The following is a 72,089-nucleotide window of genomic DNA, read 5'->3' on the forward strand; positions in this document are numbered from 1 at the left end:
CATAGATGTTACTCATGCTCCTCAAGGATTTTACTATATACAAGGATATCATTAATGAAGGCAACTACATACGTGTCTAAAAGATCTTGAAACAATGTGTTCATATAACCTATAAAAGAGGCTAGAATATAAGCAAAGCTGAAAGACAAAATAAGCCATTTAAAATATCCATAGCATGTATCAAATGTCATCTTTTTAATATCTTTTCTTACAATAGGTATTTATAAATATCCACTTCAAAGATCTAATTTACTAAAGATGGTCATACTTGAAAATTGATGAAGAAGATCATCCATACATAGAAGTGGATATGCATTTTTAACAATTTGCTTATTGCAGCCTTGATAATCAATACAAAGCCAAAGTCCACCATCCTTCTTGGATGCACAGAGTATAGGTACTCTCTATGGCAATGTGCTTTTTTGAATGAAGCCCTTCTCCATGAGTTTTTCCAATATTTTTTGTAGCTCTTTAAATTCATTTAGTGTTAGGTAATAAATTAGTCGACTAATTGATTTGGCTTTAAATAATAGTTCTATTTGAAAGGAGGCACCTTGATCTAAAGGCACGCCATTAGGGAGCTTGGTTGAAAAGACATTCTAATATTCTTGTATAAGTTATTCTACTAATTTTATTCCTTCAATTGTTTTTCCTACCACTGATGCAAGATTTAGAACCACCATATATATTGATTGCTTATGTTATATTTGCTTCTTGATAAAGGTCATTCTTATGAGTAAGTCTTTAATTGCAAATTATTTTTTTCTTTACTTGATGTAAACGTATAAAGAGTCAGCTTACATCTACCATCTTTGAAAGAGATTCTTTTTGCCATCCAATCAACTTGTTTATTTTCCACGTCAAGCTATGGCATACCAAGGATAATATCATATCTTAGCTTTGTTATCTTAAATTTTTCTCTTAGGATGTATATATCAGTCAATCTTAATATTTTTTCTTTATAGATCCCAATTAATATGTTCACTCGATCATTTGCAAGGTATATACTTCATCTCTTGATTATCTTAGTTTTAATTCCAAGTTAATCAAAAATTTCAGTTGAAATGTGATTTTTTTTAGGGCCACAATCTACAAGTACTCGACATACTTATCTTCTTAGTATTCCCATTAGATACATCAGTTGATTCTTTTTATAGTTATCCGAGGCCATGCCATTTGTCTCTAATAGACAATAGCTATCTTCAATATTAGCCCTCAATGTTTTTACTTAAGAGCCTTGTTTCTCTCTTCTATCTTATTATCGACTCCGTGAATTTCAAGACTATAAATCTAAATAGACCTTCTCTACAATCCTAATTACATCTTCAAATGTTTGTGGATCCTTTTGTTCTACCTCTCACTAGATCCCCGGTTTCAAACCTTATAGAAATAAATCTATCATCTCTACCTCTGAAACATTATCAATTTAGAGACATTGGGACTTGAATCATGAGACATAATCTTGCATCAATTTAGATTGTATAAGGTTTGTCAATTCATTGTTTGTTATCTTCTCTACAGTGATGGATCAAAATTGATTCCTAAACTCAATCTCAAACTCCTCTCAATTACAAAATCCACCTTGAATTTCATAGCTTTGAATTCAATGTCACTACCAAATAGCTATTGCATCTTTCAAATACTTCGCTACATATATAATTCCTTTGGTGGTATTTATCTTAGATAATTGTAAGTATTGTTGCATGATGAAGAGTAATTGATATACATCTTCTTATTTTAAAGTTCTAAAGTATGTACTAGGCTTATTCAATTTTGGCCTAGTAAATGTTGACTTCCTTGTCCTAGAAGCTTTTATTTGTCCTTGTAAAATAGCTATCTAGCTTAAGAGGTGATGTATTTGAGCCTCCATCTAGGATTGCTCCACCATATCTACCATATTATAATTTCTTCATTGGACTCAACTATTATAATCCCTCCTCAACTTTTAGTTGAATTTTTAAGAATAATTCATCATAGCCTCAACTTAGTATCAAATATAACTATAACAATTGATCTTAAACTAGATGATGGCTATCAATATACTACCAAAGAATAGTCTAATACTTGCTCTCATACCAATAAAATAAGACCGGTCTATCTCAAGTATCTAAGACTCTTCTAATCCATAGCAATTTAAAACCTCATCACAAAATAGGACAAAATCGACCAAAAAAAATTAAACAAAATTAGATAGAATAAGACATAAAAGATAAAAATATATAAATAAAAATAGATCAAAACAAAACTGAACAAGAAGATACAAAACTAAACTTTACTAAAGACAAAGGTCCAAAGCCATACCTAATCAGATGCCTCAAAAGGTCCTAGCCATTCATATTTATATTTTATTCTATCACCTTAGATTTTCTAAAATGTTCGTAGATGATGGATCTTACTTAAATAATTATTCTAAATTATTTTTAGAACGTTCCATGATACATCATATCTAGATAATTATCTTAAGCTTTTTTTAGAAGGTTCTATAGTAGGCTCCATCTAGATAACTTCTTTAAGTTCTTTTTAGAATGTTTCACAATGGATCCTATATAGTACACTAAGTTAGCTTTAATTCTAAAAACTCCCATAATTTCTTAAATATACTTCCAACTATCTTTTCTTATATGTCAATAATATAAATATCTTATTTATAGCCTATTATAGTAATATTTAATATAATGAGATCTACATTCAATTTGATTATTTTAAGATTATCTTGGTTAAAAAAATATAATCCTCAAATAGATTAGATTTCTTGTAAGCTTATTTTTTTTATAGTTTAATCCAAAATTCCATTAGTCAAATAGAAATACATAAGTCTAGTACATCCCAACCTATATTGATATGTGCAAGAGCTTTTATGTATATTACAAAAGAAGGGTCATCTTTTGTTTTATATGTCATGCCTATTTTTGATGGTAAGAAGATGTCAAGTAATATACCTATCTAGTATTAAGATTTTTAGGACGTTTTTAAAAAGAAAAATGTAGATATTCTTCCAAAGCATCATCGTTATGATTATTCTATTGATCTTTATGAAAGAACTCAACTACCATTTCGACCAATCTCTAGTCTATCACAAGGAATGAATTGATAAGAACTTGACTAAAAATTTCATATATTATTCTAAATCTCCAACTGGATTTCTTATCTTATTTGTGAAGAAAAAAGGTAGATCTCTATGGATGTGTGTGGACTATCAAGGACTCAACAAAATCACCATCAAAAATAGGTATTCTCTATCTTTAAATTTAAGACTTCTTGATCAATTGAATCAAGCAAAGATCTATATAAAAATAGATCTACAAAGAGCATATAATTTAATATGTATTAAAAAAAGAGATGAATAGAAAATTATGTTTCAAACTAAATATGAATATTTTGAATATAGTATCATGCCTTTTGGACTTAAAAATGCACCAATTACTTTTTAATATTTAATAAATAATATTTTTTGTGAATTTTTTGATAATTTTATCATTTGTTATTTAGACAACATCTTAATCTACTCTAAGAATATAAAAGAGTATGAAGTTTGTATTTGTTATGTGTTACAAAAACTTAAAGATACAAGATTATATGCCAAGTTAAAAAAATATATATTCTACATTACTCAAGTTGACTTTCTAGGATATATTATTTCTAAAAAAAGGCTAATAATGGATCCAAAGAAGGTCCAAATTATCACAGATTAAAAGATTCTAAGAATAGTAAGAGATATGTAATATTTTTTAAACTTTGCCAATTACTATCAAATCTTCATTAAGAATTTTTTTCAAGTTATAATTCCACTTATATGTTTGACTTGTAAAGACAATCTTGAGTAGAGTAAAGAAATTGAAACATTTTTTGATGCTTTAAAAAAAGAGTTTACTTGTACACCAATCTTATATCGTGTTGACTTTTTTAAGACATTTTTTATGGAAACAAATGCATCAAAATTTGCCTTTCATGGAATATTATCACAAATGGAACGAAATAAAAAAACTCCATTTAGTAGCTTTTATTCCAGAAAATTTTTAGCACTTAAGAATAATTATGAAATCTATGACAAAGAATTCCTTGCAATCATGGATTCATTTCAAGAATGGCATCATTATTTAAAAGGTGCCTTCACTCTAGTCATAATATATATATAGATCACAAGAACCTTGGATATTCCATGTTGATATGTATTTTGAATCATTGTCAAGCTTATTAGAGTATGTCTTTATCAAGATTTGATTTCAAAATCACTTAACAACTCAGAAAACAACAAGGTTTGTTGAACGCCCTTTTTAGATGTTCTTATCTTGCACCTAAAAGAAAAAATGTATCTTTTGATCAACAAAAAAAAATTCTCTTGAAGTTCAAGCATTTTCATCTTTGAGCAATAAAATTAATATTGAGTATTGATTCAATTTTTGTTAAGTAAATTCAATCAAGTATATCTTCTAATTTTTTTGTCTATGATATCAAGAATAATTCTTTTAAGTCTCATGATACTTTCAAGTTTAAGTTTAAAAAAAAACCTATTTTATTTTGATAGATGATTATATATTCCAAAAATGGAACACAATTATATCTTCTTCAAATTTTTCATGACTTTTTAGCAACCGGACATTTTAGATACAATAAGACTTTGGAACTCATATCAAGAGATTTTTGGTGGCTTCAAATTTGAAAGGTAGTCAAAGACTTTGTACAATCATGTGATATTTGTTCAAAATCCAAAACTCCTCGCTATTAACCTTTTAAACTTTTTCAACCATTATCTATTTTTGAACAACCACAAGCTTCCATTTTTATGGATTTTATCATGAATCTTCCAGTCTTAGGTTTGTATGATTCTATATTCATAGTAGTAGATTATTTTATCAAGATAGCACATTTTGTACTATATATAAAATCTATTATAGGTAAGGAAATGACTAAGCTTTTTCGTAAAAACATCTATCACTATCATGAATTGCTTAAAGATATTATGTTGGATATGATGACTTAATTTATATCAAGATTTTAAAAAATATTTTTTAAGATTTTAAAGGTGAATATAAAGCTTTCTTTGGCTTTTCATCTTCAAATTGATGGATAAACAAAACGGGTGAATCAAGTTTTATAGCAGTACTTGAAGTGTAGTATCAACTATCATCAAGATGATTGGAAAATTTTTTTACCATTAGCAAAGTTTGCATATAATAATTTAGTACATTTTTCTATTCAACAAACATCTTTTTTGGCCAATTATAATTATTATCCATGACTTGATACTTTTGACTTTTTAAAAATTAATAATCTTGCGATAGAAGATTTGGCAAATTACTTGTGAAAACTACATGCAATAATAAAGGTACAATTAAAGAGAGCTGAAGAATAATAAAAGATTAATATAGATGCCTACTATAAGAAACAACAATAATTCAATATAGGTGACAAAGTATGATTACTTTGTCATAATATCAAGACTATCTATTCTTATAATAAGTTGAATTACTATAAGCTCAGACCTTTTCTTATTAGTAAACAAGTCAATCTTGTTGCTTATCAATTATATCTACTAGAGTCTATAAAGATCTACCTTGTATTTCAAGTATCTTTTCTTAAGCCATATAAGACATTGAATATCTTAGGAGAAGATAAATACCATCTCTGCCTATAGAAGTAGATAATAATCAAGAGCTCATGGTGAAAGAAGTCTTAGATTTAAAGGGCCCCAAAATAGGTTGAAATATCTTATTCATTGGCTTAGATATGATATTAATAAATGTACATAAAAGCTAACAAAAAATCTTGTAAATACAGCAAAGAAGATTGAAGCTTTTTATCAACAACATCCATCAAAACTAAGATGAAGAATAACAAATATTTGCTATAAAAGAAACAAGATCAAAGGAAGTTAAAAACCTATCTTCTATCCTTTTTTATAGATTTTATGAATTTTTGATACTAAAAAGATGGAGAATCAATAATCAGCAAATTTAACTTAAGAACTTTTATTTACTAACTTACCAGACAAAACATTGCAATTGTCACAACCTTTAAGATGATATAATCGATATGAAGTGTCATGGAAATACAACTAAAGAAAAGTCAAGAAGGTTCTAAAAAGATTCTTATAGATCCTAAAAGGTTCCAAAAGGTTCTAATAGGCTCTAAGAAGGTTCCAAAAGGTTCTAGTAGATTCTAAAAAAGTTCCAAAAGTTCGTAGAAGATCCTAGAAGGTTCTAAGAGGCTTTTGATGATTTAGGAAGTTTTCAAAGAAAGATCTTATGCTTGCTTTGTTTCCAAGCCTAATGAAAACTTCTTAAGAAGCTTCTTAGAATATAGTATATATAGGAGTCGAGGCTGAAGAGATCCTCACTCTTGACAAGTTAATTCTTGTGGTCTAGTCAAGACCTTCTTGCCTTTTATCCAATTATTATTCTAATCTTGAGCTAAGTCTATTTTTTAGTCTTAAATCCTTGTCTTGTATATGGTCTCTAACAATTTGTCGAGACTACCGTAAAATAATATTAGAAGTTTTATCTTTCTTGATAGAGAATAGATTACCCTTCTTTTTGGAAGTAATATAGCATATTAGAGGTTGCAGATTACTCTCTCTTAGACTAATATTATTCTTTTCTTAATATTTTTTTGGTTTTTTTTTTCTTTATACCATAGATTAAGTTTTTTTCCTTTTAGTGCATGAATTTTTCTAATTTTTTATAGCAGAAGGTAGAAAAATCAATATGACATACTCTAAAGAGATCAAATTAGATTCTATTATTAATATTCTTGAAGCATTGAGGATCAAGATAGAGACTTTGTCAAAGCAAAAAAAAGAACTATATGTGACCATACATAATGGTCAAGGAACCAAAGTGCCTCAACTATCACATCAAATAGCAATATAGGTTTCAAATTCTCAAATGATTATGCCTACTTTAACAAATATGGAAGATGCATCCACTCAAGGCAATGATTTGACAACAATAACATCAAAAGAACCAAGGATCAACCTTTCAAAAAAGATTGATGGCACCCACTCAAAATTTTGTAGCTTTGTAAATCAAGTATGACTAATCAACTTGCTTCAACCTCAATGATATTCCACTGAAGTATCTCATGTTGGTTTGTTGGAACCTTGCTCTCAAGTCAAGCTTTATCTTGGTTCATTCCATTATTTAAAAAGAATTCTCCTATATTGTATAATTTTGAAGGATTTTTGGCAACATGAACATATTGATGAACATGATCAGATTTGATGAACATGATAAGGTTTGGTGAACATGATAAGGTTTTTTTTTCAACAATTATAATTTGAAGCCTTCCTCAAAGAATGGATTTTGCATTAATATATGCCTCAGATTTTTGACAATTAGCATATGATATAAATTGGAGAGAAGATATGTTGATGAACCAATTTCATTGGGAATTAAGACAAAATGTCAAGGACTTATTGTTTTTTATATTAGTTCCTCAAACACTCAATGAAGCCATTAGTTAAGCTATGATGTGCAGTGACCATTTATTTCAACAACATTAAGATAAACGTTCTTCAATTTTGCCACATATATACATCAATTATTCTACAACTTCTTCATCGTCCAATTCTAATGAGCATTTGGAAGCAAAAGATATGCAGATTGATGTAATTTACTTCAAACCTCTTTCTGAGCAAGAAAAAAAAAAAAAAAAAAAAAAACATCAAAGGGAACTTGGCCTATATTTATATTGTGAAAAACTTGGCCACAAGATTAATAATTTTTTAGAGAAATGCTAGTGTACATATTGAATGAGGAGTGCAGCCACATCATTAAAATCTTTGTATGAAAATGAGGGCGTTGAGCCACAATAGGGATTGTATAGTTAAATTTTTTATTATCACAAATCAAAAAAGGTCTTATATTCTCTGCCAATCCTTTCTATTGTTTTACTATACCCCTACAAGTAGGAATCATAAAACTAGAGTATCATACATTATTTAACTAAGGAGCCTTTGTATGTTTTATTGACAAAGAATTTTCTAGGTCACACAAAATGTGTACAGTCAAAAAATCCAAAGTTGTCTATATAGAAATAATAGATGGTCGACCTTTATCCTCTAGAGACATCACTCTTGAAACAATTTCATTAGAAATAACCTTTGAAAACCATAGCAGCTAAGTAGTATTCAAAGTCATTAGATCACAATTAAATTTAATTATTTTAGGACTCTCATGGCTTGAAAAATATAATTCATGGATAGATTGGATATCCCAAAAGTTAGAATTTCCTGTAGTAGATTATAAAACATCCAAATCTATGAAAAAGCTTCTAACACTCGAGAAGCCAAAACTTAAATAATATTTATTTATTAGAGCTAGAGCATTTGTGAAGGCGACTAAATAAGGCATTATGTTTGCTGTCTACATAAATCCACGATCGAAACCTGTAGTTACTACAACAAAAAATTTAGAGGTGTATAAGGATTTTATAGATGTATTTGAAAAAAAAAATACAAACATCCTACCAAAGCATTGCCCTTTTGATTGTGTGATTGAGGTTTAAGAAGGTACTCAACTATTATTTGGACCAATCTATAATTTATCTCGAAATGAGCTTGCAACTTTAAAAGAGTATATTGAAGAAAATCTAACTAAAAATTTTATTTGACATTCCAAGTCGTCAATTGATGCTTTAATATTATTTGTGAAGAAAAAAGATAGAACTTTATGGATGTGTGTCAATTATCATAGTCTTAATAAAATCATGGTAAAGAATTGATATCCATTGCCTTTCATATTCAAACTTCTTGATCAACTTAGTTAAGCAAAGATCTTTACAAAGATTGATCTACAAGGCGCGTATAATTTGGTATGCATTAAAAAAGGAGATGAATACAAGACAACAATTTGTACCAATTATGGACATTTTGAATGCAATGTCATGCCTTTTGGACTTACTAATGCACAAGCCATATTCCAACATTTAATGAATGACATATTTTGTGAGCATCTTCAAGACTTTGTTATGATCTATTTGGATGATATTCTAATCTTTTCCAAGAATCAAAAAGACCACAAAAAACATATCTGCCTTATGTTGAAAAAGCTACGAAAAGCTAAGCTATATGTAAAACTAGAGAAGTGTATATTTCATGTATCTCAAGTCTAATTTGTTGGATATATTATTTCTAATAAAGGCCTTTTTATAGATCTAAAGAAAGTACAAGCAATCATCAATTAGGCAAAGCCAAAACCTGTACATGATGTCCAATGCTTTCTTAGATTTGCAAACTTCTACGGATTTTTTATTAAAAATTATTCTTAGATTTCTACTCTACTTATGCGGTTGATATGCAAGGATAAGTTAGACTTGGGTTCCGAAGTAAAAAAAGCTTTTCAAAGCTTAAAAGATGCTTTTGCAACAACTCCAATTTTGATACATCTAAATTTCAACAAGCTCTATTTTATGGAGATTGATGCTTCAAACTTTGCATTAGAAGCAATCTTACTGCAATATAGAGAAGATGGCAAATTTCATCTAATAGCATTCCATTCTAAAAAATTCTTAGCGGTGGAAATCAAGTACATAATCCACTATAAAGAATTGCTTGCCATCGTGGATTCTTTCCAAAAATGGCACCACTTTTTTGAAGGCACCTCTTATCAGGTGACTATATATACAAATCACAAGAATCTTGAAAACTTCATGTTGACTGGAGTCTTGAACTATTACCAAGTGCGTTGAAGTATAACTTTATTACGAATTAATTTTTGTATCATGTATTGATCCAGGAGCCAATAAGGGTTATTAAATGCATTATCAAGACATTCCTACTTTGAACCAAAAGTAGGCAAGGGAACATATGATCAACAATAGGTAATCTTGTTAAAGCCTAACGTATTATTATCTTTAAGCAACTAATGTATCAATGTATGTGGATTTATCATTTCTTAATCAGGTTTGTAAAGCCTCAAATATGGACTCTCTTGTTCTTAATATCAAGCGTTATGCCAACTAATTTTTTAAATAGTCTTCTAAATTCAAGTATGAAGCCAACCTCTTATTCTTTAAAGAATGTTTGTTCATTCCTGAGAGACCAATTTGCCTAGGCGTTCTTCAAACATGCCATGATTTTCCTACACCCAGACATTTCAGATTTGACAAGACCTTAGAACTTTTGTCTAAAGACTTTTGATGGCCTAAAATATGAAACGATATTAAAGAATTTGTACTATCATGTGATACTTGTTTAAGGTCAAAGAATCCTCAACATCGACCATATAGACTTCTTCAACCTCTTCCTATTCCAAGACAACCATGGTCATCTATTTCCATGGATTTCATTACAAATCTTCTACCGTCAAACTCATTTGATATTATCTTCATAGTTGTTGATTGATTGACCAAGATGGCATATTTTATACCTTGTAAGAAGTCAATTACTGGTGAAGAATCAGCAAGACTCTTTATTGATAATGTCTATCATTAACACAAATTTTCAGATGATATTAAGTCAGATCGTAGGCCACAATTTGTATCAAGGTTTTCGAAGGCACTCTTCAAGATTCTTAAGATTAACATCAACCTTTCTTCTGCCTTTCACCTTCAAACTGATGGTCAAATAGAGCGGAGCAACAAAATTCTTAAACAATATTTGAGATGCATCATCAACTATCAATAAGATGACTAGACTTCTTACTTATTTTTGGCAAAGTTTGCATATAACAATACAATCCATAAATCTATGCAACAAATGCCACTCTACTCAAACTATGGTCATCATCCAAAGTTGGATATGATAGAGCCTTCAAAGTCGATAAATCTAACAGCAGAGGAGTTTGGTACAAAGATTTTCGAACTTCAAGCAACCATGAAGACTCACCTAGAAAGGGCTCAACAACGTTGTAAACTACTAGTGGATGAATTGATGAAGGAACATCCTCCATTTTAAGTTGGTGACAAAGTGTGGCTTCTTTGGTATAATATAAAAACCAACATACCATATAATAAGTTAGACTACCAAAAGTTGGGACTATTTGTGATTCAAAAATAAATCAATAACGTAACTTATCGCTTAGAGTTACCTTCATTCATGAAAATTCATGCAATTTTTCATGTTTTACTTTTGGAAAGGTATAAAGAATCGAACATACCAAGTCAAAGACAACCACCACCTCCTATGGCATCATTTGGCATCTTTATTGTTGAAGTCAATGATCATGTTGAATTTTAGGTAGAAGAGGTATTAGATTCAAGAATAAGACCATTGGAATATATAACAGACACTATATGAGAGATCTTCAACTTCTTATGCATATATTGACTTGCAACAATATTACTTCTTAGAGACCTCGAAGCTAGATGAAGAGGTGATGTCACGAACATACAACTAAAGAAGAGTCGAGAAGGTTCTAAGAGATTCTAGAAGGTTTAAAGAAGGTGCTTGTAGATCCTTAAAAGGCTCCAATAGACTCTAAGAAGATTCCAAAAGGTTCCAATAGATTTTAATAAAGTTATAGATAGTCATAAGAGATCCTAAAAGGTTCTATAAGCCTTTAGATGATTCAAGAAGTTATCAAAGAAGGATCTTAGGCTTGCTTTATTTCCAAGCCTAATGGAAAATTTTTAAGAAGATTCTTAGAACCTAGTATATATAGGAATCAAGGCTGAGGAGATCCTCAGTCTTGACAAGTCACTTTTTATGGTCAAGCAAAGACCTTCTTGCCTTGTATCCAATTTTTGTTTTAATGTCAAGCTAATTCTATTTTTTGGTCTTGAATCCTTGTCTTGTATATGGTCCCTAAGATGAAGATCTTCAAGAATAATATGTCTTTTCTCAAATAGATGATAAGATACAACATATTTGGTATCATGACCTTGAAAGAGAATTTTGATGTTTGATAATTTTATTAGAGGTAGGAATAATACTTGAAGGTGTTCCAAATGTTTTATTTGAAAGAAGTTATGAAGGCCTCAACAACAATCAAATAATAAAGTAATCTTTTTGCCCTGATATGGAACACTATCAATGCCTAAGAGCCATCAACCATCTTCGATGAGAACAAAAATCAAAGTATGTGCCAAATACAATTTGTTGCATCTTAAATTTTATCAATACATGATGACTAATTCTTGTAGAACTCGTTCTTAGATGGGATGTAATGTCATAGATATACATGGATATTCTAATAAATACCTATATAATTAGATAGAAATAAATAAAAATAGATAAAAGTAAGTTAATTTCATAATACCTTATAGAAGAGCTTTCTAGAAGCTTTATAAATGCTGCTTTGACTTTTCATGTGTTTATAATTGATTTTTAGGTTAAAAACTTGGTCAAGAAGTTAACCACATGTTGGGAGCTTGCTACACAAACTACCTATGTGGCACACATATAAAAAAAAATTCTTGCAAGTTAAGATATGTATATTGCAAAGTCAATACATTTTAGAAGTTATATAGGATATTACTACGTAGTTCCTAGTTAAGAGTATATATGGAAGTAGGAGTGAAGCCTTCTTCACTATTATCAATGCCTTTCGAGTTCTTAATCTTGTTTTTAGACTTTTTAGTCTTCTTGTTTTTGCAAAAGCCATTCTAATTCAATAATATATCATCTTTGAATGACTTTCTAGTTCTTTTCATTGTCACAAGAGTGTATCGAGGATTTCTTTCTTCAAAATTCATGTCTTTGATACTGCAATCTATAAGCACACAACATTGATGTCCTCTTAGTTGTCTCATTAGATACATTAGTTGACCCTTTTTATAGTTTTCTGAGGCCATGCCATTTGTCTCTAAGAAGTAGCAGCTATCCCCAGTACTAGTCCTCGACACTTTTATTAAGGAGTTTTAGTTCCCTACTCCATCTCATTATCGACTTGGTGAGTCTTGAGAATATGAATCTTCCTTGATTTGTTGATGCTTAAATTTTGACATTTTGAACAACCTGTGATCTGATGACTTAGCTCTCGACAATAGAAACACAATCCCTTTTATTCTAATATTTGTCATCTTTGTAGTTTCAATGATCCTTGCAGGACATCAATCTCTATTACTATTGGTTGTTGTACCATAGTATTAAATAGTGACATAGAACTTCATACTATAGGTCGCACTCCACAACTTTTGAAATCTATTGCATCGACCTTTTTTACAATCCTAATTGTTTCTTCAAATATTTATAAATTTCTTAGTTCCACCTCTCATTGGATCCTACATTTCAATCCTTATAGAAATCAATCCATCATCTCTACCTCTCAAATATTATCAATTTAGAGACATAAGAACTTTAATTGGAAGACATAATCTTATATTGACCTAAATTGAGTAAGATTTGCCAATTAATTGTGTATTATCTTCTCTACATTGATGGACCAAAATTGATTCCTAAACTTGGTTGCAAACTCCTTCAAAACACCAAATCTACCTTAAGCTCCATAGCTTTGAACTCAATGTTGCCACCAAATGGCTATCACATCTTTCAAATAGTTGACTGTATACATAATTCGTTTGGTGGTATTTGCCTCAGATAATTAGAAGTATTGTCACATATTGAAGAACCATTGGTATACATATTCTTGCCTTGAAGTCTCAAAGTATATACTATGCTTACTCAATTTCAACCTAGCAGATGTCGACTCTCTTGTCTTAGAGGCTTCTATTTGCCGTTACAGAGTACCTATTTGGCCTAAGAAGTATTGTATATGAGCTTCCATCTAGGATTGCTCTGTCTTATCTTCCATGTTGCAATTTCCTTCTTTGACTCTACTATTGTAATGCCTTTTCTTTTTCTAGCTAACTTCTTAAGAGTAGTTCGTTAGAGCCAAATTTCTAACATATCAGTTACCTATAGATATGTATAAAGATAAAAATATATCAATAAAGCTCCTATAAAGCTTTTCTAAAATATATTATAAAATTAAACTATTTTTAGCTACTTCTATCTATTCATATTATCAAAGTAAGTATTAGAATAAATATGTATATTTGTGACATATAGCCAATTGCTAAGCAATATTGGTTTGTAGGCAATTGCTATTGTTTTTAAAAACCATGTAGTTTTTAATGGCTAAAAAAAAATCTAAATGTTGTCTCGCAATGTTCTTGCCATTTAGCAAAAATCAACATCATGCTCACTCATAAAATTGTTCAAAACATAATTGCGTAACTTTGATATAGACTTTTAAGAGAATATGAAGGAAGAGTTGGTAATTGTCAATACCTCCAAGTTTTTCTACATTAGCAATGTCAAAAAAGTTGTCTTAAAATATTTTGTCAATTTAGTGGCATTATTCTTTAAATATTTTATTAAAATCTTCATCAATTATTAAAGTGAAACAATTTAAGATCTTTGAGGATTTGTTATTTTTTTTAGCAATGAGACATGGTATTGGGTAGTGTAGTATGGAATTGAAGAGGGAAGTGATAAGTAATAAGATGTTTGATTTTTGAACTACCTCTCTTTTGATATTTTGATTTCGAAATCACCTTACTCATGAGGTAGGTGATTTGAAGAAGGATCAAGTGATATTTTGATATATCAAAGGATACTTCAAGAAAATATCATAGGTGAAATATCTATCAAAAAGTAGATGTTTGAAACCTCCCAATGATGAAACAAGGAACACATAAACATTTTAGTCCTTGTAAAAATTCTTTCAAATCAAACCAACAAGAACCAAGAAATAGAATGGAAGATGCTAACAGAATCACTATCTACACAAGTAAAAGAAATGAACAACTACCCCTTCCAACTTCTCTCGAAAGAAATTGTTCAACTTTCCAAAAGTTAATATCTCAACTATGGTAATCTTTGTGGACAACCCATCCACTGCACCTTCTTCTTCTGAGTTGGGGTTAGTAATATCTTCGAGTGAACAAATACCCAAAAGATTTGAGGAACCCTTACTCGAGGCACACTGGCGGGGTGGTGGTGGTTGTGAATCTGGAGAAGGTGGAAGAGCGCGTGTGATAGAATCCCCTCCTCCGCATCATCATCTCCTGTCGTGTTCTTGGATACCACGCTGTTGGGGATAGATATGCGCCCATCTTTTTGTCCCTTCCCCTCCCTTCCCTCCCTTTTCTGGATCCAGATCCATGTTGTTCATATCCACCGTGCGTGCTTTCCAGGTCCAGAGGGGGGTAGTAGTAGGATGGATGACGAGGACGAGGAGGAGATATTGGGAGTCAAGGGAGGTCGGTAGTCAAGACACAGAGCGGCATGCGGGGGCACGGCTAACAATCCACAGCAGCCACATCAGCAGCACCGGATGGATAGGGCTGGGGCGAGGGGCGGGGCAGGGTTGCTGTGCAAAGGGGGGCCGTGGAGACACGCCACTTGCACTGACTGCCTCTGGATGTCTCCTTCTTCTGCTGCTTTGTGATCCCATGTACTAATGTCGCAGCCTGCTTCCCTGGCTTCATGTTTCCGCGACACTGCTTCTCTTGAGACCTCTTTTAAACCTCACTGCACTCCTTTTTGCTGCGTACTCGAGGTGGGTTTCTGTGGTTTTTTGTGTGTTCGGTGATTTTGTTGTGGTTGTTGTCGTTGTCGTCTTCGTTCTGCTGCGGTCTGCAGGATTGTGGTTGGTGGATGTTCAGAGTGCGTGTTCGTATCGCAGGAGTGGTTCTCATGATTGATTTATTTCGCCGAGCCTGATAGTACTTTGTTATGCTGTAGAAAGGAAGATTTGTGTGATATTTAGATTCGAGGAAGCTGTGTTGAAAGCGTTCTGGGTTTTAGTGAGTTACTTGAATCCGAGAATCGAGCTGCCCTTCAGCAGGGAAGATAATTAAATAAGGCGGCTCTCGGCGGAGACGCATTCTGCTGAAGAATCGAAAACTGATCGACAGAGTTGGAGAGGAGTAGGACACAATGGCGGCGATTTTAGCGACGGGGCAGGCAGCGAGCGTGGCCTGCTGCAGCAGCGCTAGGTTACCGCAGAGCAACGCAGCTGGAAGGGCGGGTCTGAGCTCTTCATTCTTGAGGCTGGAATCCACTGTCGCTGTGTCCAGCCTCAATTCTTCTTTCCATGGCCATGCTTGCCTTGATGTATCGAATTTCGGGAAGAGCGGCGTGGAAATGCAAAAGGGGAGGGTCACCACGTGCATGGCCTGGGGCGGTACTCTTGCTGGCGTGAGGCTCGTCATCCAGGGCAAGCATTTGGAGGTACAGAATCCTAAAGCCTTCAGTACTATCGGTGTGGGTACCGCTGTTTTTCAGTTTTTTCAGTTAGTATTCAACATTGAATTTGATGTCGAGTCCTGTGGTTTTTTTTTTTTTTTTAATTTTTTCATATCTCGACATCGATTCTCCGCATTAGCTTTCGACTTCAGTGGATGGTTTGTGATGCTTAGAGAGGCTCTTCTGAGTTCTGACACTCGCGTTGTGGATGCCGTGACAACAGTTGACTGATGCCATCAAGCAGTACGTGGAAGAGAAAGTTGGCAATGCAGTCCACAATCAGAGTGCTCTTGTAAAGGAAGTTGATGTAAGAATGTCCGTCCGAGGCGGTGAAACAGGGCGCGGTGAAAGACTCCAAAGATGTGAGGTACGATGTTCCAAAAATCATGTCCGGAAGCATTTGAAGCATCACAATCTCTTTTATACCCTCCTTTATTTTCCATTACATCGGTCCCTTAGATACTCCGAGGTACTAGCCGCGAACGTCGATTTTTTTCATTTAATCATGGGAGGTTTTAGTTCGTCCTGGTTGGCATCAATGTTTTTGCTCTTCTAAGATAACTGGGCAATGTATCGTAGAATGCTTAAAGTATTATGTTGATACTCGTGAAGTGTTTACTGTGGTCGAACAACTACTTCATAATCCAACTATTCTTTCCTAATTATGAAGCGAAGTGCATTACTTCAATCGAGCGTCGAGGTTCTTGGTCGTCTGTGAAGTAGGATCACGTGTTGTCATCTTCAGATCTGATTCTAGCATTGTTTGCCTTCCACATTTCCTCACGATCTTAGGGGTTTTGTGATACGACTCCTTCGTTCTTCGTGTTTTTCGATTTCAGCCTATGGATGGCATCTATTCGATCGCCGCCACTACAACTACATAGTTGTAAAGGTGCACTATTGTCATGGAATGTTTTTTGAGCGATCAGCTGTCATTCTCGATTTCGGCAGATGTAATTAAAATTTGGTGTGACGCTTGTATGACAGGTTACGCTGTTTACCAAGAAGCACGGTGTTGTGAGAGCAGAGGAGGAGGCTGAAAGCATGTATGCGAGCATCGACAGGGTTTCAGACGTCATCTCAAGAAAGCTTCGGAAGATTAAGGAAAAGGATGGAGGCCACGGGCGCCCCGCCAAGTATTCACCTCGCATTGGGGAAGTCTTGTCTAACGAAGTTGTAGATCTGGATCCCATTCTCGAGCGGAAGCCTGATGATTTACCTGACGAGGTATGTTCTTACAAACTCAATATTTCTCCGTCCTTTTCTCAACGAGTGATATTTGTGTAGCGAATTCGGTAACAGCACAAACCAGCTTCAATGGTCCAGCTAAATTCATGCGGCGACTATAACCGCCAGCATGTAAGGCTTCTTGCATCTCCGGACAAATATGATCTTCACTAGGTAACTGGTCTATCATGTAAGTGCAGGTGGTTCGTACGAAATACTTTGAAATGCGCCCAATGAAGCCCCTCGAAGCTCTTGAACAACTGGTTAATGTTGGCCATGATTTTTACGCCTTCCGAAATGTTGAAAGCGGTGAGCACTTCTACGTTGTCTAAGTTATGACTAGTTATAGAATCGAGCTTATGTAATCTGCTGTAAATTGGGAACATTTTAAACGTAGCTCTTGCTTGGAATGTATTGCTATAACTTACCTATGAGTACAGCGTGCTTCCCCCGTAGGCATGGTTTTATTCATATTTGTTCATTGATGGGTTTGGATTGATCTGTGCAGGGGAGATTAACATCCTTTACAAGCGGACCCACGGGGGTTATGGAATAATTGTACCCCGAAATGATGAGTCCTGGGAGGCTGGCAATGGAGCATCAAAAATTAACTAGAAACGTCAGTGCCTAGAGTTCCACTGTAGAGTCATTTCTGTGAAGATCTAGTGTGGTCGATTGTAAGCTTTTGTCCAGGGGGTTAACTTGCTAAGACTAGAGACTTAGATCACATCGTCGGAACTCACCGTAGGAATTTTATTTCTCTTGGTTCCCAGATCTGCTTACATCACATTGCATCTTGTATCGTATTCCACGGACTTCAACTTATTCAGCCAACCTCAGAATGTGCAGTTCCTCCAAATAGAGAAAGCATCGGGCTTTTCCCACTTAAAACCTCGCCGAAATCTTGAAGATACTGGCAGGAAGCATTGTACACAAAGAAAAATGGGAAAAAAATGGAAAAAATGAAAGTATCACTTTTGGACAAAAACATTTGTAGGTGTGACATGTCATGGCTTTGTGAATGAACTTATTATTGCTCCAAAAGTGACTACCCAACCCAATTCAACTCAACTCAAGGCATGTGCACTTGTCCATGCTCCTATTTCTTCTCTCCCATGAACATGGGTAGACATCTAAACAGGGAATGACATGATCATCTTGTCATTGATTTTCAAGACAAGATTATGGGCTGCGTTGCAAGCATACCCAAAATATCCTACATGATGAATATTCCACTTGTTGCACATGCTGCTGGTTGTGAATGCACAGAATTGATCTCATTTGACCTTGTCACAGGCTGGGTCATTTCCTGCATCTCCCTCCAGTCTCAGTTTCAGAAACATCTACTTCCAAAATCATCAATCCTCCACATGAAGAAATCTTTGGTTTCTGAATGTTTTGATTCCTGTTTCTGTGGGTTAGAAAAGCAGATCAGCAATACTCTCAGTCTTCCTTATTAGGTGGAAAATCATGCTAATGAGGAGTTTAGTTTTTCTTTCTTCACTTATGGTATATCCCTTTAATTTATACCATGTCTTTGCAATGAAATGTGAGTTGTTTTGAGTGGGGTTGCCACATCATCTCCAGTTGTCAAAATCATTGTATATTGTATTTTATTTCATATGTCTACCACTTGAGTATAGTATTGCAAAAATAAAATATGAAAGAATATGATTTCACCTTGCGAAGATAATAACTTTGATAGTTTTACCATTAACATCATTAGCAATATTTCAATAATAAAATCTAAATATTTATTTTGTTTTCACAGAAAGAGTTTTTACCTTCTGAAAACACAACATTCTTGTGCTGCAGAATTTGAATTTGTACAACTTGTAGTGTTGCTTTCATTGATTAAAATAAATCACAGTGCAAAATAAGCTAACCAGATCAAAGCCAAGTTCTGAGCAATCAAGGTTGTGTTAAGGCCACAGTGATCTGAATTATCTTATAATGAATGTCAGGGAGCTGACAAACCAGATGCTTCAGCACAAATTTGCATGTGATCATGGCTCAACCAAGACATCAATCCAGCATTAATGGTTCTGAATTGCATCCCTAAACCTAATTTTTCCTATAACTATTTTAAGCACTGCATCTAATGCAATGTACAAATGATTGAACTTGACAAGCAGACCTCACATCCAAGTTCAGTGTATCTCTTAATCAAAATTTAGGAAATCAGTATATGCACATATTGTAGCTTTGTACATGCTCACTGTGTTTGTCACAACCCATGTCAGCAAATGCTGGTGGTTCTGACAGTTGATTGTTTTGTATTAAACTTTGATAGTCATGCAACAGTCAATGGCTTCAAACAACTACAAGAGCATTGGTTGTGACTTTTAGGCCACATACAAACATAGTGTTGTTTTAGATCTATCATTACTATTCCAAGTTATTGAGTTTCCAAGCGCTCGAGCTTGAGTGCAGTTGTCTTTTGGCTGTTGATAGCCAAGGGCAAATCCAAATTTTTCTTACTTAAAAAAATAAAAATAAAAATAAAAATCATTGTGCCTATGCTGATTGAACTATGAAAAATGAGAGGGATTCAAAAAAATAAAAATAGAAGTTGAGTGGTCTTGATGTTGTCTTGTGTGCTAAAGTGGCTATGTTTGTGACTAGCAAATGTCTGAGTGTCGGGGAGAGCTAGAGATATTAAAGCAGTAAATGAGGGCTTTGTTGACCCTGTGGGTGAGCTAGATCTAATAAATTTTGTGAGGTGGAGGGTCAAGTATGTTTGAGTTCATTAAGTGGGTAAGCAAACTAAGAGATGCTATTGATGTTTCTTCATCTTTGTGCCAAGAAGAATTTTTAGTCATAATGTGAATGTTGTTACCATTGAGGGGATAAAGGAATGTTAAGGGGCAGATTTTCATAGCACATTGTTTCCTCTGAAGTTTATGGAAATGAATAAAATAGAGTATATCAAAAAAAAAACAAAACAAAACATAATATATAATCAATGCTCCTCAAAAGCAGATTCCTTGTCGTAGTGTTGTATGTACTCACGAATTTTTTCAGAAAGATGTAAGAATCCTTTAAAATTCTTCAAAGAATTTCCCTTACACTCTATTAAAGGATAAACATAGCCAATATTTCTTCAAGTTGTGGCAAATCTAGGACATCTTCCTGCTAGTGTCAATCAATGCTAATACAGACAGAAAGGATTCAAATGTTAGTTCAATCACCTCATAAATTTACATGTTTAGAAGAGTAAATGGTGGGGAAATTCCAATACTAGTTACACCAGTTTCTGATTTCTTAGACACCTTAACAAAAACAAATAGAAGAAGAGTACAAAGCCATCTTGTTCTGTAGTACTCTTTGTAAAAATTATCATTCTATTAATATAACTATTTAAAATTATATATATATATATATATATAAAAAGTTTTGGATTCATGAAATTATATTGGAAAGTAGTATTCTGTATTTTGATACAATATTTCTCTCAGAAATATAAATAATAATTATTTTGTCAGTAGTTGGTTGTAGATTCTAATATGGTAATTTTTTTATTATTAATTTCTTAATTAGTGATGAGGGAATAATATCCGTTTAAATGCTTGACCCTTGTAAAGAAGACATGTCACTCTGATGTTCTTAGTCTCAATCACATTTAATTACTCAAAAAATTAATTTTTAATAATTTTGAGTAAATATTTTTTGGTATTTTAGACATGCACATTTACAAAAGATAGATATTTTAAGTTTTGTCTTTACTTAAGTGATATGAGTTGTAGATGTTGCTCTAATGTGTTTGTTTGCTTTTTTGACATCCCAGGAAATTTTAAAAGGAAAAAACCTAGTCACATTATCTAGGATTGTTGCTATACATCACAAAATAGAAAAATTGAACTAATTTGCACAAATAGACAGGTTCCATCATTTACCATCAATGCTAATGTATTAAAAAAATATAATTTATCAATATGTAGAAACTTTTATGTTATTTGAATATTACTCTAGACATGTATTATTTTATCAATATAATAAATAATTTTATCGTTGTTATTGTTATTTATAATATATATATATATATATATATTAACTATAACTATATATTAGCCATCCATCTGTAATATCATAGAAAACATTATTGAGCTTGAATTCATGGAAGAAGATCAAAAACAATATATCAAAGGCCACCAAATTAATTAATCCTATAATGGTACACTTAGTTGCCAGGATTGAGGCAACTCAAACTAAAATAATCTATGAAATTTGCAATGAATAGTATGTTATCATTCTACAGTGAAAAGTAGGTTTAATACATCACTGATGTTATTTGTGTTACAAAATTCAGTATTATTCATAAAACATTAAGAGTGAAAAATCCTGTACAAAATATGAATATATATATATATATATATATATTTCATTCTTGCCAATTATTTCAAAATACATAGTTCAGTGAGGAAAATAAATAAATAAATTTCATGTTAAGAAATGTAAATTTGAAGTGTGTATTATAATTACAGAAAACTTATTTCAATTATCCAATTATTATCATAAGCTTTTGAGTTTTGATTATTATTAGCAAGGCTGAAATTTTACACTGAATTTTGTTATATTTCTTGTTTTCCCGAATCTTTAAATGATATTTGTCAAATACTTCCCTTTTTTGGATAGAATATTTATATATCTCACTTTATAAATATTTTAGCCTCCTAAATAACTTAATAAACAAATAAGGTACATACACACTTGTTTACATTTTTTTTTTCCCCATAAAGATTACATTTCATGTTAATACCAAGTTGGACATTCCATACCTAAACTTCAAAATGGGAGAAAAGTTTAATCATTCTACATATTGTTTTACTTAAAAGTAAATAGAAAATCATGTTGATTTTATTATTATTATATAGAGTACAGTTGTTCAAAAACATGTTACAAGAGTGAGTAATATATATATATATATATATATATACACACACACACACACACATATGCATACACATGTAGATTCAAACTCAAGTGTAGATTCCAACACTATTATGAAAATGTGCAAACTGGACTGTTCCACACTTTCATCAAAACCTGCATGCCTCACTCCACAAACATCATACAATCCTTCTGCTGCATGCACCCTGTGCCCCATGCACACACACACATGAATAAAAAAGAAAAAGACAACAGGAAAAGGCCCAGTTATATAGTTCACAAAACCTACAAAAGGAAATGCAATCAGCACAACACGGCATCCATCAATCACCATGCTCACCATGCAACACAGTGACGCAGTCATGGGGGAACGACCTGTAGCACGCGGTGGTAGGTCCTCACGGCGAAGGGAGGGGTGGGGGAGGGGGGGGGATTTTCGGGTCCCGGTGAAGGGGCCCCCGCGTGGCGGTTACGGGACCGACGTTGCGGTGTTGGGCAGGGCAGAGAGTGCGGGTGGCGCTGCCTGGCTATGGCTGCTCCCCGCCTCGCTCTCGCTCTCTCGCCTCCCTCCCTCCCTCCCTCCCTCACTCGCAAGTTCTTCCTTCCCTGCGTCTCTGTGTTCCTGTGCTTGTGTACCTTCCTGCTTGCCTCATGCACCCACGATCTCATTCTCTCTCTTTCCTCGCTTTGCTTGCCATTGAGCAATAGATGAGCCCATGAGCTTGTTGCTTGGGATTGGCTTGCTAGCTCGCTCCGCTCTTTGAGGCCCAAAACCTCGATCCTACTGCCCCCTTCTCACGCGTTTCCACCTTTACCACCTGCTTCGCGATCACCCATCTCGACCTGTTTGTTGATCGTCGTCATGCTGCTCAGGCACTGGTACTGCTCTGCTTAGATCTGCTGACTCTGCGATTGGGGGTGTTACTTTTCCATCACTTGCTGTGCGCTCGGTTCGGCAGATCTGGCCTGTTCGATTCAACTTGATTCTTTCCTCTGTGTGGCATCTACCCGTTTCGGAATGCCACTGCATTGATGATTTTTTTTTTTTTTCATTTCCTGCCCTATGTTGTTTTCGCAGCACGCTCGCCACGTTTGCGATCGCTTACTTTCTAGGTGTGATTGTGCTTTGCTTGGAATTTGGGTACAGCTGCAACTGATTCAGGCTCTCTTACGTCCTTTTTTTTTTTTTTTTTTTTTTTTTTTTTTTGTTTTTTTTTGGATATAGGTGACGACGTTTCACAGTCGTGTGTTTCAGCAAAACTGACCAAGAACGAATGAATTCCACACATTCCTTTGGTAGCAAATGCGTCGACGCGAAAGTTGCTGCTTGTGCGAATGGAGTGCGCTGGATTTTGTCTACTGTCAGCAGCCGAGCAATGAGATGAAGGCGTGTAGATGTGCTCAGAAATGTGGGTGGGATAACTGGGAAAAATGTGAACTAGCAGTGGTCCAAGTATGGTGAGGGCTTTCATGTGGGCGTGTTGGTGGAATAAGGTGGAGAATCTGTAGGCAGCGTTCTAGCTCATGCGTCTCCTAGTTCCCACCAAGTGGAGATAGGGAGGAAGATGAAGTCGGATGTTGCTCTCGACCATGCTGCTTTCCAGCTTACGCCATCACGGAACAGGTCCAGCCGCACAACCTCGTTTGTGTCGTCAGTTCTTGCTACCATTCCGTGCCTTGTGTACTTTTTTTGTTTTTTTTAATAATAATAAAAAAACTTAACTCTTGTTCTTCACACCCTGGTAGCTTCTGCTGAAATCTTTGGATGGAATTCCAGTTAGGGTGTATGCCTTTCTTTTTTTCACGCTTTGGGTGGAGATTGCTGGTTGACTACATGATGGTGAGTGCTCAAATAGGGGTCCATGATGGACATGGAACTGCAAATGTTTCATAATCTCTACCGCGCGAAGTGTGTATGTATAACAGCCACAGTACAAGTCACTGGAGTATGAATATAATTAATAACTATGAGGACAGCAGAAAGCATGTTGACCAGTTCAGGGGAGTTTCTGACAGGAATTTTGATTCTGTTCAGGTGCGAGCTCGTAGTAGTCTGGGGAGAGGAGACAGAGCGGTTAGCTTCTGGCCTTCTTAAACCTTTTCTAGTGCACTTGAAAGCTGCTGAAGACCAATACGCAACAGGGACGAAAGAGATCAAGTTAGTGCCTCCGCCTGGTTATGGATCCGCAACGAAGCCTGAGACGTCCGCGTGGTTTACCAAGGGGACTATTGAAAGGTTGCTACACTAAGCGCCTTGCCTGAAAATGTTCTTGACCACATCTGCTTTAATGCCTGTCAGGTGTCTGATTTCTGTAATGTTGGAGTTCCACCGTCGGAACGTCATTAGGTGTCTCACTAGAATAGCAAATTTTTCAACATCCACGTGGGAGGTGAATGTGGTTCGACTTCAACGTGAGGAGAAACGCATTCCTTTATCCCCTCCTTGCTTAATGGGTCGCTGCCGCTCTCGTAAATGGTCCTTATCATTGGAAATGAAACTTAACTACTTTCGTGATCTGCACGGAAAGTGGTGCTAGGTGGTTGCACGCGTGCTTTGTACTCATCATTCGGATGCCGGGGTAAATGTTCAGGTTTGTCAGATTTGTGAGCACCCCGGAGGTACTTGAGCGTGTTGGCACTGTGGAAGCTGAAATAATACAGCTGGATGGAGCCATTAGAGAACATGCAATCGAATCCACTAAGGTAAGGGTGTTTGGACCGTGGCTTTCATACTTAGAACTGAGGAACACTCGGAAGTCATCTATGTTCCATGGAGCTGACAACATGCAGTCTTAATTTGCACTAAGAATGGGACTGTATGGCGTGACAGGCTGATGCGTCGCAATCCGACGTCGCAGTTGCAGCGCCATCAGCAGGTTGGTTCTAGAACTCTATGAAAACTTCTAGCATTGCAATTTACGCAGCAATGGCGACTTTGTGATTTCTGTGCTTCCTAGGTGTTCCTGTACATGCCATTATACGCCCTGCAATCATGGATGTGCCATGTTTACTGCTGTAGTCCAAAGCTTAGTCGGAGACGTGTCATGTCCAACTGTGGGAGCTATGTGTTATCTTTTCGTTAGGTGGTTGAGGGTTGTGTGGTTAGTATATTTTACATTTTGACACACGATGTGGCCACAATGTGTGTGTGGTTGATGATGCAGCTAGCAACATTCTGTTGACGGCTACGGCTGATCAAGCGCCCACACCGACTCCGGTATTCTCCCAACTCTGTCGTTAAGCATGATGGTGTTACTATTTAATTTAGCAAAGCGTACTTTTATCGTGGTAAAGTCTATCTTAAAAGAAGTCCTGCTTCTCATATGTTGTTTCTTTTGCAGTCGAGGCGAAACTCCCTAGATGAGGCCGAGAACCCTGCTCCTGATGATAATTCTAGGTGCAAGCTCTCTTCCTCTGTCTTTGTTCATGTCGATTGTTTTCTGATGGCACTGCTTGCCATGTTGTGTCTTGAGCAATTCTCTTAGTTCAACATCTGGTCGACTTCATGGAAACTACACTGTAATGCAAGTCGTCGGCAAGTGCGTGAATCTTGACCTCACCTCCTGGAATGGCAGGCGCCGCCTGTTACGAGCCATGGAAGCTCGGAAAATGTTATTGCACAAGGAACAAAGTATGGCTTTCGCACGGGCAACTGCAGCAGGATTCGATATGCAAAAAATGGAACATCTACTGGTGTTTGCAGAATGCTTCGGCGCAAAACGCTTGGGGTATCTCTTCTATGATCTTCTCCTCAGCTAAAAATGTAGCTTTGATACTAGATGTGTTCTCTTGATAGAAAAACGATATATGTGTCGTCTGGGGCGAATGTGAAGAGATTATATGGCTACAGATATGGGAATATTACCGACTCGCAGTTAAATTACGTTCCTAGGATCTGATTTTTATTTTTATTTTTATTTTTTTGTTGCTTGACTTGATACAGTGACGCGTGTGTAATGTTCACAAGCGTACATAAGAAGAGCAAGGAATCAGGAGTTTGGGACGAGAATGAGTGGCCTCTGTCTGACACAGCAAGCCTTCGGAATGTTCCCACGAGCCCTCATTTTAGACCACGGGAATCCGATTTGTGGTCAGATATGCATAGCGAGGCAGGTGACAATAAGTTGGACGACCTTAGAGACGACGTTAGTGTTAGATCCTACAGTAATTACTATGGTGAGGACCTTTCAATGCGGGCCTATTCTGGGGGAGATTTTCTCAGAAAGAGAAGTCCTCTTGAAGGCATGTTGAGTCCCAATAGGACAAGGGATTATAATGGGGATTTTTCACGATCAAGAGGAGGGTCTACTCGAACAAGTTGGGATGAAGGATCTAGAATCGCTCAGAGTCTAGAGATGGCCGGGAGAGCACATGGCGATGACAGTCTTCTGTTCTCGAATGCGAGTTCTCGAAGGATCACTTCGCTTGGTTCTCAACATCCAGCCATTTTGTACAATGGGGATGGTGCTAACGAATTAGGAATGGACTTTGATGGAGGCAATCGAAATGGATATGCTCAATGTCAGCGGCGTGCACGGGAATCTTCTCCTCAATTCTTAGCTCACCGATTTTCCGGTGGTGTCAAGGTGGAAAGCGGCTCTCACTTACTCGGAAATGACGGTTATCACGCGACAGTTCAAGGGACTCTTAATGCCAGCAATGGTGGAAGTGCTTCCTTACATAGGAGTGGGGAAAGCTTACCCAGCTGGGCTGCTGCTGCTTCAGGCCAGTCTGATCAGCCTTGGCACCCTGGCTCAATAGGACCTAGTGGGCATGGTTTTCCTCGTCTGACGGTGCCTAAATTCCAAGTACACGTGGATGTAGGAAATGGACACGTTCAGTCAACATTGAGTGCTGAACCTGTGGTGAAGCCTCCAGAAGCCAATGGTAACGTTCTCTCTTCTTCAGTAGCAGTCACGCAAGGGAATAATACGAGGCAGGAAGTGAAAGTGCAGGAGATGGCCCGAAATGAAATTTCTGCACTTGGTATTGCCAATGTTGATAATTCAGCACCTTCCAGAGTAGATCTGAAACGTCATCCAGTAGCAGGGAGGGCTGGTGACCGATCGCAGAATAAACCTGTGGTTCGAAGGGCGTCATCACCTCGACGCCGTTCATCTTCCCCTATGCGAAGGGTGCAAGTGGGACGGAATAGTATGCGGCGGTCTGGGGTCATGTTGAAGAATGCTAACTATGCTTCAACTAAACAATCTGGGAACACTAAAGTTACTCCCAAGGAGTTGGAACCAAGTGATGAGGAGACAGATGATGTCCCTGGACCGCTAAATGGTTCCCCTCTGCAACAAGGTCAGTATGTTCTTCAGAGCGGAATTGCTGGACTAGGTCTTGGGATTTCAGATGATTAGCAGAGGTGAATAGCTTTCTAGGCGTTGTTAACATTGTAGTGCAGGTTATGGATACTATTACTATCTTGCAAAGAGTGAATCTTCATTGGCGATAACTCGATTATGGTCAATATATATATTGACGCTACTAAAATCAGGGAACGAACGATACAATTTAGGTTGGTGTACGTAGGGCCAACATGTTGCGTGTTGTGCCTGTGTTTCCAAGCTTCCCCGCATGACTAGTAGTGCTGCAGTTCCAGGAGATCTTTTTTTGGTTTTAAGGCGGATTGTCTTTGATCAACGTTCGTTTACTGGGCATGTTTCTTAGATATTGAGCATGAGGACGTTCTGTGGTCTTTTTAGAGGAAATTTTGATAGAAAACTGTTAATTAGTTGGATTGTTTTCATGCGTATGTTACTTGATTGTGTGCAGTCACACAAGCTTCAATAGGTTTGATGTTTTGATATCATCCTGGAGTGATGTTAGGTGGGGTTGAGTTTGATTCGGGGTCCTTTAGAACCGATTTAATTGATTGAATCGGGACGAAGTGAGTTCAATTTTACGGCTGCGTTTAGTTACGATTGGATGAATATTTGTCGATTACATTTAGGGAGAATATGGGTATTGTGGAGCTGATGGGGTAGTTCACTGGGATTACCTGGTTAATGTGTCTCTGGGCTAAGTATGTTGACTACGACCTACGCGGTCACGTCTGTTGAGTTGTTCAAACTGATATAATTATCCCATGGAACTACTCACAGCCCTGCAATATGAAAGTGTTTTGTTGTTAATGAGGTAGAAAGTAGCGTAAGCGTAGAAGTAGATTGTGCACCTTTGGGGAGACAAGCTGGTTCTAAAGTACACGGATTTTTTCATCGTTGCAGTTCATTCTAGAGTAGTGAAGCAAGGTTTCGGTTGGAAGGACGGGCTTCGAGTGGACACCAATCGGGATTCTCTCGCACATGTGTCACGCGAACCTGAACAAAGTCCCAGTGCAGCATCCTCTGGGTGGAACACGCCAGTGGATTATGATATAGATTTTCCTGAAAATGGTAGTGAGCATGAGTCTACCGGGCAGCCTGGGACCCTGCTTTCTCCTAAAGAGCCTAAAGGAAGGTTTTACGAGCAGTACCGTGAAAAGAGAGATGCTAAACTGCGGGATGGTTCTGAATCAAGGAAGGTGGATACCAATGCTAAACTGAAGTCTATGGAAGTGGTCTTGGAGTATCGGAAGGCAGAAATGGCTGCTCGCAAAACAAGAGGGTCAGTTAGAGATAATTCTGATGGGGAAGCCCAAGTTGTGGCAGAAAAATCGCGAACCCCCAAGTCTGACTTAGCGAAGAGCAAGAAGCTAAAGGTACACATTGCAGCGTTTTTTTAGCCTTCATTTCTGATGTTTATCTTATGTATAGCATCAGAAAGGTCAGTTGTGATGTACAGTGTGGTGAATCAAATCGATTCCCGGCCTCGCGGATATAGACTTCGCTGACTTATTACGGGCGTTTGGATCTGTTTTGGATCAGTGATGTCTTTGATTGTTGTATCAATATTGTTGTCATATATCGTTGTCTTCATTGCTGATATTGTCTATTATCATTTATACTGCCAGACGTGCACGAAGGTGGATGTTACAGGCCGCTTAATTTAAACGTTGAAAATATAGTTTGAATCGCTTAATTGATGGTAGCAGCTGCAGTAATGTAGGGTCTTTTTTTCCCACCACGAGTTTCGACGTGCCTTAGTTCTTGCTCTGATGTCTCATGATAGCTGATCAAGCCCGACAGGGTTAGAATCTTCAGCACGGTTTTTTCACAATGGTGGGTGAATTTAAATGTTTGAATCTTTTCACGGACATCTGAATGCCTTGTGCAGAGTGATGATGAAGCTAAACGGCTTGAGGAAATTGGGAATCAGCGACGAGAAAGAATCGCAGCCCGAAGTAGCCCAAGTCCGCCATTGGCAGGTGCTGCTTCTGCTGTCTCCACTGCATCAACAACAAGGGCCACCGCAAAGCAACCAACGACGCCGACTGCACAACCAACGCATATTCCTACTCCATCTTTAACTCCTAAAACAAAGTCCAATGCTGCTCGAAGATTATCACCTTCAAAGAGAGTGTCTCCTGGAACTCTTCGAGGACCTGTGAGCTCACCCGCAACTGCCGCCCCTGCCCTCAAAACGGTCCGAACAAATCAGAGAAAGTCTCAGACTGCGCCCCAAACTAAAGAAGTTGAGAATCCCATGAGTAGATCGGCGCCTTCCTTGGCTGAGTTGCGGAAAGAGAACACAAAACCTGGGTTGCCACGAAAGAGCACTGACAATGAGCGACCCCGCATTACAGGTAGCAAACTTCCTGGTACGCGCGGTGCATCAACTCCTCTAGAACCCAATGGGAGCGTCGTTGGTACTCGGGGAGTCGGTACCGACGATAAGAATCGGCGTGTTGGTACACGAAAAAGTGTTGCTGCTGTGGCGGATTCTGCCACGGAAGCTCAGTTGTTGGTGCCCAAAACCCCTCAAGATGAGCAGAGTGCCACAAGTAAGCCAATTAAGCGACCTTCACCCACATCAGCTGCAAACGTGGAGTCCAAACCTTTTCTACGGAAAGGTAGAGGGATTGGTCCAGGATCTGGGCCTGTGGTTCGCAAATCTAAAGTAGGTGCTGCTCCGGAACCATCGAAAGCTGATGAAGAGGAGGCAGATCAGAGTATCTCTGACTCGGAACCTGAATTTGCCAAGGCTGAACGTGAGGTTGGTGAGGAGGATGAAGATAAAGAAGCAAGTGTGCGCCCAGATCCCATAGAAGCATCACAGGCCTGCACTTTGGAGAGACCTGATATTTCGACCACACGACCCAGTACAGCTCCTCAGAGTTTGGCTTCGGTTCTACATGATGACGATGAGTCCATAAGACCTGAAGAGTGGCAAGAGCCTGAGATCTCGCAAGATGGGTGCAGTTCGGAGGATTTTTTTTATAGAAAGTCGGACCAAGATACCACACGTGCAGGAGTCCTGCTAGAAAACCAGCAATCATCAGCATTGAGATATTTCTCGAATGAGGGATTAGAGAATGATTTCATGGTGAATACAATCCCCAGCGGTACAGTAACACCTCCGCCAAGATCGTCTCCAATACATTCAATTCCTTTGAGGTCTTTGTCGCCCAAAGGGTCCGAAGTTCCGGATCTGCACAAAGCCCATCGATATTCATCTGGTGATATCGCAACTTCGCCATATGTTCCTACTACGCCCGTAGCTTTTACCGACAGGTTTCCTGCTCATGATGGTCCCTTTTCTGTACCTTCTGGTGCCCCTCCTCTTTCTCCCGAAACCCAGACAAGTGCAAAGCTTCGGAAGAACTGGCTTAATTCTCAGAAGATCTCGGGACCGCCCACTGTGAAGGAATCTACACGAGGCTTGAAAAAGCTTTTGAAGTTTGGTTTGAAAAAGAAGGACAAGGGCAGCGGTGTGTCAACTACAAGTGATAGTCCCTCAGATATCGACGACGACTTTTTTGATTCCGTTAGTGAGCATGGAGGGCGGACGGAGGAGTTGACTAATATCGCACAGAGGAACCTTGGTTCTCGCGCGCCTTCCAAGGCTTCTGCGCTAACAGGACCTCCCGCGATTCCTGAAGACTTCGCCACTGAAAATGAGGATGTTGGATCCCGTCTAATTTCAAGTAAGCAGCGTTTTTCTGTTATATATTTCGCAGGTTCTTTGGTCTTACTCCCTTGTAAGATGGTGAACGTAAGTACCAATTGTTCTTGTGTGTCTGTGGGCTATACACGTAGCAAAGTAGAGTTCTCCAAGTCTTTGATCTGGTCAGGAATACCCTTTCTGACGCACAGTTTGTGGCTCGTGCAGTACCGTTTGTTAGAAGTGCCGTACCCCCTCTAGCACCAGTTCATTTTAAGATGCGGGATGAACATGTCGGCTCAAGTAGCCTTCTGAAAGGTGTCACTATTACACATACCTGATTAAACCCTCGCTCTGTCGCCTTGTGTGTTTCGCAGCTTCTTAATGTGGCATCGATGAGTGGAGTGTCTGGGTTGGAAATGTTGCACTGTTAGTAGAATGTATGAATGCCATAATCAAATCCATGTTTTTCTTTTTCTTTTTCTTTGAGTACTGGCTCTTGTGGTGATACTTGTAGATGCTGCTGGAGAAGACTCCTTTGCTTCTATTCTAGAGGTTTCTTCTACGAATGAAGTTACTGTCTGACTGCGTACTGTTTGTTGATGCAGCACCTCGATCGTTCTTTTCATTGTCATCTTTTCGGAGTAAAGTTAAACAGTGAGAGAAGGAATGGTTCTGGCTGGCAGTGACATTTAAGGATTTCTTGACCAGCAGGCCTTCATGATGTCTGTCAAGTTTCCCTGGCGCATGCTTAATTGCCCTAAGCTGCGAGAATGCAGCTTCTGTCGTCAAAATGAGGTCCGCATTCACAGTTTTATTTGCATAAACAAGTTATTCTGCCTTCGTATATGAATCACTCGTGTCATTCACAGTGTGTTCACCTAATTTTGTGTAGAGATAGCCCCCAGCTATTGGATTTTACATAGAATGTAAGGGATCCCTCTCAGCCTTTCGTGGCAAGGCTCCTGATACTAGTCTGCCCATGTTTGTGGGGTCCTGTTTAGTAAGATTGATGATTGAACTAAGTTTTCTTCTGTCCCCATCAAGGACTTGTGGATCTTCTTTTCATTGTTTTTATACTAGGAAAGCTCATTTTCAATTGAACAATCCTAGTCGCAGACCTGCACTTCATGTTGATGCAATTGTAATTTCATCATTTAAAATACATGGCTAATAATCCTATATACAGTCATCCCTTTTCTACTTGATTTCATATAATTATTTCAATTTAATAAAGGATTTTACAAATTACTTCATTAAAAATATACCTTTTCTTTAGAGTGTCATCTATTACAATCAAAGTATACGTACAGTTGTGTGTTACATTGACTAAAAAATCCAATATTCATTAAGTATCATGCATTAATTCAAGTGAAGCTATAAAGCTTAAAAGTAACATTATAGAAGTTGAAAAATATCTTTTCTGCAGCATTTCAGATGTATTATTTTTAACATAACCTTCATGTACAATTGTTGCAATAAAAAAGTATTATCATTTAGTCAGAAAGAAGCAGATGTAGCCATTGATACAATTAGACTTATTGTTAGAATCCATTGTGACTTTTTGTGACATAAGTACAGGGTTGCCATTCAGGAAGGGGGAATTCTGCCCCCTGTAATTCCTTTCCATATCACTATCTATTCTTGCTGCCCAGGTTTAATCGAAATAAAAAATATCTTAATTTAAATGTAAGAATATTATATTTAAATAATGTGTCTTTTTTACAAAATATGAAAATATATATATATATATATATATATATATATATACACACACACATAGATAGATAGATACATACATATGCATATGTATTTTACATGATGGTGCAAAGAACAATTGTCCACAAAATTTTCAAAGGAGAGATGCACTAATTAGTTTTTGGGCAAAAAATACAAAAAAAACAATCATATTCTTTGTAAAAATGTATCAACTTAATAGAGAGATACTACTAAAAATGCTACAACTAGGCAATTATAGACCAAAATTTGCAAATGGATGGCTCTTCAAATCTGAAAGTTGCTGTAGATTCTACACCTTCATAGCTTATATGGAGAAAGGAGATTAGAAGACATTGTAGCTATTGAGAAAATTGTGCTTAATATTAAACAAAGCTTGCATAATATGCTAAGTACACCATTTATAACATGGACAAGACAAGTCTTTACTATCGGGTGATATCTAAGAGGACTATTGCATGCTAACAAATTAAAGGATCTAAGAAGGATAAAACCAAGATTATAATTGTTTTGATGGCAAATGCACATAGATTAGATAAGATAGAACCATTTATTCTAAATGATTCTATTTACTAAAGGCATGTGGCAAAACCACATGCCTTTAGTAAATAAAAATAGGTGAAAATTTTGAATTCTAGTATTGCCAAAATATAAAATAAAAATAAGAATAAAAAAATGATGAGATTTGATGGATGCCATTCAAAAGCTTCTAATATCTTATATTTATTCCAACCTTGCTCAATCTAGTGGAAGAAGAGCAAGTAATACAAGATGAGTTTTTTTTTTTTTTTTTTTTTTTTTTTATTATAAGAATCTACTTGCTATTATTGCATTAGATAAAACTACAAAAGATGCTGTTGAAAAAAACCATACTCTAAAGCTATTTTAATTTTGATATAAAGTTTATATGTCCTTTAGGCTACCATTTATTTCTTGGATCTACAAAAATCCACAACTATAACTGCCTACAAGATATTATAAGAACTCGAGCAACAATTGTAGATTGTGAGACAACAAGAAAAAATATTAGATACTTAGATTGTATACATACTAACCTCTATTATTAATAAAAATAAAATAAAATAAAATAATTATTATAAATTAGTGATTATTAATTATGTACTACAAAATAGAGTTAGTTTCTAAAATTTTGATTAATTATTAAGAGCTATTAAATTTGGAGGATTAATTATTAAAAAAATAATTATATATCACCTTAATTATTATATATCTATAATAATTAATTTTTCTATTATTCATAAAAATATGTAATATTTTTAATTAAATATATTGTAATTTATATTTATTCTATTTTACTATAGAAAAATTTTGAACTTTAAATTTAAATTTAAATTTAAAACTTATTGTATATGCTATCAATTTGATTAATCTTTAGAATTTTATACAATATTTAGTTTAATCACCAATAATTATTTCTATAAAACTTTTAAAATATAGATATATATCTCTAACGTATGACTCTAACTTTTAGTACTTTCATGTATTACAAATAGATTTAATTCCAAAATTTTCTCCAAAAATATCTCAAAAAATAAAAAATCAAAGAAAAATTATCCTACTAGCTTACAATGCAATAATCCTACACAATGTCTCCTTCTCCCACTAAACCTTGTTTCCAATGTAAGTACAATCTAAAGGGTGGGCAAAGCCTTTGGCACTTAATATAGTAGTTTTGACTTAGCCCAATTAGCTTCAATTCTTATTTTTGATATTAATACTTTTGGCTCAACTTCCTCTCAATTTGTAGCTAGTTAGATCTTCTAATAAATTTTTAAGTAGTTAGCAATCATTGTGTATTGAAGTATGATTTATAAACGATAAAAAGTGTCACACATACATACATACATAAATACATAAAAAGATAACATTAGACTCTAAACTTTTTTGGTTTAATATATATATATATATATATATATATATATATAAATAATAAAAAAATATATCTCAAATTTTTTTATTTTTTATAAATGTGATAAAATCTAAGATGATTATGAAATATTGCCAAATTTCAAATGATGGAATTGCAATTAAATTTTTACCTGAATTTATAAAAGCACCTCCTTAACACATGCATTGTCAAATTGTTACATAATTACAAGGAAAAAAAGAAAAAGAAAAAGTTAAAGGAGAAAAAAGAAAAAAGAAAAACCATGACTGTCAATATTAAGTAAATATTTTATTCACTCGTTTGTCTCAGGATTTCAAGATGGATGACGTTCGATGAGCAGAAAGCATCCACAGAAACTTATGAACGTATCATCCAGTAAACATCCATCCTCAACTCATCCTGTAAACATCCATCCTCGACTCATCCAGTAAACATCCATCCTCGACTCATCCAGTAAACATCCATCCTCGACTCATCCAGTAGCCCATCCAGGAACATTCATCCATATATCCAGTGGGGAGCGCACAGGCAGTGGATAATTCAGAGGTAGGGGGAGAGACGAGGCCAATTTGCGAGGAAGACGAAGACGAAGAGGGAGGCGACGACGACAAGAATTTCTGCCTCGCGAAGCCCATATCTGCAATCTGTGGGAGGATTTCTGTGTCTGAGCACGGCCATGGAGGCGGTCATGTCCTCTTCGCTCGTCACCCACAAATCGATTCACCCACTATCGTCGTCCATTTGGGGTCGAGACAGCAAGCGGTTTAGTCACGAGGCGAAGCTGGGCGGGTGGCCTCATTTGAGGAGCCGCGGTGCAGGCGTGGCCACAGCCTATTTGGAGCCGGAACCTAACCCAGTCTCGCAGTTCTTTAAAAATGTGCAAGGGAGTTTGCCAATCGTTGGGCTCTTGTCGCGTTTGTTGAATGACGAGGGCGGTATCGGTAATGACAGGATTCAGCCCGTGGAATTTGCCGCTAGAGTTCAGAAGAACTGCTCATATAAGGCGTCTCAAGCATTTTACGAGTTCCAGGAGCGACACGGGCCAGTATGCTTCTTTACCCCATCTTCAATGTTGAACCGTTTTCCAGTGAAAATAAATCTATGTCACGTTTGTTTTTTGAGTTGTTCCTTTGAGCGGTCCAAATTTCTTTTCGTTTGTGGTGGAGTGGGTAATGGGAAGATTTCTTCTATCTTTTTTCTTCTTTTTTTTCGTCCTTTTGTTTTCGACTTTTTATTTTTATTTTTTATTTTTTTATTTCTTTTTCCATCCCCTCAATTCTCTTCTCATCTTTGACTGAATGCTTCAAAGGAAGAGATCCTTCCACTGATAGACCGGAAATCTAATGTATCGCTCTTTAGCACTGTAGCTTTGTCCTCTGGCAATTTTGCTCGAAGTTGCTCAAGCTAGGTTTGCGAATTGCTAAGGGTTTTGGGGTTAGAGGAAAGCATATTAATCAACTAATACGGCAACCTGGGCTGTATCAATGACCAGTTCGATTAATAATAATTGGAACATGAAGGTACTGTAAAGGACATCAATTGACTGGGTGAAAAATATGTTCCAAGCATTATGGATTTCGCAAGAATGCTTATGCTAGTTTTAGATGTAGAGATTTGTAATTTTCGATCCCATCTTGTGCAGGTTGCCAAATCTCAGTACGTCTTGTTGTGGTGCTGGGCAGCAGCCGTAGGAGCAGGGTTACTCAAATCTGACGATCTTATAATGTCAGCTGCACGTCTCCGCTGCTCTAACGATGTACATTACGAGACCGAAAACTTGGAACTCCTCATGGACGACGCAAAAAAGGTACTGCAAATATTTTATGCATACTCTTGAGTGCAATTTCTTATCAGATACTAAATGACTGCGAGGTTTTTCTTACTTCATAAGAATCTCAGATAGTTAGTCGTCTCTCGTTCCTCCCAACAATGCTGTCGTCATGCTTACCTATCATTGACCTTCTCATGGAAATGTGTTCAGAGGCGAGAGAAGTCCAAATCACCTGCTATGAATGTGCCCATTGAAGCAAGGGCGGAGAAAGCGCTGGACGCCATAATGAAGTGCTGCGTGGGTGCCTCATACCTTGACGAAGAAGACGTTCCCTTGCTAATTACCATATTAACTACCGTGTTTCCCTCTGCCGATGCATCAGAGATAGATAGGATGGTAACCTCGCGGTTAGCTTACAGTGACGATGACGAAGCCAGCGCAGAAGAAGACAATGAGGAAGATAGAACTGAAGGTTTCGTTGTAGAGGACATGGCAAATAGTGTAACTCAATAAAAATTAAAAAATTATAAAAGTCCTTACAGATGTTGATCTCTTTTATATTACCTGCGGACTAATATTCTGCGTCGTCAACGCCACGTGACTTTTCTAAATATTCTCTACGGTACGATGGTTTAGATGAGTGTGGGGATGACGAACAGGAGGATGTGCATGAAGATGCGTTTTCTCTTGCTTAGTTGATACCGTCTCACTTCAATGTCGTCGATGTTGTGAGGTTCCAGCAGATGAAGCTTCTCAATCTCTTTCATGGGCTCGAGGCTCTCGCTTTTGTTCCGAAGGAATCTAGACACATCGTTAGTGTAGATCAATATCAAAACATGCTCTGTTTCATATGAATGTTGCGTTCACTCGATATGCTACTTTTCCTGAGGTCTGATATGCTCATACTGCCGAGTTTCTCCTTAGTTTGCATCTAATTCTTAAGTCATCTAACCGCCAGTCAACTATCCACCGCCGTGATGGCTCGCCTTCAGTCTCTTCACCGAACAACTCATGTCCAGCTACTACGTAGCGATGCCCACCTAGATAAACGTTGCATTTTTGTCTCCAACGCAGAGGATGCATGGTATTTAATGGTTGTTTGGATCTCAGAACTCTCACATTTCATAGATATCTTTTCAATGCTGTTGCGAGTGTCACGCTGGTAATGATGCATAGCTATTTGAAGCACATGGATACTATAAAGTGGTTTTGTTCCACTGTAAAATATCTGAAAAACAGTGTAATTAGGTTTTGTTCTAAAACTTGGATTTTAGATATTTTCGAAAACTTTGCAATCATTCTTAGTTCGTGATATATTTGAGTTATTTCAGAAGGAAACCTTTAAAAAGAAAACACTTTATTTACATAGCAAAGAAGGATGGATATTGTGTGGAAAAAAGAAAATAAAACATGAACAAATTCCCTCATTTGTTGAAATTGTGCTTTTTATCCTACCCAAATAAGAACATTACATTTAATTAATATAAGAACATTAGTAGTTAATCAATCAAGATCCAATTGACTCAACAGTTCCTTCATTCACTACAATCTACTTCAATCAACTGGGAGACATTTGTCTTATAAACTTGCGTTATAATACTAGCTAGTTTAAAAAACTACCATTGTTCTGTACTATCACTAACCAAAAAAGTAACTAGAAATTATCACCACATGGTAATCCAAAACACACACACATATATATATATATATATATATATATCTAAAACTCATAGAGATAAGCAAATGAGATAAAGAAGAGGAGACAAAAACCCATCTATAATTGGTTGTATCTTTCATAGTTTTCAACAAAAGTTTTCTTCAAAAGTGAAGCAAAAGTTAACTTCACAAGATCTTAACAAAACCATATTAATATTGATTGTATCAATGAATTATGATATTGAAATCAATGCAAGTTCAAACTACAATCTTGCACAACAAGTATTCACAATATGATGATTGTGGTTCCAGTGCTAATTATGGTATTTGCATAACTTGCGGAATGGAGTCAGCTATAATGTGTGGATTTAACCAAATGCATGATTATAAATTGGATAGTCTTTGCTCCCATAAGTATGATAATTATGTATTGGTCTTTACTTGATAGATTCTCTAAATAGTTTCATGTTACAATATTCTTTAATTTTCACAATTTGTTCTTAGAATGAAAATGCCACTACTAATGAGATGTAGAAAGTTTCTATTTAGATGTGTTTAATTTGTAAATTCCATGTTCTTCTCTCAATTGACTTTTTACAAGTGTTTGTAGAATGAAAACTTTAAGATGAAACTTGTATATTATGGTGGTATTATGTTTGTAATCAAATGTCTAAATATATTCTTAGAAGCTTTTATGTAGTGGTTAATCAAGCAACAAATGAGGCGGTGATACAAAAAATACACAAAGGAGCTGGGCGACATGATGAAGGCTATAGAGAATCGGACGTTGGATCCCAAACATGAGATGAACACTATGGCTACATTAGACAAAATAAAATCCATGAGAATATGTTTTTGTCATTTTTGTTGGTTACTGGTCAAAGAACATCTTTTTTTCACTATACAAAAAGTATGATGATTTGAAATATAGTGGCGGCAATAACAATTTTTGGTTTTGGTGTTTTTTGGTTTTCGTAAGTGGTTTAAGATGTATAACCATTATATTCATAACTGCTCATTGTCCAGGCAAGGTTTGCATAATAATCTTCAATCAAAAAAGTTTCAAATGGCTTTATATTGTGGCTCATACTTGAATAGCTGATAGTTATTATAAACAATAGTGTCTAAGATTGAAGAGAAATTCTTTGATTATGAACTGAGATGCTCTTAAATTTATGCATTGAGATGTTATGAGTTGAGAATAAGTTCATATTATGTTTATATCAGTTAATAGTAGTTAAATTCATTTACTGGGTATAAGAAGAAGAAGTCAACTAGAATCTGATGTTCCACTTTCAGCTTTTATGAGTTGAAATAGCATCTTCACAATTGTTTTCCAATACATGTTAGAAAAGGAGCGGCAGCAGATAAGGATAATTGAAATCTAAAAATAGTGGAGATGCGGGGCATCGATCCCCGTACCTCTCGCATGCTAAGCGAGCGCTCTACCGTCTGAGCTACATCCCCACAGGCGTCAATTCAGCGAACATCAGCATTTGTTAGTGCTATTGTTGTTGTGAAAAGGGAAAGACTGACAAGTTTTATACTCTATATGGACTCCGTTCTCCTCAATCCTTACCCTCACCCAACTGTATCCTATTCCCACCCTTGATGTGCGTGTCATGCCGGCGTATTTCTTGTATACATTTGTATGTACTGAGAGAGAGACACCTTCAACAATTTGAAGGACTGGTGCAGGTTTATCGAAGTCAGGGACCTGGTTACAACAAGTCCTAGAGATTGAAACTGTCGTCATCTTGGTAAGTGGACAATCTTGTGAAGGCACCAGCAGTCTGCAGCTTTGTCGACATTCACACAGGAGACCACAGGTTCTGTGGTTCTGTGAGCAGCCGTTTAAATCTGTACTTGGGTGAGGAAGATAGAGAAGTCAGGAATAACGTGCGCATATACAACACTGCACCTCACAGGAAAGGTATTTTTCGTGAAGTCACAGATGGATAGTAAATGTTGCCTTGCACATGAAATTCGACGCATGTATCACATGCTGCCGTGTAGAGCAGAGGCCATTCCTGAATGTGCGTAATTCGTCTCCTATACAACCCGCTCTTCTCGAGAATCGGCTTAGTTGCGAAAGGAATTTGCTTCATTCGATTTCTCTTTCACACGATCTATGCACTTACAGCTCTCGAGGGACGTCCGCCAGGCTATGGAGCTCGTTTCGAATGGAGAACACTATCCTCTACGAACTTGACCTAGCACAATCCACTACTCGGGAGATGTAACTCCACGCAATTTTTCCACTGAGGACTAGCAAGGCGCAAAAAGAATGTCGTAAAAATGTCCATATTCTTGCGTAACTCAATCTGTGAGAGCGAGCGAGCGAGAGAGAGAGAGAGAGATATGATGATGTTTGATACTTGCAATTCGCGACACGCTCTTCGAATGAGATGAAGCTCCAAAGGAAGCCTGGTGGTCGATTATCAGACGATCTACTTCCTGAACGTTCGCAATGCATTACGAGCAGAACAGACGAGAGAACAGCAGAGTCTGCGATCCTTGCAGAGTGTCAAGCAGAGGCGCAATTTGATGCGCTTCGTGCACGCTCCTATTCGCGTACTTCCCCATGACTCTCTCCGCGAGCTGCGCATGGCGATGCTGAAGCAACGCCGCCTCCATCGGACCAACGAGGTTCAATCTCGTAGCCGCGGACAAAACGTCTCGCAAAGTGAGGTACAGGTACGCTCGCTGCGCGGTGCTCGCGTCCACACCCAGCAACCCCAATAGACGCCCCACCACTAGCGCGTGGTGGCCGTGAGCTCTCGGTGGCTTCCCCATCACGCTCACCCGCATTGCCGCTACTTCGCCAGCAATTTCCTTAAACACCCCGCCTGCCAACCGCAGCAGCGCCTTCCCTTGCCCCACCGACGCAGCTCTCGCCACGCCGTTCGACATGACGGCGTGCAACGCGCAATCTAACCCGATCCACTCTTCCAAACTCATCACCCGGCCCTCCACTGCCGCAAACACGAACGGCAGCAACAGGGATCCCGTATTCTCCATCGCCGTCACGGCAAACTTCTCCAGCGTGTGAGCGTCGAACACTAACCCTGCTTGCGCGGCAGACTCTAATCCAAACGAGTGTGCGAACCCACCTGTGGGCAGCACGGAATCGATCAGTTGCCATATGGTCCACGCCACGGCGCCAGCGTCTCGCTGCGACGGCACCTCCCCTTCCTCGCCCTCGCTCGCCATCGTTGATCCGCGTCTGTCAATGCTCACCGCAGTAAATTCGCACCCGGGAGCAACTGTGTCTAGATTGGGAGCGAAAAACCGAGCTTCCGCATCGGCGATGGCGATGGCGGAATCTGAAGCTCGTCTGGACACGACAAAGCACAACAATCTGGTCCTTTGGGTTCTTCCTTGGGTTCATTCGATAGTGGGGGGGGGGGGGGGGGATAGGTTTATAGCGGAGTGAGTGTAGTGTGTGAAGGTAGGGGTTGCTGGAATGTTATTGATGAATGGGTTGAGTTGTGCGTGTGAGAGAATGGTATGAAATGGAAATGTGTAATCAATTGAAAGAATAATATTAGATATGATCAAATACTGAATTAAATAGTTATATTTAAATTTGCACAAATGATTGACCAATACTACATTTTACACATTTTTCGGAAAGCTTGTAATATTAAGTTTTATACATTGCTTAAAGAATAGTTCTGTGTGTATGGAATTTGGTTGTTTTAAATGAAAAGGCTCTTTATATGTGGATATTAGAAGTATCATCACCACCATGTTCTGGTGGCATTTCTCTCAATTTGACATAAATCTTTTTACAAAGTTTCAAAATTGCTCTAAAATTATTTTAGAGTTGTTCAAAAACTTGTCTTCAAGAGCTTGTGTAAGTGCTCATGGTTCACACCATAACTTATATGATAGCTAGGTTGTACATTATTATTATTATTATTATTATTATTATATTTGTGGCATAATTATTGTAGGATATCGCTAAACCATAACAATATCCTTAAAACTTGTAATAGAATTTGATACAACTTGTAAGAGTTTCAAAATATCCAATAAAATTGTATAGCCTTGTACCACATCTTCAAACATCTTCAATTCTTTTGTTTATAAAGTACTTATGTAAAATATGACATTTATTTATTTAATTAATTATTTATTTCAAGTTTATTTTTGTTAAAAATACTCTAAATAAGTCAAAATCTATTGAAGACATTTACCAATATTAAATAGCAATTATTTATAATGCACATTTTATATCAAAGTTTAAATAAATAGTAAATCAATTGAATTCCACATTTTCAATTGTTTGCAAGTCAACCTTGAAATCATATTTTATAAATAAAGTTCTCATGCAATATCAATTTGCATATGTATGTATGTATGTATCTATATATATATACAATCAATTAGCATATCATGTTTGAAGACACTACAAGAGGCACCAATACATATATCAGATTTATGTATAATCATCAAATCTTAACATTGAACATTATTGTTGGTTACATGTACTGCCTCAGACCAAATCAAAAGGCAAAACATTTTAACTAACATTTTATCACATATCACATCTACGGACTATAGCTACACATGTGTCTACTCGCATGGCTTTGCAGTCTTACAAGCACATAAAAGTATCAATTGGAATATCTTTGAATGCATGTTATCTAATATTAAAGGTATTCGCAACAAACATGTTTTCTATACGAGGAGTATTAGTTCAATGGACAAACCATTCTCTCATTGAATGTTAGGATTGGACGAGCAACCTGAAGTCAAAGAGAGTAAAAAATCTGTAACCTGGTAACAGATTTGAATGACTATTAGCAGCTAGTAGAAAGCTCTGAGTTTGAATGGAGACCAGATGGACTATGAAACACAGTGACACTCGATTGAATAAACCTTGAGATCCAAGCTCAGGTGAGAAAACCAGAATGCTTAGAATGAAATGCTACAATATCTCATCAACGGCTGGACTCTCCGTGCTGGGTGTGATATTCACTAACCTTGGCCGCCCAGTTTCTGGGTCGATCTCCACACCCATACCTGCTTCTTTGAGCCTCGAGTCTGGAACAACAGACCTAATTTCTAAATCAGCTAACTCAGTTTGATTATTGCTGTTCCCTTCCAACAGGTTTCGAATGGCCCACAAACCCCACTCCCGTAAGAAGGGATTGTTGGTGTCAGGCATACACTGTTGTAAGACTAACAAGAGACCACCATTTTCTCGAACAGCATCTTGAATTAAGAAACTCCTGTGACTGGCATTTGCAATCACAGCAACTATGTCCCGACGGTATCCTATGTAAACATCTCTGCTAGGAAAAACATCAACGCCATTTGATGAAGATTGCTCTGAGCCCATCCTTCGTACAGTGCTGGTACTTGAATTGGTCTCAACACCACCTTGAGTTGAGGTGGTGCTGGCTTTGGCGCCGTCAGGAGAGCCGAGAGGACGCAGTAGATCCAGCATCAAAGGGATCAAACCACTGGACGCAAACACTGGAAGAATTTTTGACCTCTTCTCATCCAAAACACACAGTATTCTTATCATGGAGAGAGAGAGACCTAGGACATCAGCTACCGGTGAATGAGTTGGAAGCTGTAGAGCGGAAAGGCCGGTGGAGGCGGCACACTTGGCAGCACACCTTACGATGTCAATCAAAAACGAAGCAGATGTCGAAGGCATTGAAATCCACTGTTGAGAGTCTGATAAGGGATCACCGCTATGCTGGTCCTGCTCTCGTGCGCTCAACGATGCATTCAAGATGTCGAGCAACGCAGCCTGTTCCTTAACGAACGATTGTCTCACAGCCGTTTCCGGGAGGCCATCTATCTCCGTGGATTCCCCTATTGTGCCACCAAGTTCAGAGAACAGAACACGGAAACAAGGTTTTGCAAAGCAAAGATGAGTAATCAGAAACTCCAACCATTCATTTGATGATGAGTTCGAAACATCCACGCCCCCTGCAATGATCAGATTTCAGGAGAGGCACTCTTTGTAGATAATGTTTGGCAAATTTTGGGAGAAAAAACAATGAAGATAAGAAAAACTGCAATCATGAAAAGAGATGACCTTACCACTGTTGAGCAGCAATGCAACAATGGAAGCCCCTTTGTTTTCTGACAACTCCGAGCACCGAATATCGTTATGTCGACAGCAAGTAAAGAGTACCATGCACAAAGGACCTTGTACCTTTACGCTTGAAACCCTAGCTACAATCTCGAAAATCAACGGGAAGAAAACTTCCCAAATCTTTTCCTGACTCAATTCACCAAGCCCCGCTGTATTACCTAACAACTGAAGTACCATCTGCAGACCTTCAATCGCTGTATTCCGCACAGATGCCTCAACTGGAGAGGTACCAGCCACGTCAACACCATCCTTGAAAGAGCCAGCATCTAGAATACGCACAACTGGTGCAAGAGCTTCCAAGCCCCCAATTCTTACAAACGTCTCCTGATTTACGGAATTTCCAGCGCATAGATTGCGTAGAAGCTTGACATACAAATTAAAAGTCTTCGAGCTCCACCCAGATCCGGGAAAAGCTTCAGAAGTACTGGGAATTATCAGAGACGATAAAGAAAGGAGGCCAGAAACTGCCTCCGCTGCTGCAAGTGCCTGTCTACCATCATCTGACCTCGCAAAATCAGCCAAGAGTTGTAACCTCGACTCGAATTCCGCCCTGTTCGAAAACCCAGCTTCGGAAACGAAATCACGCAGCGAGCGGAGCGTCTCCACCTCTGCCATGGATCTCTTAACCCCTAAACCCTTCAAGGGAACCAGATCACAAAACCCCAGAAATAAGGCAGTTCAGACAGCGATTTTATGCAACGGGTCAGATGAAGTAAACGCAGTGCGCCGAAAATTATACAGCCAGTGCGCAATCGCAACTGATCCAGCTGGAGTTAATGTTGCGATGCGGGTGGAAACGAAGATGGCGGGCAGAATCAATCAAGGTCCACCGACAGACCTAAATTTCTCTCTAAGCAATAACACTTGAATAATCCCCCACCGTAGCCCTAAATTCCTCTCTAAGCAATTAAACTTGAATAAATTTCTTATACATACATACAGATATGAGTGGAAGCCTAAAGCTTCAAATCATAATGAAAACTCCAAGCAAATAAACTTGAATAAATTATACAAACATATATATATATATATATATATATATACATTAATGGAAGTCTAAAACTTCAAATTACAATAAAAAAAAGAGAAAAAATAACACAAGTTTTTTTCGTAAATTAATGGATGAGTTTATGGCAATATGACATGAAAATTAAGTTTGTGGATATTAGTTCTACTTCTTCTTCTTTTCCTAAATTATATGGATTTGCTTATTATTTTGTATTATATTATCTTCATAATAATATTCTTTTTATTGATGTCATTTGAATAAATAATGTAAACGCACATAGGGTATATTTAGGAAAATGGTGTCAAAGACAACCAATGGTGGATAAATACTAAGATCCAAAGTTTTATGTGTCCATTTAATGGTAATTAGATTTGAGATTGATTGATGGTTGTTGTAAATGTAATCCTTTCCAAATATGAATATTGTTGGAATTTGAAAGGATTTTTTAATACTGATAGTCTAACAATATTATTAGAAAAAAATGTCCATGATGGTTTCCTATGAGCACCCTTGTCACAATAAGACAATTTGTATGCCTTCCAACAACTATGTAAGAACAATATAAAAGCCTTGACATGGAGTAGTGTCTTTTAACAACATGATAGGGAATCCAAAATTTGTGCAAATCTTCATCAAAAATTTGTGCAAAGCTTCAAATGTTGGATAAAAATTCTTACATATAACATTATTTATATTCTTTGGTATGAAGACAAATTATCTACTTCTTTTATAGCTCTTGATAATTCATAGCTATGTACTTAACAATCAACATGTGATCAATATAACCATTATAACTTCTTTTTCACAAAATTCTTATTAACTATAATTACAATTAAATATTTTATTCATAATATGAATATAAATATATCAAATACAAATATATTAAAAAATCTTATATAATAAATTATATATATTAACCTATAATATTTGGTATATACTTTAAAAAAATGTTATAATATCTATGTTATTTTTAATTTAATACATATATTTTAAAAACTCTATACTTTATTTAATATTTTTATTTTATTTTAATTAATAATATCCAATTTTATTACAAATAAATTCACAATATTACTATTATAAGTAAATTTTATATATAATATCTAAATAGTCTTTAATTAGTTGGAAATCGTTTTAAAAACTAATTCTAAAGATATAATAATGTTAGATCTTGGCTATTTTTATTCAATTGAATTTTTTTGAATTTTATCAAAAATATTTTTTTACTTCTTTTTTCTATTAGCATTTAATTATAAAAAGATCAGAAGGTATATAATCATTTTAAATACATAAAAAATTGAAAAAATATATAAATTTAATACATTGAAATTAAAAAATTATAATGTAAATAAAACAAAATTTGTATTTTTTTATTCTTAATTTTTTTGTTGATTAATATTATATATCTATGTATAATAAGATATTATAGCTTATCAAAGTTGTAATTAGGTAAATTTTTGATAGAAATTAGACAATTTAAAACAATCAATTAATAATCTATCTATCTATCTATATATATATATATATATATATTATTAAATAAAAATATTTATATTTTATCTTGATATTTTTAACTTAGTGATCTTATTTATTAAGGTTTTATTTTCTAATTGCTTCTAATATGATTCAAATTGATCAAATATGTCATAACCAAATATTATACATCAAAAGAATGAATCTTATCACTATATTGATAATATTAAATTAGAATAGCTATTACTAAAGATAAAAAAATTAGAAAGTCTTAAAACAAGACTAAAGATTTAAAAGGCATTGATAAGAGTGAAAAAGGCTCCACACTTGCCTCTATTTATACTATCTAACTAGAAGCTACATTGCAATGTTTTATAAGTCTTCCAACACATGTCCAATTTGTTAGAGACATGTTTAACTTATAAGATAAGTTTCTTATAAGTATGCAACATAATTGGCTTATACCACAAGCTACCAACACGTGACATATAGATAACTTTTTGGCTAAGTTTCTAACCTACCAATCAACTACAAACAAATATAAAGTCAAATATACATCTATGGAGCTTTTAAGAAGCTTTGTCATAAAATAATATCAAATATACGTACATTTTTTTTCTATCTAGTACATCTTATGTAGGTAAATATGTATATCCATAATATTATATCTCTTTTTAGAGGAGATTTCTATAAGGAGTGGCAATCATATGTTCAAGAAGTCCAAATGTGGTGAATCATGTTTACTACATATTCTAATTTTTATTCCTTTGCAGGTAGATGATAGGTCCTGTCACCCATCAATAGTATTCTATATCAAGGCAAGAATATTACCTCGTTATTTGATCATTATTGAAGCCTTTATTACCAAGGGAGAAAGAATTTGCTTTAAGAAAGCACTAAGCTTTTAGCTATTACTAATTGATCAATCAACTCTCAAGATAAAAAAGAAAAAAAAAACACCAAGTTTATATATAAAATTATCTTTGTAGGAGCAATTAAATCAATACATAAGTCCTAAGTACCAAAGATCACCCACAATATGATAAAAATATTATAAAATCTTATATATCCTTAAGGTGAATTTTTCTCGAACTTCCACAATTCATATCTCATGATTGGATCATCTAAATAAACCAAAATTTTATATGGTATTGATATACTTTTAACAACTACCACAACAAATTTCAATTATAAATTTATTACGGATCTTGAGATACTACCAAAATCCTAACAATAGCTTCAAATCCTTGCTTACATACATTAGTGTGCAATTTTCTTCATATCTTATAAACTAAATACTCAAATACCACAAAATTTTGATATATAGCTTCTTAGCCTAATAACACACATTTTTGGAAATTGTAAGCCAAAAATTTATCCAAAAACTGAAGATATGGCTCCAACCATTACTATCAATAAAATGACTCATTTACTATGTTTGAATTACATATGTTGTCTTCAATACTCAATAATTCCTTCATACAAACTTTAAATACAAAAATTCTTTTGTAAAAGATGTAGGTCTTAAAATTATTCTTACAACCCCATCTCTTGATCTCTAAAAGCTATCATAAAATTCCTTGTATCTTCAAAAGAGTAATAATATATCTTAGATAGACATGTCAACTTTGAACGGCTATAATTTCATAACATTGATTCCAAATCTTCTAAAATTTGAACAAAAATTGTAGTCTAAATCTTAAACCTTACAATTTTTTCTTTTGATTCTCAAATGCCCATTTTAAAGTTGCCAAAATCCTTGTTAAGATTGTACATAGCCTCTTGAGAATTTATTGGGCATAACAATCAACTAATAGAGATGAAGATCTTCATCTTTTGCCTTCATCCATCCATACACCTTACTTTCATCCTTCCAAATAAGTTTCTTAGAGGTTTGGATCTCTATCTTTGAACCATAATCTTCTCTTTAAATTTTATAATAAATATCTAAATCCTATATAATTTAAATATTATAATCAAAATAGATAAATTTTAAAATATATTTTCTTAAATCAACTCTCTTTAAATTAATCTACTAATTATTCTAATATACATCAATAAATATTAATATATTATATATTTTAGATGATTTTTACATACTATGATTTTTTTTAGTATGACATCATAATTCTTTTTAAATAAAACATTTGAAATACCATCAGCTTAGGTATGCAATTTTGTGTCTTGAGGTTTGATTTTGAACTTGATACATATTTGATCCTCTTTGGATATCAATTTTTGATATTATGAAGTAATTTTTACTAAAACATGTTTTTAATCCCCCTTTAAAGATGCCAATATTAATTATTTATCTCATTTATTTTTATTTGGCTCATTCATGCCCTTACATAGTAAGTAGGAGTTTCTTTTAAAAGAAAGAAATATTAGCGCATATTAATTTTTACTACATCTTTGTCTATTGTATATATTTTAAAAATAATTTGCCAAATATTTCATTTATACTTTTATAATAAAATATTACCTTTCTACTTTCACCTAATGCTTGTTTTATTATACGACAAAGTGTTTGATACCATGACCTTAGAAGAGACTCTTGATGCTTGATGATATTATTGGAGGTAGGAAATAGTTGTTCCAAATGTTTTATTTGGTGATATTATAGGAGGTAAAAACTAGGTGTTTGAAATATCACAATCTTGCAACATCTACTATTTTTATTGAAGCAAAAATAGGTGAGATAAATTTAGACTTATATATATATAAATTAGCCAAGTTTTAGAGCAATTGAATAGTTTAGCAAGGAGAAATATTTGTTGGGAGATCAACATTTAAAGTGGAGAATGAAAACAATAAATATTTCAGAGGTTTTAGAAGCTTTTCTTTCAATTGATAGGTTTGATTTTTCTCAAATTTTATGTGATTATAAATTGCATGTGGATTGAAGTCTAAGTGAAATTTTAGTTTAGATCAATAATTCAATTAATATTTATTGAGGTTTCAAAAAAACTATAGTAATTGATTAAGATTTATTTATGATTTTTTGAGATTATTTAGGATTTATTTAGGATTAGATTAGAATTTAAAATTTGATTAAGATTTAATTAGGATTGATTTAGAACTTGATTAGAATTTGATTAGAATTTGACTTAAAATTATGGTTTAGATTTTTTTTAGGATTTAATTTAGGATTAAGATTTAATATTTAATTAGGATTTCATTCAATTTAGAAATTAGGATTTGATTCAGATTTTATTAAGATTTTATTAAAATTTCGTTTAAGATTTTTTTAGGATTTCATTAGAATATGGTCTAAGATTAGGATTTAGGATTTTATGAGGATCTTACTACAGTTTAATCTAAGGTTTTGTTGGAATTTTATTAAGATTTTATTATGATTTGATTTAAAATTAGGATTTAGGATTTTAGTAGGATTTGTTAGAATTTTATTAGGATTTTTCTAGTATTTATTTATGATTGATTTTTAATTATATTAAAAATTTATTAGGATTCAATTAAAGTTTTTATTTTTAATATTTTTAAAAGGTAATATATTTTTAATTTTTTTATTATATATATTCTTTTAGGATTAATTTATAATTTATTTTAATCTTTTTAAAATTTTTTTTAAATTCTTTGAAACTTCTTTTGAAATTTTATTAAACATAGATTAGCATTGTTATGATTCAATTGAAATTTATTTAGGATTTTATAAAAGTTTCTAAGATCTTCTTATTACAAATTTGATTTTATCTTGTAGAATTAGGTTCTAGATACATTTTCAAGCAAACTTCACAAAACACTATAACATTATATTTTATCATTTGAAGAACTTATCATTCTTTAAGGTCATCATCTCTATTCTTTTGTCTTGTAGGTTATGATAATCACAACGCTTATCTGATAAGTTAAGATAGAATAGTATTTAAATTGAATATATTGGTTATTGATTCTCCATCTCTTTACCACGACAAATTCAAAGAAATTACAAATAAGGATAGAATGTAGAATAAAATCTTTCTTAAACTAGGTTTCTTGTGAAGCAAAGATTTCATATTCTCCATTTTAGTTTTCGTAGAAGTCATTGATTAAAAGCATCAATTTTCTTTATAGTATTTATAAGAATCTTGGCAAGCTTTCATATGCATTTACTAATATTATATTTGTACCAATTATCAAGGTATTTCAACTTATTTTAGTGTTGCCTTGAGTCTAAAACTTCTTCAACCTCGCACTTTTGATTATTATCTACTTATGTAAGAAGATGTGGCATTTGTTGTCTTCTTGGTATATCTATTATCTTATATGGCTAAAGAAGAGATACATCAAACAAAAGATGGATTTTCATAGACTCTAGTATGTGTAATTGATAAACAATTAGATTGATCTATTTATAAATAAGAAATGGTGCAAGCCTACAATAAACCAACTTATCACAAAGGCAATTAATTTTAACACTAGAACAAAGTAATTATACATTATTTCCAATGTAGAATTGAAGTTGCTTCTTGTGATAGGCATCTGTGTTGGTGTTTTGTTGTTTTTGAGTTTCTTTTAGTTCTACCTTCATTATTGAATAAGGCTCAAATAAATAATTCATTAAAACTTTTGTTATAGGATTATCAACTAAAAAAAATTCAATAGTATCAAATTATAGATAATAACCATAATTAATAAAGAAAATATTTTTTTATTGAATAAAAGAATGTATCGTATTATAATAAACAAACTTTGCTTATGACAAAAGAATTGTCGAATCTTTTTGTTGATAATTGATGATACACCTCAAATACTGCTCCAAAACTTCATTCATCTACTTTGTTTGTCTATTTATTTGAAGATTAAGATCAAAGATAATTTTATGTCTATATTTTGAATCTTAAAAAGAATTTTTCAAAATCTTAATATGAATTGAATCCTTCTATTCAATACAATATTTCTAAGCAATCCATGATAATAATAAAAATTATCAAAGAAAAGCTTAACTATTTTTTTATTTATGATAGATTTTATATATAATACAAAATATTTTTTCATGGTAAAGAAATCTACTATCACAAATAAAGAGTCATAAAAACCTAAGATTGGAAGATCCGTGATAAAATCCATAGAAACAAAAGACTATAGTTGTTTTGTAATAAGTAATGGCTGAAGAAGTATATAAGATTGATGATAAGGAGTTTTTAATCTTGAAAAAATGTCACATGATTATACAAAGTTTTTGATTGTGCTACATATTTTTGGCTACCAAAAATCTTTAGATATTAACTCTAAAATCTTGTTGTATACAAAATATTTGATTATTGAAAAATTGTAATGAATTAGAAGAAAACACATTATTGTACTTCGACTTTTGGAATATATAATTGTCTCTTGAAATAGAATAAATTATTCTTGAACTCAAACTTAGAAGTATCATGAAACTTAAAAAAAAAATTATATTATGAATAAAAAGATTAAAAAATATACTCAATTGACCTAGCTTGGAAAAGGTTGAATCAACAATCAATATTAAATTCAATATTCAAAGATGAAAATGCTTTTGCTTCTTACACAACATAACATGGCCAAGATTTTGTGTGATATTATCAAAAGAGTAATTAATGACAAGATATTTTTGCCACAAATAGATTGTAATATGCTCCATACATCATTTGATTTGGACTTAATACACTTTTATTATGTGTGTGCTTAGAATTTATCTTACTTTATTTTTATTAAAGTAATAAGAATAAGCTTTTGAATATGTATACTATAAAATATTATTTATTATAATATACAATGAATCCTAAATAAACAAAAAAATAATATCTATTCTTTTCAAACCTACATTCATCTATTTATTATAGAAGAAATAAACACTTAAAATATAAAATTTCTCAGTTAAATTCTTTGGTTTATTTTATTTTATTTTATTTTAATAATTATAAAAATAAGGTTATTAAATTATAATCTTAGAAAAAACTTTATTCTCAGAGATTTTATCAAATAAATAAAGAATATTAGTTAAAAAATATAATGTCACAAATATATACATTTATCACAATAGTTACTTATATGTTTAGATAGATGTAGGTAAATATAGATTAATTTCATAAAGTCTTATAGAATAGCTTCTTTGAAGCTTCATAGACATAGTTTTGACTTTAGATATGTTTGTAGGTTAGAAACTTGGCCAACAAATTAACCACGTGTTGGTAGCTTGTGGAACAAGTTAACTTCGTATAGTAACTTGCAAAACAAGCTTACTATATGGTGCATATATAAATAACTTACCTTGCAAGTTAAGACATGTGGCTAGTAAAGGCAACACATGTTGGAGGTCTTATAGAATATTGCCATGCAGCTCCTAGTTAGAAAGTATATATGGAGGCGAGAGTGAAGTCTTCTTCACTCTTGTCAATGTCTTTCTAGTTGTTAGGCTTATTCCAAGACTTTCTAGTCTTCTTATTTTTAGTAATAGTCATTCTAGTTCAATATTATATTATCTTTGAGTGACTTTCTAGTTCCTTTTAGTAATACATAAATAGATTAAGGATTTTCTTTCTTTGAGATTTATGTCCTTGACAGTTTGAAAAGACTACTAACCTATTATTTCTATCTTGTTTTAGAAGTGAGTGGATTACCTCACTTCTATTGTTATATTTTGAAGATTGTGGACTATCCATCTTTAAAAAAAAATGCCTATGCCTATGGAAGAAGGTTAGAATCTACAATAAGAAGTTATGCAGTTGAAAGAAGCAAGTTGATTGACCTTATAACCAAATCTAGAGAGTTTTACTTCTATAAGTATGATGAAAACAAAGATTAGTATGCCTAAGAAGTTTGATGGAATAAGATCAAAATTTTGATGATTTTTATAAAAAAATCAAGCTCTATCTAAGGTTGCATCTTTTTCAATATTCCAATGGATTTACTCAAGTTGAATTCACATGCATACTTCTATCAAGAAGTGTTCTCTCTTGATTTGCATCTTTAATAAAAAATGATTTGCAACTCCTTTATGATTTGAATTCATTTCCAGAAGTGTTTATGGCTACATTTGGAGAAAGTGATTGAAAAAGAATAGTAGAGACCAAGTTCTTATCTTTACAGCAAAGATCACGGTTAGCTATCATATATGTTGCTAAATTCCAAAACCTTGCTTATGACATGGATTAGAATGACAAAGCCCTTATTAATCAATTTTGATATGAATTGAAAGAAAGTGTCATAGATTTCTTATTAATAATAGTAAAGATAGAATCTTTGGAATAATTCATTATTTATGCCATTACATGTGGCAATTGATTATTTAAAAGACATCAAGAATAAAGATTTGATTAAAAAGAAACAAATCAAATAATGACCACAGCTCCTAAATTTTCAAAAAATTATTTATCAAGGCCAAAATCAATGCAAATTGATATGGTATATTTTAAATCCCTCATAGAGCAGGAAAAATATCAACGACATTAAGAGACCTTAGGCTTATATTGTAGAGAAGCTAAACATATTTATCAACATTGTTGAAAGAAACAATGCAATTATAAAATGAGAAGAATGATTGCCAAAGAAGACAATATATTGAAAAATAAGTTATTCCAACTACAATAGGGACTGTGCAACTAGAATCATGTGTAACATCTAGTAAAGGTCTTATTCTCTCCTCAAATTCTTCTTGTTGTTTTACAATAGAAGTCTATTTAAGACCAAAAAATTACAAAGTCTTAATTTTATTGGATTTAGAAGCCTTAGCCTATTTTATAGATGAAGACTTTGTCAAAAAACAAGATATATCGTTAGTTAAGAAAATCAAACGTGTACATGTAGAAGTAGTAAATGGACATTCATTATCTTCTGGAGATGTTATACATGAAACTATTCCTATAGAAGTAGCAATTAGTGATCATAATAATTTAGTAATATTTAATATAATTAAATCTTCTTCTAATATAATCATTTTAGGATTATGGTGGTAAAAAAGATATAATCGTCAAATAGACTAGATTTCTTGCAATCTTAATTTCTCCCATAGTTTATCTCAAGGTCTTGCTAAGGAAGTAGAAACCCATAAGTCTAGTATATCCAAACCATTATTAATAGGTGTGAAAGCTTTCATGCATACTGCAAATGAAGGGCCATCTTTTGCTATATATGCTACACCCATTACTAATTGGTAATAAGATATTAAGTGGTATTCTTAGCCAATATTAAGATTTCTAGGATGTTTTTAAAAAGAAGAATACAGATATTCTTTTAAAGCATTGTCTTTATAATTATTTCATCGATCTGTAAGAACAAACTCAATTATCTTTTGGACCAGTCTATAGTCTATCACAAAATGAGTTGGTTGCACTCAAAGAGTACATTGATGAGAATTTGGCTAAGAACTTTACACGCTATTCTAAATCTCCAACTAAGGCTCTTATCTTATTTGTGAAGAAAAAAGACAGATCTTTGGGAATGAATGTAGACTATTGAAGACTTAAAAAGATCACCATCAAGAATAAGTATCTTGTATCTTTAATTTCAAGACTTCTTGATCATCTAAATCAAGCAAAGATCTATATAAAAATAAATCTATAAAGAGCATATAACTTGATTCGTATCAAAAAAGAAGATGAATGGAAGACTACTTTTTGAACTAAATATAGACATTTTAAATTTTATGTCATACCTTTTCGACTCATGAATGCACCAATTGCTTTTCAATATTTAAGGAATGATGTCTTTTGTGAGTTTTTTTGATGATTTTTTCATCTATTATGTGGATAATATTTTAATCTATTTTAAGAACATAAAAGAGAATAAAATTTATATTTGTCATATGTTATAAAAACTAAAAGATGCAAGATTATATGCAAAGATGGAATATGTGTATTCCACAATACTCAAGTTGATTTTTTGGAATACATCATTTCTAATGAAGGCCTTATGATGGATCCAAAAAAGGTCCAAATTATCATAGATTGGAAGATTCTAAGAAAAGTAAGAGATGTATAGTATTTTTTGAGCTTTGCCAATTATTACTGAATCTTTATCAAGAACTTTTTTAAGTTACAGCTCCACTTACACATTTGACTTGTAAAGACAAACTTGAGTGGAATAAAAAAGCCGAAGCATCGTTTGTTGTTTTGAAGAATGAATTTATTTTTGCACAAACTTTGTATCACATCAACTTTTTTAAGGCATTCTTTATGGAAACAGATGCATCAAACTTTGTCTATTGTGCAATGTTGTCACAAATGGAAACACATAAAAAAACTCCATCCAATAGTTTTCCATTCTAAGAAATTTTCAGCAGCTAAGATTAACTATAAGATCTACAACAAAAAACTTCTTGCAATTATGGATTCATTTCAAGAATGGTATCATTATCTAGAAGGTACTTCAAGCCTAGTCACAATATATACAAATCACGAGAACCTCAAGTATTTCATGTCAATGTGTATTTTGAATTGTCGCCAACTCTATTGGAGCATGTTATTATCAACATTTGATTTTAAGATCACATATCAATCTAAAAAATAACAAAGTTTATTTGATGCTCTTTCTAAACACTTTTATCTTGCACCAAAAGAAGAAGACGTATCTTTTGATCAATAAAGAATAATAATCTTGAAGCTAAAGCATTTTCATCTTTGAGCAATGAAATCAATATTGACTATTGATTCAATCTTTATCAAACAAATTCAATCAAGTATGTCCTCTGATCTTCTTATTTATAATATCAAGAATCTTTTTTCTAAGTTTTATAATGTTTCAAAGTTTGATTTCATGAACAAGCTACTCTATTTTGAAGGACGCCTATGTGTTCCAAAAAGAGAAGCACATTTATATATTCTTCAAGCATGTCATTATTTTTCAACCAGTAGGACATTTTGGATACATGACTTTAGAGCTTAGATCTAGAGATTTTTGGTGGCTACAAATATAAAAGGAAATGAAAGACTTTGTTGAGTCATGTGACATTTTTTCAAGATAAAAAATTCCTTGTCATTGACCCTATGGACTTCTTCAATCATTGCCTATACCAAAACAACCATGGTCTTCTATTTCTATGGATTTTATTACAAATCTTATAAGTTCAAGTTCATATAAGCCTATATTTATAATCATAGATTGCTTCAAAAAAATGGCACATTTTGTACCATGTAAAAAAACTATTTCAGGTGAAGAAACAACTAAGCTTTTCATTGACAATATCTATTGCTATCATTGATTGCTAAAGGATATTATATCAGATAAGGGAATTCAATTTGTATGAAGATTTTAGAGAATCCTATTCAAGATTTTTAAGGTGGATATAAAGCTCTCTTTGACTTTTCATCTTCAAACTGATCGGCAAACGGAATGAGTGAATCAAGTTCTATAGTAGTATTTGAGGTATACCATCAACTATCATTAAGATGATTGAACAACGCTTTTGCCATTAGTAGAGTTTGTATACATTAATTTGATACATTATTCTACTTAATAAATACCTTTTTTTGTCAATTATAGTTATCACCCACAAGTTGATACTTTTGACTTTTTAAAAATAAATAATCCTATGCTGGAAGATTTAATAAATTTTTTATTAAAACTACATGCAATAATAAAGACATAATTAAAGGAAGCTCAAGAATGACAAAAGACCAACACAAATGCATATCACAAGGAGTAACCATAATTCAATGTGAGTGACAAGGTATGGTTACTTTGTTGCAATATCAAGACTTCTTGTCCTTGTGATAAGTTGGACTATCCTAGGCTAGGATCTTTTTATATTTGTGAAAAAATCAATCATATTGCTTATCAATTATATCTACCAGAGTTTATGAAGATCTATCCTATATTTCACATATCTCTTCTTAAGCCATATAAGACAGTGAATATTTTGGAAATAAGACAAATGTCATCTTTTCCTATAAAAGTGGATAATGATCAAGAATTTGAGGTAGGAGAAGTTTAGATTCAAGATGGCACTAAAATAGATTAAAATATTTTGTTCATTAGTGCAAATGTGATATTAATGAATACATATGAAAGCCATCAAAGAATCTTGCAAATGCAACAAAAAAGGCTGAGGCCTTTCATTGACGACATCTATCAAAATCAAGATGAAGAATTACAAGATCTATAAAAGATAATGATTGCTCCTTATGAAACTTCTCTGGAAAGAAGAATAATGTCATAGACATATACATTTAGGATTTAGGAGTTACTTATATAATTAGATAGAAGTAAGTAAATATAAATTAATTTCATAAAGTCTTCTAAAAAAGCTTCATAGCAACTTCATAGATGGGATTTCGATTTTAAATGTGTTTGTAGGTTAGAAACTTAGCCAACAAGTTAACTACATGTTGATAGCTTATGGAACAACTTAACTCTATAGAATAGCTTGTAGAACAAGCTTACTATGTGGCGCATATATAGATAACTTGCCTTGCAAGTTGAGACATGTGGCTACTAAAGGCAATACATGATGAAGGTGTCAAGGACAAGAACTTGATAAAAACAAATAAATAAGTAAGACTTTTCTCAAAAAAAGATGATAAAATAGAAATAACTAAATATGTATATTAAGAAAAAAAAATTGGAATGGCTATTGCCAAAAGATAAGAAAATTAGAGATCCTTGAAACTAGACTAGAAGCCTTCACTCTTGCCTCTATATATACTGGCTACATGGCGACGTTCTATAGGACCTCCAAAAACATGCTGACTTTGCACAATACATATCTTAACTTACAAGGCAAGTTTTCTATGTGGGTGCCACATAATTAGCTTGTTCTACAAGCTACCAACATGTGTGGCATGTGATTAACTTATTGACCAAGTTTCTAACCTACCAATTAAATTTAAATACATGTAAAGTCAAAGCAGCATCTATGAATCTACTAAGAAGCTTTTTTAGAAGATATTATAAAACTAATCTACTTCTACTTACTTCTACCTATTCATATCACCTAGGTAACAATTATAATAAATATATGTCCATAAAATTATCCCCCCTTCTAGGAACGAGTTTTACAAGGAGTAGTAATTACATGTCAAGGAAGTCTAAGATGCAAAAAATTATATTTGTCACATACTCTGATCTTTGTTCTCTTCAAAGTTGATTGATAGGGCCTTTCAACCATCGATAGTGTCCCATATCAGGGTAGGAAGATCATCTAATTTTTTTATCGTTGTTGAGGCCTTTATAACTTCCTTCAAATAAAACATTTGGAACACCATCAAGAATTGTTCCTACTTCTAATAAAATCACCAAACATCGGGAGTTCCTTTCAAGATCGGGATACCAAATGCGTTGTATCTTGCCATCTATTTGAAGAAAAACATGTCATTCTTGAGGATCTTCATCTCGATTGCCTCATCTTGAAGGTTGTGATAATTATAATGTCTCGTCTGATAGGTCAACAAATAAAGGCTCTTGAGTTGAATTTGCTAGTTGTTGGTTTTCCATCTCTCCAGTATCACAACTATAAAGAAGCTACAAACACAGATTGAAAGTAGAATGTTATCTTGCCTAGATCTTGTTTTTTTTATAAGGAAGATTTTCATCTTGATTTTAATAGATGTCGTCGATGAAAAGCCTCCACTGCCTTTGCTGCATTTACAAGATTCTTTACTAGCTCCCATGTGCATTCATTAATATCATATCCATACCAATGGACAAGATATTCTAATTTATTTTGGCACCACCTTGAATCTAGGACTTCTTCCACTTTGAACTCTTCATTATTGTCCACTTCTATAGGAAGAAGTGAAGCTTGGCTTTTTTCTTGGTATGTCCACTATCTTGTATGATTCAAGAAGAAATATGTAGAATACTAGATGGATTTTTATTGACTCCAGTAGGTATAAACAATATGCAAGTGGATTGATTTGTGTAGAAATAGAAAATGGTCTGAGCCTTTGATAGTCCAACTTTTGTTGTTTTTGAGCTTCTTTTAACTACGCCTTTATTGTTGAATGTAGCTTTGACAAATGATTTGCCAAATCTTTTGTCGCATAATTTTCAACTTTTGAAAAGTCAAAAGTATCAAGTCATAGATGATAACCATAATTAGCAAAGAAAGGTGTTTATTTTGTTGAAGAATGTATTATATTATTATAAGCAAACTGTACCAATGGCAAAAGAATTGTCCAATCAACTTATTGATAGTTGATAGTACATCTTAAATACTGCTCCAAAACTTGATTAACATGCTTTGTTTGTCCATCAATTTAAGGATGGAATGCCAAAGATAGTTTTATATCCACTTTCAGAATTTTGAAAAGAGTCCGTCAAAATCTTGATACAAACTGAGTTTGCTTATTTGATATAATATCCTTGGATAATCCATAATAGCGATAGATATTGTCAAGAAAGAGCTTAGCTGTTTCTTGACTTGTGATAGATTTTGTACATAATACAAAATGTGCCATCTAAGTAAAACGATCTACTATCACGAATATAGAGTCATAAGAAGCTGAGATTGCAAGATCTATGATGAAATCCATAGAAACAAAATACCATGGTTGTTCTAGAATGGGTAATGGCTGAAGAAGTCCATAAGGTAGATGATGATGAGTTTTTGATTTTGAATAAACATCATAAGATTGTACAAAATCACATTTGGGGCCACCAAAAATCCCAAGATATTAGTTCCAAAGTTTTATTGTATCTAAAATATCTTGTAGTTGGAAAGTCATGACAAGCTTGAAGAACACATAATTAAGCTTCACCTTTTGGAACATATAGGCATCCCTTGAAATATAGTAGATTATTCTTGAATTCAAACTTGGAAGTATCATGAGACTTTGAAGGATTTTTCTTAATATCACAAATAAGAGGATCAGAAGATATACTTGACTGAACTTGTTTAATGAAAGTTGAATCAATAGTTAGTATTGATTTCATTGCTCAAAGATGAAGATGCTCTAGCTTCAAGAAAATTATCCATTGCTAATCAAAAGCAACATCTCTTTCTTTGGTACAAGGTAAGATTGCTTAGAGAGTGCATCTAAAAAACCTTATTGTTTTCTTGGTCGATAAGTGATCTTAAATTTAAATCTTGATAAAGACATATTCCAACGAGCTTGGCGATGATTCAAAATATATGCTGACATAAAATATTCAAGGTTCTTATGATCTGTGCACACGGTGACTGGACTAAGAGCACCTTCTAAATAATGGTGCCATTCTTGAAACGAATCTATGATTGAAAGAAGTTTTTTTATTGTGGATCTCGTAGTTGATCTCGGCTGTTGAAAATTTTCTGGAATAAAAAGTTATTCGATGAAGTTTACCATCTATTCCTATTTGTGATAATACGGCACCTAAAGCAAAGTTTGATGCGTTTGTTTCTATTAAAAATGGCTTAGAAAAATTGATGCGATACAAGATTGGTATAGAAACAAAGGCTATCTTCAAAGTTTCAAATGCTACTTTTGCTTCTTGATTCTATTGAAGTTTGTATTTACAAGTCAAACGTGTAAGTAGAGCTGCAACTTGAGAGAAGTCTTTCATGAAGATTTGATAGTAGTTGGCACATCTCAAAAAGCATTAGACATTTCTTACCATTTTTGGGATCTTCTAATCCATAATAGCTTGAACTTCCTTAAGATCTATCATAAGTAAATCATTTGAAATGATGTATCCTAAGAAGTTGACTTGAGTAGTGTGAAATACACACTTTTCTATCTTGGCATAGAATCACGCATCTCTTAATTTTTGTAATACACGATGAACATGAAGTTCATATTCTTTTGAATTCTTAGAATAGATTATGATGTTGTCTAAGTAATAGACAACAAAATCATCTAAAAATTCCCGAAAGACATCATTCATTAGATGTTGGAATGCTATTGGTATATTTATAAGTCTAAAAGGTATGAAGTTGTATTCAAAATATCCATACCTTGTTCGAAATACAGTCTTCCATTGATCTCCTTCTTTGATGCATATCAGATTGTATGCTCTTCATACATCTATTTTTGTATAGAACTTAGCTTGATTCAATTAATCAAGGAATTCAAATATCAAAGGTAGCGAGTACCTGTTTTTTATGGTGATTTTGTTGAGTCCTCGATAATAGATATACATCCGCAAAGATCTATCTTTTTTCTTCATAAATAAAATTAGAGCTCTTATTGGAGATTTGGAATGCTGCATGAAGTTCTTGGCCAAATTCTCTTCAATATACTCCTTGAGTGCATCCAACTCATTTTGTGATAAACTGTAGATTGGTCCAAATCGTAGTTGTGCTCCTTCTTGAAGGTCAATTGAGCAATCATAGGAACGATGTTTTGGAAGAATATCCATATTCTTCTTCTCAAATACATCTTTAAAATCTTGATATTGGCTTGGAATGCCACTTGAAGTCTTTCCACCAATAGAAACAGATGTGACATAGATGATATAAGGTAATCCTTCTTTTGCATCATGTAAGAAAGATCTTGTACCTACAAATACAAGTCTAATTATATTAGACTTATGACTTTCTATTTGATTAACTATGCTCTTAGTTATACTTTTAGAAAAGTCAAGACTACAAGAAATCCAATCTATTTTAGGATTATATTTTTCTAGCCATGATAAACCTAAAATGATTGGATTAGAAAGAGATCTAATGATATTAAATATTACAAAGCTACTATGACCATTAGTTGCTACTTCTATAGGAAGAGTTTCATGAGTAACATCTCCTGAAGACAACGGATGACCATTTATGACTTCTACATGAATATGTTTAGTTTTCTTCACTAAAAGTATGTTATATCTTTTAGCAAATTCTTCATCTTAGAAACATGCTAAGGCTCCTAAATCTAACAAGGCAGAGGCTTTGTGTGAGCTCTCAATTATACTCTAAAATTTAAATTTTTATTATTTTCTTATTTTTTGATAATTAAACATGTTAGATTAGGATTTATATAAGTGGAATTTAGTTTTATAGAATTTTTAGGATTACAATCTTTGATGGTATAAATTATAGCCTAATTCCTTGAATTAGATTAATTAGGACTAAAATGATAAGAGTTAAAAAATTAGAATAGCAACTTAGTTAGTTTAATAATTTGGAGGTTGTTAGTCATTACTATAAGGCTTAACTAAAAGCCTATGAGTGCATCGATAATCATTCACATGATTTTGGAGTTGGAATTATAATTCTTTAAACGATTTAGGGAAGTTAGCAATGATAATTTTAGATTTTCTTCCAAATTCGACAAATTCAAGTAGCATGGTGGTTCTTCTACTTAATGGGAGACTTTTTAATGGTGGTACCGGATTTACCTCGTGGAGTGAAGAAAACAAGATCAAAAACCTCTCCTTCAAAATACAAGAGAAGCAATGATATTCTCATTTTGAAGAATTTCACAAAAATTGCAAAGATCCTTGTAAGTAAAAACCTCCATGAAAATTGTAATTGAGCATGGATTGAGGCATGTGAGTAGTCGATCTTAGCTTAAAAAGGTGTTTTGAACACAATAATGAAGTTAGATTTACAAAAAAATGCTTTCTTTACCACTTACAAGAGCCATCAGCCTTGATAACAAGGTTGGCTCTTAGATGAATGAAGGCCATAGATCTAGATTAGGGATCTTAAAAATCAAGCGTAAAGATGTAGCCACCCTTCTACAAGCCTCTACTCAATTGTATAAGAGAGGCTTGGTTTTCTAAGCCCTATCTCTCTCCTCTTTTGGGTGAAGGAAAGAGCCATGCCAAAATTTGGCCAAAACCCTAATCTTAATTTTATTTAGATTTTAATTCTCATTGTGAACCTTATGACTGTGTATGTATGAATTTTGCATTGTGAAGGATGGTCATTAAGTTTTAAAATATGTTTCATTGAGGTGGATATCTCCTCGGCCTTTCAAATATCCCAAGGGTCTTAAGGGCCTCGGATTTTCTTCAATTAGTCACTCAATTTCTATTTTTTCAATGTAAGATTCTGAATAATTGTAGCTTTTGTTGTTAGCTTTCCGACAAAATAAGACTCGCTTGATTTAGAGTAAGAAAGAATATTTGGTGAATTTTTGAGTTTGAAGGAGTTGACTGCCTTTGCAGTTTGAATCAATCAAGTTTGGAAAGGCATTTCTCAGTGCTTGATGGTTGGATTTATTTGAAATTTTGGAAGAATCAAGATTTATAAGCTAAGCTATGAAAAGAATAAGTTTTGTTGAATTTGAAGACAATTTGAATTTTTAGTGAATTTCTAAGTAAAGAAGGTTGGTCACCGCGGCAGTTTGGATCACTCAACTTCAAAGGAGGAATTCTCATGATTGGATCATTAGATTGCAACGAAGATTATTGGATCAAAAGCGCCTTCAAGTCAGCCTTGCAACAAGCTAAGAATCATTCAAATTGAAGCCAATTAAAAATTTTGGCAAATTTTGGAGTAGAAGGGGGTTGTTGCCTTCAATCCTTACGTGTTGTCAAGGTACCTTCACTTTCACCTCTCTCACTTTATTTTTACTATCATCTTCACAGTGACTTGTAAGCTCTACATTTCACTTTTTGGCTAATAAATTTTAAGCTTAACTTTTAACCTTTAATATTCTTACTTTAACTTTTAACTTTAATTTCTAACTTTAATTTTTAAACTAAACTTTTAATTTTAATTTTTCACTTAATCCTTAATCTTAACTTTTAACTTAATTTTTTTTACTTAACCTTTTAATTTTAAATTTTAACTTAACCTTTTAATCTTAATTTTTAACTTTAACTTTTTTTTAATTTAACTTTTAACTTAGCTTTTAATTCAAACTTAAGTTTTTATTCTTATGGTCAATTAATAGTAATAACTTACTTAATTATTTTTACTAAGTTTGCATAGTAAATTTTATTTAACATATTAATTTAATGTTCGTAACCATTGCTTGGAAGGCCTAAAACTAATTAAATTTTTAATATAAAGATTTAAATTAATCTAACGATTACACAATTAGGAGCTCTCCAATTCCACCTCTTGGACTTATTGTGTGGCATAGGTTTCATCAAGTGGTGAAATTTGGCCTCACACTTTGTGATGTTTAGGTTCTAAAATGACATTTATTGTAAAACAGGGAGAGGGTTTTGAGGAGAGAATAGGACCTTCACTAGGTGTTGTACAAGGTTTCAAGTACACAGTTCCTATTATAGCTGAACAAACTCGTTTTCTGACATACTATCTTCTTTGATAGCTGTACTTTTCATTTTATGGTTGTGTTGCTTCTTTGGACAATATTCAACAGTATGCTTAGATTTTTCACAATATAAGCACAATTCTTCGTGACGACAATGAGTCTTTTCTTGCTCAGTAAGATGTTTGAAACGTACTCCATCAATTTGCATATCCTCTACTTCTAAATATATGTGTTGAAGAGATTTTGGTGTTACCATTGAATTATAGTAACGTTGAGGTTCACCTGTATGGTTCTTATATCGAAATTCAAAAAGACAATTATTGCACTTCACAACAAAGTCAATTGCTTAATTCAATGTTTGAGGATCAAGTAAGTTGAGTATTATTATTTTTATCTCATATTGTAATCCGTAGAAAAATTAGCTAATAAGTGCAACATCATCCCACTTGATATCAATTGTAAGTTATTGAAACTATGAAGCATACAATGTTATTGATCGATTGCTTTGTCACAAAATATGGATCTTGTTGGTTGCAACACGAATTGCATCATGTTCTCCATACATAGATTGAAGCAGATCCAATCATTTTTATATCTTCACTTCCTACCAATCTTGTTGCTCTTTGTGGTGGTAAATTAAATTGATGCATCAAAAACATTAACTCCCTCAATTGCTCTTGCATTTGTGCTATGGCACTCTTCATTTCAGCAAGTTCTGCCATAATAATACTTAGAAAAGAAAAGATGTCTAATATTACTTAAGACAAATAGAAGAGAGGACTTGAGAACAAAGAAAATACAAAGAACAATATTAGTTTAGAAGAGGGTAATCCGTAACTTCTAATACGCTTATGTCTTATCAAGAGAAAGGGATAATCTACTCTTAATCAAGATTAGACAAAGCTCTGATATTGTAAGTGCACTCTTATTAATCTGTCAAGGACAAGAACTTGATAAAAACAAATAAATAAGTGAGACTTTTCTCAAAGAAAGATGACAAAATAGAAATAACTAAATATGTATATTAAGAAATAAACTGGAATGGCTATTGCCAAAAGACAAGAAAACTAGAGATCCTTGAAACTAGATTAGAAACAAGAAAGGAGTTGACAAGAGTGAAGAAGACTTCACTCTTGCCTCCATATATACTATCTACTTAGGAGCTACTTGGCGACGTTCTATAGGACCTCCAACAACGTGTTGACTATGTACAATACGTAACTTAACTTACAAGGCAAGTTTTCTATGTGGGCGCCACATAGTTAGCTTGTTCCACAAGCTACTAACATGTGTGGCATGTAGTTAACTTGTTGACCAAGTTTCTAACCTACCAATCAAATTTAAACACATGTAAAATCAAAGCAGCATCTAGAAGATATTATGAAACTAATCTACTTTTATCTACTTCTACTTATTCATATCATCTAGATAACAATTACAACAAATATATGTCCGTGACAGAAGGTCCTATAGAATATCACTCGTAGCTCCTAATTAAAGAGTACATATGGAGGCAAGAGTGAAGCATTCTTCATTGTTGCGAACATCTTTCTAATCATTAATCTTGTTCCAAGACTTTCTAGTCTTCTTGTTTTTGGCAACAGCCATTCTAATTCAATATTATATCATCTTTGAGTGATTTTCTAGTTCTTTTTAGTAATATATGAGTATATTAAGGATTTTCTTTTCTTGAGATTCATATCTTTGATATATAAATTACATGGATTATAATTAAATATATTTTTATATAATTTAAAATCAAACAATTGTTCTAATTCCTTGTCTAACTTATTATAAACTACTTGACTTAAATAAAAGATAATGAATATTATCTACAATCTAATATTATTTATATTTTAGCTATATAAATAATAATAGTAATAATAAATAGTTATAAAAAATAAATTATTAATCTAATTTTGAAACATATTTAATTTTATATTTAAAAAATCACTTTCTTTTCTTTTCATAAATCCAATCCAGATACTCTAAAGTAGTGAAATTTTTTTATATGTATATTCTCATTTTGAATCAAAATTAGTTATAAATTTCACTTTATTTTTAATAAAATAAACACACTGATTTTGTGTCATTATATATGCAGAAGAAGAAGAAGTAAAAAACGAGCTCTTACTTTTCTTTGAAAACACCTCCAAATAATCTCTCTCTCTCTCTCTCTCTCTCTCTCTCTATATATATATATATATATATACACATACACATGTACATATGTCAAAATTGTACTGAATGCTGAGAGTGATGAAGACGGTAGTGCTGAATCTTCTCACCGGAGCCATCCATCCATCCATCCATCCTTGGCCCTAATATACCTCTCGCTGTCCAAAACTCACCATTGGGCAAATGATTTTCTTCGATGATGTGGGCGCTAACACCCCAAAACTAAAACTTTCCGGATTACAACGAAGTTTCTCTGCGGGGGGAGACGCGATGAGGCGGCGTGGGAGCTGCGGAACCCGAGCGCGTGCCAGCCAGATAGAGACAGAGACACAGGAACAAGGACCTTGCTAAAGGAAAAAAAGGGGGAAGATTCAGCTGGAAGCCAACTCCGCTCCAACACCTTCATTCCATGCATCTCCACCTCCACTTTTCCCTTAACTTGTTAGCTTTCTTCTCTCTCCCTCTCTCTCGCACAGTGTCCATCGCCTCATCTCTGAAATTGCTCCGTATCCTGCTACTGTTGGGGTTGTGGAGATTTCTGGGTTCCGGAGTTGGGTATTCCGATTTTGAGTTCCAGGTCTGTCGAGGTTTGCCCGAATCTAGAAAATAAGTCGAGGTCCGCTGCTTGCGGAGTGTTTCGGAGTTGGCGTGATGCAATGCAGCGATTTGCAGTTTAGTGGGAGCTGAGGTGATCTGCAGAGGTGGGCTGCTCATTCGTAGTTGCGATCGGGAGGTGGGTGGGCGGGCGGGCTCAGACTGCGGTTGATCTGTGCCTCTGCAATGAGAAGTGAGTTTGTGAGAGGTGACGTGAGTGTGGCTGGTAAATTTTGTCGCTGATGGTGGAATTCAAGTGGCAGCGTTTGCCCAGGCACCGAAATCTCAAGGGCAGAGCAGGGCACACCGCCACTCTCGTCGGGAAGAGGATCTTTGTGCTGGGTGGTCGATTTGGGAATGTATTTTTCAATGACGCGTGGGTGCTCGACACTGAGACGGAGAAATGGGAGCAGCTGCAGGAACGTTGTGCTTTCAGCCCGCGAGCTTATCATACCGCGACTTTCGTCGGCAACGAGGAGATTTGGGTCATCGGCGGGAGTGACAAAGACGTCATGTATGGCGACGTGCATGTGCTCAACACGAATACGCTTGAGTGGACGAGCCCGTCCACAAAAGGACCCGCGGCTGGCAAATTGCTCGGCACTCACGCGGCTGTTGTGCATCCTTTGCAACCGAACACAATCATGGTGTATGGTGGCTATGGCGGCGAGGAGTCTAAGTGGCTCAACGACCTCGTTGTGCTGCACACTGACACGTTGGAATGGAAAGTTTTGAATCCAGGGGGTCCTTCTCCTGCTGCTCGAGGCTACCATACCATGACCTGCGTAGGGGCAAACGTGATTCTTTACGGAGGTAAAGGCGAGCATGGCATCATCGGATCTGCTCACAATCTTAGTGTCTACAATAGTGCTACCAACACTTGGGTAGGTCCTCGAGTTAAAGGAACTCCTCCTGTGCAGCGCTCCAACCACGCCGCTGCTCTGGTCGGGGAGAGTTTAATCGTGTTTCATGGTGGTCGGAATGGAACTGAACGACTGGGGGACATGTGTGCACTTAAGGTAACTTCGGGCCACGGCAGTCAAATCCGGTTGACATGGCACTTTTTTACTCAAGAACCGGTTGTGATGACTCGAGGCCGTAAACGTTCTGAAGATGGAGCAGCGGAAGCGCAGTCGAGGAGACCTGGTGGTCGAGCAGCTCACAGCCTGATTGCTGAAGGCAACGCCACTCTCTACCTTTTCGGTGGGTATGGTGGCTCCGGCGTGACATTTGATGATGCATATGTGCTCCGCAACTTCGCTGAAGCCACCGAGTTCCAGGAGTCCCTGGTGCGGGAACCGTTGAGAAGAAACGATCGGAGATTTTCTTTTCCAATGGAGGAGCCAAGAACGGGACCCATCGAAGGGTGGCGCAGTGCTAAGAAACCCCGGCGACCAGCTGCAGGAACCCTAGATTACAATGTCGATTCGACCGGTAAGGAGGAGCGCAATGCTGACCCTGGTGTCGAAGCTCCACCAGTTCGGACAATCGTGGAGTTGACAGAGACTCCCCCTCTAGAGAAAGATTTGCGGACAGTCAAGGAACAGGTGAACGAGCTTGTGACCAAAGCCAGATCAGATCAGGACTTTCTGAAAGTCAAGGAGCAGGTAAGTCAACTGGTGTCGAAATCCAGGTTAGATGGCGCAGAACTGTTGAATGAGCTGGATTTGCATCGGCGAGAGGTTGCAACCTTGCAACAGACAGTGGCTGCATTGAGCGGTGAAATTCGAGCCAAGAGTGTCGGAGAGACGGACACACGAGAACGGAATGCGGTGCTCGAGCATAACCTTGACGTGCACCGCCAGCAAGTGTCGGTGTTGAATGAGAAACTAGAACGGTTGACTGCGGAGAACGCAAGCCTGAGGTCAGAGTCCAAGGTAGTGGAGACCGAGAAGATTGACAGGGCGAGAGAGAGATCTGAACTGATGCTGAAAATCTCATCTCTGGAGGCGAGGTTGGCAGATCGAGACAGAGAGCATAGCAAGACGCTGCAGCTGCTTGGACATGCCGAGTCAAAGAATGCTGAGCTCGGTCGTTTGCTCGATGAAACGAGGAAGGAGAAGAAAGCTGCGACTCTTGAATGCAGCGAGCTCAAAATGAAAGCGCATAAGATAGAAGTGGAGCTTCGAAACTTAGAACGAACGCGAGAGAATTTCGACAAAGACAAAGGCGGGTTGCAGAATCTACTGGCGGATTCCCAAATCAAGCTGGAAAGGGTTTCAGGAGAGCTGGTGGCAATGAAGGAATCTGCGCGAACTCTTCATGAGACAGTGGAGCGGCTTGCGAAGCAGCTTGAGAGGGAGAACACTAGGGCGGATGCCCTAGAACGGGACCGAGATGAGTTACGACGAGCCAACACTGCCCTTTCCTCAGAGCTTCCCCAGATCAACTCTGCCCGCGAGAGCGCTGAGGCAGCTGCCGAGCTTGTGCGGTCCGAGCTCCGAACAGCTCGTGTCTTGCTTGAAAGAAGCGAAACGGAGAGCCTAAGGCTGCAAGAAGCAGCTGAAAATGCACGGCAAGAAATGGCCTCTCAACATGCGACGATGAAGAAGTACGAGGAAGACGCCAGGACTTTCAGGGACGAATGTGAGCGATGGAGAAAGCTGGTGAGCGAGATGGTGGATTTCGAACAAGCCCAAGCGCGAACTTTGCAAACCCATGTGGAGAGGATTCGGAGCGTTCGCTAGTTTTAAACTCCAACCAGTTCATTCTTTGTAGTTTAGTTGATTCTCGTCCACTAGGAGGATTTTATGATGATCGTCAATGTCGCACACTCTGTATAGTAAACCCATGTGCGGTCATTGAGCGCCTCATCTTTTCTTGTACCAACAACTTTACTACGTTGTTTTATGAAGACCCTGATTGTTGATGGCCCTACTTCAACCACCTTTGTACATAGATTTGATTCAGAACACGTGAATTCGGTGTCATCTGAACTTCCACCGACATGCTGTCGGTACCTGGGATTTTGCATTGTGCATTGAACCTGTTCTCTCACGTTTGAAGACTCCACTGGTTGATAATGAGGTGGCTTGTATGCGATGAACGCTGAGTCCCTGGGCTTTCATGGTGGTGTTCAAATTCTGGCCCATCGATCGAAGTTGGTCGAATACGCATTCAGCCAAACCCAAACCACAGTACCGTGGCTCAGTTGCACGTTTGATGTTATGAGAACAACCTTCTGTGTGCAACCTGATGGCCCTCGCCTGCAGATCATGTATTTCTGGTCGAAAAGCCTTCAATTTCCGCGGTAAGTGCAGCAATGGTGCTTATCGAATTACACCCATTTCAAGTGTCCTCGATTTTTAGCTAAAAATGTGACGATGAAGGATTGCGTTAATGAACTCCATATCTTTGTGGATGATCCTGTTCAAGTCAAAGAATTTGAATCAGGATTTGTTAACAAAAAGAAGTTCAGGATTTGCTAATATAGGATTTCAACCAAATTCAACCAATTTTATTACATGTCATGAGTATACGAAATTTTACTCTGATACGTAGACAGAGAGAATGCTTCTTTTCCCAAAACAAGTGCCACTGGCGTCACCAAAGTCACAAACAGTAGTACTTTTCATTTGGCGCAATTTCCTGTAGTTAGAAGGAAAATGTAGGATTGGGTTTGGAAATGATCATACCAAAAATACCATTCTTTTATATGAAAATCATTAAATTCTCAAGAATAACACTCAAATGTCATTGTGCTGTGCTAGAATTCCGCTTACATTGGATTGATTGTTTGAATTTTTTATATGAAGTTGCATAGAATCATGCTCATGATTGTAAGCAATCTTGCCAAATTGAGATACTAGTTTTATGGTCGTTTCACTAACAAATCATCTTCCTTGGTAGGAGTTAACTATTTTCATTCAAAGACACTCTCTCCAATATCCCTGTAATTTGATTAAATGCCCTGACATCTAAAATTTCTTATGTTTAATTCAAATATGATTTTAAAAAAAATTACGTTTACAGATAACATTCCAAGGACTTTCGCAATGAAAATTGTTATTTTTTTTGTTTATTTTATTAAAGAAATTGTGTGTTTATACAAAAAAGAGATGAAAATTTCGGAAGAGTCAATATATATGAAATCCAACACTAGATTTGAGACACCTATTCTTCATCAAGCATGGGAGAAAGAAATCGACAGAAACACATAAAAGAAATAAAGAATATGCCTGATAGTTATCCTTAAAAATTGCATTAAAATGAATTACAATAGTCTACCTCGTACATTTAGCTTTAGCCAATTTCTTTTTCTTCTTTTTCAATGCTTTTGGAAGTTTGGTTTTTCGTGCCTCACGTTTCTCAGCCTTAACTTTCTTTTTGTGTTCTTTCCTAGCTAAACGTGCAGCCTCTTTCTTTG

At 35.0% G+C, this 72,089-nt stretch overlaps 6 protein-coding genes and 1 non-coding gene across 8 annotated transcripts in view; 3 read left to right on the top strand and 4 right to left on the bottom strand.

Annotated features, from left to right (window-relative positions):
* Positions 1–15,296: 15,296 nt before the first annotated feature.
* On the top strand, positions 15,297–18,347 carry LOC112274408 (ribosome-binding factor PSRP1, chloroplastic). 2 transcript variants are annotated; one of them, XM_024503875.3, is made up of 6 exons: positions 15,297–15,443; positions 15,629–16,117; positions 16,356–16,499; positions 17,120–17,359; positions 17,560–17,668; positions 17,868–18,347. In XM_024503875.3, the coding sequence occupies exons 2-6, from the start codon at positions 15,824–15,826 to the stop codon at positions 17,972–17,974; spliced, it is 894 nt and encodes a 297-aa protein (XP_024359643.1). In that variant the 5' UTR covers positions 15,297–15,443; positions 15,629–15,823; the 3' UTR covers positions 17,975–18,347. The 2 variants fall into 2 exon arrangements, with proteins under 2 accessions (XP_024359643.1, XP_024359645.1); XM_024503877.3 differs by having other exon boundaries at positions 15,732–16,117.
* A 4,471-nt stretch (positions 18,348–22,818) lies between these two features.
* LOC112274360 (uncharacterized) lies at positions 22,819–32,277 on the top strand. Its single transcript, XM_024503795.3, has 13 exons — positions 22,819–23,128; positions 23,475–23,873; positions 24,285–24,485; positions 24,841–24,952; positions 25,080–25,125; positions 25,414–25,466; positions 25,591–25,646; positions 25,825–25,977; positions 26,193–27,556; positions 28,483–28,955; positions 29,471–31,280; positions 31,466–31,555; positions 31,846–32,277. The coding sequence occupies exons 2-13, from the start codon at positions 23,815–23,817 to the stop codon at positions 31,896–31,898; spliced, it is 4,470 nt and encodes a 1,489-aa protein (XP_024359563.1). The 5' UTR covers positions 22,819–23,128; positions 23,475–23,814; the 3' UTR covers positions 31,899–32,277.
* Positions 32,278–35,461: 3,184 nt separating this feature from the next.
* LOC112273921 (photosystem I assembly factor PSA3, chloroplastic) lies at positions 35,462–37,217 on the top strand. Its single transcript, XM_024502978.3, has 3 exons — positions 35,462–35,928; positions 36,526–36,690; positions 36,865–37,217. Exons 1-3 carry the CDS (start codon positions 35,560–35,562, stop codon positions 37,165–37,167), a joined length of 837 nt encoding a protein of 278 aa, XP_024358746.1. The 5' UTR covers positions 35,462–35,559; the 3' UTR covers positions 37,168–37,217.
* A 2,487-nt stretch (positions 37,218–39,704) lies between these two features.
* Positions 39,705–39,777, bottom strand: TRNAA-AGC (transfer RNA alanine (anticodon AGC)). The gene has a single exon. It is a non-coding gene; the product is annotated as a tRNA-Ala (tRNA).
* Positions 39,778–40,232: 455 nt separating this feature from the next.
* Positions 40,233–41,887, bottom strand: LOC112274005 (urease accessory protein F). Its single transcript, XM_024503130.3, has one exon. It carries the CDS (start codon positions 41,521–41,523, stop codon positions 40,786–40,788), a length of 738 nt encoding a protein of 245 aa, XP_024358898.1. The 5' UTR covers positions 41,524–41,887; the 3' UTR covers positions 40,233–40,785.
* Positions 41,888–43,162: 1,275 nt separating this feature from the next.
* Positions 43,163–45,279, bottom strand: LOC112273909 (uncharacterized). The gene is made up of 2 exons (XM_024502963.3): positions 44,377–45,279; positions 43,163–44,262 (listed from the first exon to the last, which is right to left on the bottom strand). The coding sequence occupies exons 1-2, from the start codon at positions 45,044–45,046 to the stop codon at positions 43,247–43,249; spliced, it is 1,686 nt and encodes a 561-aa protein (XP_024358731.1). The 5' UTR covers positions 45,047–45,279; the 3' UTR covers positions 43,163–43,246.
* Positions 45,280–71,885: 26,606 nt separating this feature from the next.
* LOC112274192 (uncharacterized) overlaps positions 71,886–72,089 on the bottom strand; it is a 4,475-nt gene continuing 4,271 nt past the window's right edge. The window contains exon 13 of the mRNA XM_024503438.3: positions 71,886–72,089. This exon is cut by the window's right edge and continues 487 nt beyond it. Coding sequence (XP_024359206.1) covers positions 71,947–72,089 — 143 coding nt within the window. The 3' untranslated portion in view covers positions 71,886–71,946.

This window comes from Physcomitrium patens, chromosome 21, assembly GCF_059467195.1.
Source record: "Physcomitrium patens ecotype Gransden chromosome 21, ASM5946719v1, whole genome shotgun sequence".
NCBI classification, from domain to species: domain Eukaryota; kingdom Viridiplantae; phylum Streptophyta; class Bryopsida; order Funariales; family Funariaceae; genus Physcomitrium; species Physcomitrium patens.

Bases quoted from the DNA above. Each gene is read 5' to 3' on its own strand.
- LOC112274408 (XM_024503875.3), top strand. From the start codon at position 15,824: ATGGCGGCGATTTTAGCGACGGGGCAGGCAGCGAGCGTGGCCTGCTGC. The intron at 16,500-17,119 runs GTACGATGTTCC...CTTGTATGACAG, and splicing joins AAAGACTCCAAAGATGTGAG to GTTACGCTGTTTACCAAGAA. The intron at 17,360-17,559 runs GTATGTTCTTAC...ATGTAAGTGCAG, and splicing joins CTGATGATTTACCTGACGAG to GTGGTTCGTACGAAATACTT.
- LOC112274360 (XM_024503795.3), top strand. From the start codon at position 23,815: ATGAAGTCGGATGTTGCTCTCGACCATGCTGCTTTCCAGCTTACGCCA. The intron at 25,978-26,192 runs GTATCTCTTCTA...GACTTGATACAG, and splicing joins TTCGGCGCAAAACGCTTGGG to TGACGCGTGTGTAATGTTCA. The intron at 31,281-31,465 runs GTAAGCAGCGTT...TGGCTCGTGCAG, and splicing joins TGGATCCCGTCTAATTTCAA to TACCGTTTGTTAGAAGTGCC.
- LOC112273921 (XM_024502978.3), top strand. From the start codon at position 35,560: ATGGAGGCGGTCATGTCCTCTTCGCTCGTCACCCACAAATCGATTCAC. The intron at 35,929-36,525 runs GTATGCTTCTTT...CATCTTGTGCAG, and splicing joins TCCAGGAGCGACACGGGCCA to GTTGCCAAATCTCAGTACGT. The intron at 36,691-36,864 runs GTACTGCAAATA...AAATGTGTTCAG, and splicing joins TCATGGACGACGCAAAAAAG to AGGCGAGAGAAGTCCAAATC.
- LOC112274005 (XM_024503130.3), bottom strand. From the start codon at position 41,523: ATGGCGAGCGAGGGCGAGGAAGGGGAGGTGCCGTCGCAGCGAGACGCT.
- LOC112273909 (XM_024502963.3), bottom strand. From the start codon at position 45,046: ATGGCAGAGGTGGAGACGCTCCGCTCGCTGCGTGATTTCGTTTCCGAA. The intron at 44,263-44,376 runs GTAAGGTCATCT...TGATCATTGCAG, and splicing joins TGCATTGCTGCTCAACAGTG to GGGGCGTGGATGTTTCGAAC.